The sequence below is a fragment of the Harpia harpyja genome, chromosome 7 (genome assembly GCF_026419915.1).
Source record: "Harpia harpyja isolate bHarHar1 chromosome 7, bHarHar1 primary haplotype, whole genome shotgun sequence".
Classification (NCBI taxonomy): Eukaryota; Metazoa; Chordata; class Aves; order Accipitriformes; family Accipitridae; genus Harpia; species Harpia harpyja.
Genome location: NC_068946.1, coordinates 33,025,362 through 33,097,128, shown reverse-complemented (window position 1 = coordinate 33,097,128; position 71,767 = coordinate 33,025,362). Strand labels below are relative to the sequence as shown.

Below are 71,767 nucleotides of genomic sequence, written 5' to 3'. Positions count from 1 at the left end.
TAATTGGTGCACTAAGTGTTTATTTTAAGTCGGAATAATTTAGCCTCAAATTTCCTCAAGGAATAACATTCTTAACACATTAAAAAAAAAAAAAAAAAGCCCGAACCCGGGGATTTGCGATCGCGCCTGGCGGTGCCCCGGGCCGGGGCCGCACGGCGGCTCCCGGGCGCCACCTAGAGGCGCGCGCCGCCCCGCGCTCCCGCGGCCGGCCGGCGGCGGGCTCGGGGGCGCGGCCGGGGCCCGCCGCGGGGGCGGCGGCGCTGCGCGGGCCGGGCCGGGCCGGGCCGCGGCGAGAAGCCGGCGGCGGGAGGCGGGCGCCCGGGGACTTCTGTGGGAGACGGGAGGGGCGCGCGCGCACCCACCTGAGGGGAGACGGCGGCGCGGCGGGGCGGCCGGCTCGCCTCTGCGGCTCCTCCGGGGCCGTCCCCTGAGGGAAGGAGGGAGGGAAGGAGGGAGGGGGCGGGCGGGCGAGCCCTTACCAAGTAATGCCGGCGCCCCGGCCGGGGGTGGGTCACCGCTCCCCGCCCAGTCCGCGGCTCTGTGGGCCGGCCCCGCACCTGCGGCCGTCCGGGGGGGCCGGGCGCGGCTCCCGGCGGCAGGCACCCGGCGGCGGGCACCGGGCGAGGCACCGCCGCCGCCTTCGCGCCGCTGTTTTAACACAAACCGGCGGCAGTGCCTATTTCCGCGATGTGCTAATTGCTACTTGGATGGCAGGGCGCGAAGTCCTTGTCCGTTTCCTAGTACAAAGTAGGTTGCTAGAAAATTTGAAATTGCCTTTCAGCCTAAAGCTGCCTTACCTGAATGTCATAATTACAGTAATTATGTACATCCAAATTACATGCTAATTAAATTAGAATCAAATCGTTCTAAATCGAAATCAAATGAGGTAGCGGGAATTAATCAATGACAACATAAATAGAGAGCTTCCTTTAGGGGTATTTATTGTAACGATCCAAGCAGGAACCTGATCTGTAAGTCACCTGTTTATTTACTTTCGGAACAGTAATCGTTTACGGTTCAGCGCTAGTGTTAAACGGTCGGTGCCGCAGAGCTGAAGGGCGGCCCGGGAGCCCCCTCGCCCGAGGACGGAGGCTCTCCGCCGCCCACCTCCAGGCGAAGCCCTGGCCGCCCCGAGGGCCGCTCGACGGAGCCGGCGGGAGCGGGAGCCCGCCCCGTCCCGCCGCCGCCGCCCTCAGCGCGGGGCCGAGCCCCTGCCCCGGCCCGCCGGGGCCAGGCGGCAGGAGAGCGGCCCTCGTCAGATCCGCCCGCCCGGGGCCGCCGGCCCTCCCTCGGCCCCAACTTCTCCCGCTCCGGTCCCGGGGAGCTCCGACCCCGGCGGAGGGCTGCGCCGCCGGGCCCCGTTCCCTCCCCGCCAGGCTGAGGGAGCCACCTCACGGCGCCGCCGTCCCCGGCCGCCCAGCCCCGCCGTGCGGCAAAGGGTTAACCCTATTCCGCGTCTTTTAAGTGAAAAGAAAAAAAATAATCAAAAAAAGATGCTCTCACCGTCATCTGTGAACCGACAGCACCTCCTACAGGGCCCCGGCGCGCTCAGCCTCGCAGCCGCGCTGAGGGCCCGGGGCGGCGGCGGCGGCCCGGGGCGGGGTGCCCTGCCGGGCAGGGGGCGGGGCGGGGCCGCGGCCCGCCGAGCCGCCCCGGGCGACGGCGCTACTCCGCAGGGGACGCCGTGAGGGCTCTCACCGGCGTCCCGCAGCTTGGGCCGGGAAAGCCGCCGAAACGTCGCCCAGCGACCCTTCCCCTTCTTCTTTTAACCGGGTTTTGAACCCACCGGCTTTTCCCGGCGCAAGGCTGTCAGGCCCGAGGTGGTGAAGGAGGCCCACCCCTTCCAGGGCCGCCGTGTCGGACGCTGAGGACGGCGCCTCGTACCGGTAAGGTGGCACAAACTGTCCGAAGGGGAGTACCCAGAGCAGGGAGCCGCCTCCTCCGACGCTGCACCGACCTTCCCCAAGGCTGTCAGGGCAGCACCGAAAGCAGGAAAGGTCTCGCAAGGATGGGCGTTTTGTTTCAAAGCTCTTCAACGGGTAGTCTTTGAGACAGATGCATCCAAAATGTCATTATTCTTCTGCTTTAATTTTCATTCACAATGGCCATCCGTCACAATGAACCCATCCCATGTGCCAGTCTTTTCCTGTGCGAAAGGGCAAGATGTACATAGCATACAGCAAACTACGTGCAAACGAGTAAAACGCAGAGCGCACAAAAATGCCTAGAACTGTAGATGTCGAGCTGTCCTTCCTTCTTCGGGTAGAGCTCAGTTCATTGCAGCTGGCAGATTCCTGTGCCGCGCGCACAACGATCAGACCGACCTGTAAGCAAGAGACCCTTCTTTGGAGTAGAGGCACCTTCCAGTACTTACTGGTTATTCCTCATATCCTCGTGACATGAAAACGTTCTACCAGAATATGCCTTTTGCCCTGGCACATTACTCTGGCCTCTCTTACACAGAGGGATAAAAAATTCTTCACGAGAGGTTTTGTCTAGATTGTTTGTATGGGCATTTTGGCAGGCTCCTCCCGTTCTTTCTAAATCAGAGCTTCCACATACACATTAACACAGGGCCTGACTCTACTGAATTGTGCACGCCCTTTAACTCCCAGCTACTTAAGCAAGAACGCCTGGAGCAACCTAATGCAAGCGCATTTAAAGGAAGAAGGTGACATCCCTTAATGGCTCACCCTTTCAAACTCATTCACATGCACTTAAAAGATAAGCCAGGTCACTTCCACTATGTATTATACCCTGTGTGATACTGAAAAACTTCTGAGTGACCGTTTTAAGAAGCAGAAGTGGACCAGTAATAAAAGATAGTCCCATTTGCCCTCTGAGTGAGGAGGGGAAGAAAGTTGCTTGCCAGAATACCGAGTACGGTGACGCCTTTTCACCTGTCCGCTAACCAGTGTGCTTCCATGTGCCACCCTGAAGTGGCAGAGAAGCATTTCCTTTGCAATAAAAACCTGGTGAAGTGTTGCCTTGTGCACTGCTACTGATTCAGAACTCTGGAGAAGAAGGCAATTCTGACTGTTTTTAAAGAATAAGATATTTTATTATGGAAGTTGATCTTCATAACAATGTGTGCAGAAAATGACTGACAATCATTAAAAAACCAAAATGTTTGTTTCATGAAAACAAAAGGATGACTATTTACACTAACTTTCTACCACAAACAATGAAATACCTGAAACAGTTGAGGCAGTAAATATTCTTTTCATGTCTTGAGAGATTATTGAACAATAACTTGACATTGTACTGACACATACCAACAGGGGTTCAAGATGTTTAGATAGCCCTGACCAAGCTGTACACTGCAGGAGGTCAAAAAATGTTGGCTAGACACTTAAGTGAACTATGTCTCTCTGTTGTTTTAACTCATAAAATTGATCTCTTACAGGGAACTTTAGGAAAAATGCTTCAGTATGAAAAAAAAACCCTCTACAATACAATGTTTTGATATCTGAAGCTGTGATTTTATCCGGAACTATCTCAAACGTTTGTTAGCATTTAGCATATCCCAGGACTCTTCCCAAATTACTCTGTTTCCCCTCACAGTTGCATCTAAACAGAAATCATCATTGACAAAACCAAGAATATCACACGCTGCTCTGAAGTATTTTAAAACCCTAAAATCAGGTCTATGAATTACTGCATGTCTACAAGAGGTATTTGCCAACAAGTATATTTATACAGTAAGGAAAATACTGTAACATTTATACCTAATTTACAAATATTCCAACATTATAGAAATGACGCTGTTGGCTTTATGTAAGAAATGCTAGTTACAGAGGTTGGAAAATGAACAGCAATACATAATAGAGCCCTTGTTAAAGGTATTCATCAAAACCCAGAGACATTCTTGTTTGCACCTGTCCCCTATACTATCTGGGTTTTTTCTTCTCTCTGCTTCTGCTCCTACTGCGTCTGCTCCTTTCTCTGTGTTCCACTTTACGGCACTTGTCCCCACAGCGCTCTCTGCATTTTTTCTTCTCTCTGTGCACATCCGTGCTAGGGCTTCTGGTTTCATTTTTCCTGTGCCGCTCTTCACCAGGGCTTTGACTTGGACTTTTTCTTACTTGCCTTTGCCTGGAACTGCTGTGACTTGTGCAAGGGCTTCTCCTGCTCCCCTCATCCATGCTTTGGCTTCTACTATCCCTGTCCTTTCTTTCAGTCTCTCTCTTGTTGGTGCTATGGTATCTGCTTTTGGACTTTCTCTCCCCCTCACAGGAGCTCCATTTGTTGTTCTCCGTAGAACTATCTCGCTTTAAAAGTCTGTACTTCTCCCTATCTTTGTCCTTGTTACCGTGACTACTGGAGAGATCTTCATAAAGTTTTTCCTTCCTGGTCTTTGCCTTTCCTTCTGAATCGCTGCTGCTGCTGCTAGCCTCTGAAAACTTGTCTTTTTTTCTTTTCTTAGAATACATCTTCTTTTGTGCTGCTTTATCTCTGCTGTCAGTCTCGCTATCACTGCTGCTTACTGAAGTCTCACTGGAGGATGAGGAAGAGGATCTCATCTTATGTTTCTTGTGTTTACTTTTGCTTTTCTTCTTTTGCTGCTTTTTCTTCTTTCTGTCTTTCTTTTTCTTTTTCTTCTCCAGACGATCCAACTTCCTTTTATTTTCAAAACAGAATAGTAGCGCAATCAGCCGTGTTAAGATATTCTAAACTACAAAGTCATTGTCTTTTAAAGTTCATTACTTGTGATGACCTACACAGTAAATACACTATTTTCCATAAAAACATGTTGAATTCCTCTCCTCTTTCAGCAAAGTATTATTTTTAAACTTCTAACCTGACGTTAACCATAGTAAGAATCCTCATGTAATCCACAGCTGCTCCCTCAAAACAGGAGGAATATGATTTTTTAATTCTTTAATTTTAAAAAACACTTAAAAGATTTTAAAAAGTAAGATGTGTCAATTTTGGCCTTGTAATTGGGAATAAATACATTCAGTAGTGCTTTTTTTTCCTTGTCAGCCTGCTCTGGAGACTTTGCAAAATCATTGCTGCTTTTGTTTGTGCCTTTTTATAAGAGATTTTGAAAATGAAAAAACGCAATTAGCATTCACTTTCTATTAATGATGGAAACTGAGACTCTAAAGCCTACATCTCTGAGTTCTCCAGGCAAATAATACGGATATTTTCAATAACCTCTTCTGTCACAACTAGAAATTTACATTTTCTAGCTGTTAAGTACAATATTCCATCATGCACACGCATTCACTGCTATTTGACTGCTTTCACCTAGTTTTTATTTACTTTCTGTATTTATTCTTCTCAAAAAATCAGTGACTGAATAGTGAAACTACTTTCAGTGTATTAAAAAAAGAATCCCTTCAGACTAGTAAAATCTAAATTACCCAAATATTTACTGAACTTCAACTTTCAAAATATAAAGTATTGAAGTTTCATTGTGTTGGGCCAGCTGAAGTTCAAACAAAATACCATTTTAAATTACTCAAACTACATACACATTCCTTACTTAAAAGGAACATAAAATATGCCAACTATTTTCAGAGAATTATTTATTATATATGCGAATACCACATGTACCTACCTACTCATGTGCCTGCTTAGCCATTCACCTTTCTCCCCTCCTCCCACTCCCCATATACAGAACGTCCTTTAACCAAAAAGGCCGTTTTAACTGTATGGGCCGTTTAGGCCGTATGGGACCTACCAGGCAGTAGTTAGTATTTTTCATTTTAAACATTTTCAGGTTATTTCAAGATAACGTTGCAAATTAACAGAGACAAAAAATGTAAGTCATCTGACACGTGCAATCAGTAGGATAGAAGCAAAGAACGAAAACCTCATTAACTTTTTATTGGAACTACAAAACCACGGGGAGCTCCCTCTGCTGGAGCAGCAAACTGTAAACCCTGATCCGAGCGCAGCGTGGAGCTAGGCTAACCTTGGCCCTGGGGTGCAATGTCAGGTTCAGTTTAGCCGCACAGGAGAAGGTAACAAACTTTGCCAAATTGTAAACCAGTAAACAAGAACACAGAATTTTTAATCCGGGAAGAACATACTGTAAACAATGGAGTGCAAAATAATATTTTAAAATAGCAACTGACAGCATCTTCAGTGAGCCAATCAATTATTATTATTTCCGTATGGCAGTTAAATTGGTAATGAGCCCCAGTGCAAAGACATGACAGCTAGATTAGAACAGCCAGATTAAAACAAAACAACCGGATTAAAAAAACCATGCTGCATAATGCCATTTGTGGTCAAGCATATGTTAAACTAAGCTGATTTTCTTCTGTAGTGATGGTACTAAATTCTGCAATGGCACAGAAGAGTTACAGGGACAATCATGGAGTCTGAACTACTGGTGATACAGATCCCCTCCACTGGGTACCACACTTACCTTAGAAGTTTCTGTTTTTGTTTGGTTGACAGTGATTTTAAAAATTCAACTTCTGGATCATCATCTCCTTCACTTGCAACAAATTCCTAGGAAAATGTGGTAAGACATTAAGTTCTTATATATAAAAACAATCTCTTCATTCAGATTTCTGTATTAAAAGTTATGCCTCTATGTACCTTATTTTTGCATAGGTACAAATAAATTTGTATTACGAAGTCAGCTTAAGACTCTTTGAAAAGAGCAGCAAACTTGCTACAAAGTGAACCCCCTCCCTGCTTCTGTCTCAAAGCTGAGTAGGTGTTATAATGTGGGGGTTATACAACAGGAGTTATTAGTAACATATGAAAAAAATCACTGCTAGGGAAAGAAACATTTCTGAAATAGTTAATAAAAATGAGCCAATTTTGGAGCCCACATGATTCCCCAGGATAAGTCACGCCATTGTTATTATGCTTGGATGAATAGGTAAGATGCTAGTCCTGCTCGAACCCAGAGTAATTTAAGCAAATTACTTTTCTGTCTCGGTTTAGTCATTAGGAAAATGGGTATTAACACATCTACCTCACTGTTGTGTTATTAGTCTTTAAATGTTCATAAAGTGTTCTAGCAATGCAAAATACTGTAATCATATAATCTACATACAGTAACGCAATCAGCAAAGCATAGCTACTTTGAAGACCCTGAATTCTTCAAATTATGTGCATCTGGTACACTACAATTCTCCACTGTCATGTTTTTAATTTTAGCCACACTCAGGAGGGGAAAGAAGAAATAAAGATTAAAAAGCTCTTCCAAAAAAACCCCACCACACCTAACATAAACCAAACATACTGATATCACTGTGATTCATTTAACAGTGCCCATACGCTACATTTTTCTGGGGTACATAGCTTTTTTAAATGGAAAGGTATATTCATCAGTGGAGACAGAATGAATTGTTGATTTTCTCAAGATTTCAACAGCTGAGGGCTGTTGTCCCCTCTCTACTAGTGGTTCGACTATCCTGCCATATGAACAAAGGTTATTTCATGGTGCTCAAAGAGTGTATATGAATTTTTCACTTTACATTTTTATTAAAGCACCTCAATTAAAAATATAGCCTGTGCAGTCTAAGTAAAGACAATTAAACACATTCACTCCCAGAAATAATAAACGTAACAATAGTCAATCAAGTAAAAAAATCTTCAGATACAGCATTCCTGGCAGTAATTATTTGTGCGTACTTCCTCAAACTTCATCCAAAGGCTAGCATTACATCAGAAGTAAGTGGCAAAACCCCTAACCATCCCCTTTATGAAAAATCCAATTTCTAGTCACGCAGAGGAGAGATTTAATTTATTATATGTGGTTTTAAAATAAGGAATTTATGATTCACCATTCTGACTAAAACAAAGCTGGAAACAGTAAGTTTTTGGACATTTTTCTACTGGTATAGCTATTCAGCTTTCCTATGGATATGCATATTTGAAAACATTAAGTAGCAATTCACAAGCAATCACATTTAGATTTATAGACATTTTCAGCTTACTGGTAAAAAGATCATTACCTGTGATGGATCATTTGCGGTCAAGTTTCTCCCCAGTACATTTTGTTTCAGTGCAAACCCACTGTTTCTCATCTCCGCTATTAGCTCCGAGGGGTGCATTGATGGCCCTGTTCACAAAAATCACAGTTTGAATGTATCATTTATATCTCTCTACCTTTTTTGGACTCCACAGTAGGAATTCAGTTGAAGCTTTGTTAAGTAAAATCACAGCTAAATCAACTCAATAATCTTCTGCTGAGCAAATAATCAGATATGATTTTCTAAAACAGCAGTCTGGAGATTCAGAATAGAAAATAATTGCATTTTCCTTTAAGAACAAGGGGATTCTCTTATGTAACTTTGTCATGTTGAAAACAATATATTTAGGTAAGTCTAGTAATATATTTTTATTATAGTAAAAAAGCATGGGAAACCTAAAGAAAGCACATTAAATAAGACTTTTAGGTGCCTCTGCTCTCCCAAAACAATGGGAAAATGCACTTCTAATATGTCACTAATAAGGCATTTTTCATAATGACACAAATTTTTCAACTTAAACGTAGAAAGTAACCACTATTAGAAACTCAGTATACATATGGAAAATAAATACATACATGAAAAAATTATCTATGTCCTTACTTATTCCAGGGACCCCCCAAATATGCCGGGTCTCTAGGCTGTTACCTCCTCAGAGATTTCTGTTTTATCAGCTTAAAAAATACACTACATATTGCATTACAGTAGGTGTTTGGGGTTAGGTACATGTTAGCTTTCTTCGCAAACATCTAACAAGGAACAAAATACGGGATGTATTTTGAATCATTCAGAGTTGACTGCATAATTTATAAACCCTGTAACTCACTCTTTTGCTTTAATTGAATACCTGTGATCATCAGAACCTCACATACTTGTCTGATTAGGTACTTTTTCTTCACCCTAAACATACAGTCTTTTGTTAGGTCATTTTCAGTAGATTTCCTTACCAGTTCATTCACTAACCTTACTGTCCATGAATTACCACTGCTGTGTAAGGTAAATCTAAATTATAAGGAAGGTAAAACAAGAGCATGGAGCACATGATTACTATTACTTCAGTAAACTAACTGTAAATGGTAAGATTACTAGTCTTGTGAAACATACTGATCCTGCTTTGTGGTTTTAAGAGTTTCCTAGTTGTGGAGATGGACAAAACTCAAGAGATTTTTAACAGAAAAGTACGGAAAGTAAAGGGAGATTTTTACTATGGAAAATATATGGAAAGTAAAATAGCACTTTCTCAAAAAAATATCAACTTCTTATACAGATATAATGGATATCTGGATAATACACTGCTTACAGAAACAAACGGGCCTATGTGTAAAGCAGGAAGGAAGAAGATAAAACTTTGAAAATGGTTTAAGGAGCCCTTGCATTACTGAATTTCTTTTCACAAGTTCCTTATTTTGCCAGGCAAAAGGATTTTCTAATGAGATACCTTTTATTCTTTCCTTGAGTTTACATTTTTATTAAGCAGGGGGTTATTCCCTGCCCCTCCCATGTATTTTACTAAAAGTGCTTTTTCTTTTTATGTGTTATGGTGTAATTGTAAGGTCACTGATAGTTAATGAATGTATACGGGCTCCAGTGTCTACATTTTTGCTTATTTCAAATTTAAAACCTTGCTTTGCTTGCTGAAATGTACTCTGGCTGGAACAGAAACTGACATTAGACAGAAACCCAACAACAGAATTTGTACCAGTTGATGTCTTGATCTGAAAAAGCCATATAAACCATCCATGCAGTTCAGCCAAATACCCTGTATGAGGAAGCTGAATGGAGACAAAGTGTAGAGTCATGAAAGAAGATTTCACCATACCAAAGAAACCAACACATTTGACCAGACTGAAGCCTGGAATACCCCTGTTATTCAAAGGCAGTAAGAGTCACTGCCTAACAAAGTAACCTAACTAACTTACCAGGTGTTCCCCCTTCAGTGTCGCAGCATTGTACACATTTTGGTGTGTATTGGATACCTAATTATTCTCATTAGCATGATTAGACAAATAGAGGAATATAACTTGTCCAGATCTATACAGGAGATCTGCAAAAGAACTAAGACAGAAGCCCTAACTTTGTGGTTCCATAGGAGGACTATGGGCAGAATCGAGACCAGAAAGGCATGAAGGCATATTGGCCTTCAAAAGCACAGTTCAGAAGTATTTTCCAGAAACAAATCTTTCAGGCATTCTTTGTACATAACACTGGAAAGAGGTAAGCAAAATAATTTCCTCTTTTCCATAAAAAGCTTATAATGAACGCACAGTACTATTAATTTTTGTGCATTTGTGCCCAATGGATGTCAGTTGTGCTCTAACACAGAGATCCACACGAGTGAACAAGAGACCTGTCAGAGTGGCTGCTCAAGCTGGGATCCAACACAAAACTACATGCAAACTTTTGCGTTAGCTTCCACGTGCTTTTTAGAGATGAAATCAGCACTAGGTTTAAAAAACAAAAACACAGGTATGCTTAGAAGGAAGGCAAGCCAGGCTAAAAATAAATTTATGAGACTTCTGTTTCCTTGTTTATTAATGACATCAAAGAGACATTCATAGCTCCATCTACAACATTTTAGTCGCAACATGGTATTACCATGACAAGGACAGTTAACAAATCACTGTTATTCCTGTTTTGTGGATGTATACAAGCTACATCAAATGCACCTACAGAACCTTGAGACTAAAGTGGTTTATGAAATAAATGATTCCTGTTTTGGTCTCCCTTTAATTGTGAGGGAAACAGTAATTTAGGCTCAGCCTAGCTTGTGAGGAGATGCAAGAATCTCCATGAAGCTTTATTACATACATTATTTTTACTGCAACTAAAGGTTTTAGAAAACACTAGGAAATGAGATTCAGAAAATAAACCAACCCCATAAATGGAAGTAGAGTCAAAACACAGCCCTATTTCACAACCCTTCTGTGTGCAGACCCCAGCCAGGTACGACATAAGCATGCTGTCCACTATGGTTGATTACAGAGGACTCTCTTGCACCATGTGATCTTTGCAGTTTAAAAAACATTAACATTTTTGAGAGAACGACACAGGTGCACCTCCTCATACTTTTTTTCTGAACAGCTGATGCCACTGAACTTCTCAGAAGTTCTGCTGCCCAACAACAGCAAGACCATGTTACTACCTTTGTTCAGGTAGCAATGCTAGACCACAGTAGGAAGAAAAAAAATCTGATCTGGGAAGTCTAAAGAGACTGGTTTTTATGTGGTTACAAGCCCAGGCTGAGAAGTTCAATTAAGACATTATATTTGACAATGGCCACACAACTTAATAGCAAACCTCTATTACTATCTACTTTCTGCAACACAACAATGAGAATCAAGAAAATTTTTATTCTCCTAATTAAACTCCTTTACTTGGAATCAAAGCAATCAAGTGCTTGGTGACTTTCTTTTCCCATCCATGCCTCAACAGACTGCTTTTGATTTATGCTTTAATGACTTTGATAAGCAGATCTGATTTTCTTTGAAACATCAGTGACAGTTTGAGGTCTCCCAGGATTCCTGGGCAGTTATTTTATGTGACAGCATTGAGGCTTGTAACACACTTCTTTTTGGGCTGCTTCTTCACAGAGTCTTAAAAGATGTAGGTGCCTAAATGTGTGAGCAAACAATCACATTCCCATTTCCACACTATAAAATTAAGTAGGGGATTTCTCCTGGCTAATGCAAATGAGGGAGACAAAAACTCTAGAAGAAATCCCAAACACTGAACCTCACTTAACAGAGATTTGAAAAACTCAACTTCTCAGAAGTGTCCTTGGCTTCCTTATTTAGGAGCTAAAGCTTAAATTTTGGAGCCACCAGTATACTGGCTGGTAGAACACCTCTTCCTTTGTTTGGTATGAATTGATTGTGGAGTCCTGCTTGGTGGAGACACAACTCTGCCCAGGGTGATCAAACTTGGTTTGCCTGGTAAGCCAAAGAGGTAAATCTTTTCATCCTGTCTTTGGCTTATGACTACTCTTATGTCATCACCCTCCAAGATCTTCAGACAAAACAGTACTAATATACCTGATAGCCATATATCTTCATCTGGTTAAGTTCCAATTAAGTCATAAACTGTAAAACAGATTGTAAGATTGAGCTGAGAGGCTCTCAGTTGGCTAAAATCTTGGGAACTGATGTTAGCTAAGTATTCTTGAACAGCACCCATCAACTTGCAAAAAAATCACTCCTGCATCAGTCATAGAAAAATACTTTGTGTACTATGAAAAGTGATGTCCTCATATATGCATTCCTGATGGACTTATGAGACAGTCTGTGAAGAAGCTACCTGTGTGATCTAATGCAGGTGAAAACATCTAGAGATGACACGCCATGAGTTGAGAGAATGTTAGATACAACAATCCTGTAAAAATAGCTGATTGCTACAACTTCTGACAACTAGTCTTTCAACATTCTTCCATCAGCAAACTAAAAATAAGTTCAAAGTTACAATGTTTCATCATCTGTTTCTTATTCTTTCTGAAACAAGTCAAATACAGTACCTTGCTATTTTTGAATATGATTGTCAAGCTTATTTTCTGGAATTTACGTTTTGATAGGGAAAAAAAGAAAAGAAAAAAAAACTTTAAAAGTTTTCCAGATGACACTTGTTTAAAACATTTATCTGCTTTAAAATTAATTCAGAGTCTCAGAAAAGCTTTTTACCATATAGTGAAATTAATTGCATGCTGATATCATACTTATTTTTATGCATTAAGACAACTGACAACTTGGTAAGTTTTCTACAGCTACTTAAAATTATATTAAGAGCTTGCACAAAAGAGGCTCCATAGTTAAAGACCCACCAAAGGGTTTTTAAAATATTTTTTCATGGCCTTTATAATTCTCAAGAAATAGTGTTGTCAAGCAAATAGGCTACAGTTTCTTCCTGCTTCTTACTTCCCACAGAAGTTCTTGCTGCGTTCATTCTCTGTTATCTTCTGTTTAAGATACTATTTAAGGAAAAAATCCAGATAGCTCAGTTGACTCAGAGTTGTGACACAAAATCTGGAAACTCAAACCATTCAATGAAGCGTGAAGAGAAAGATTTTACTTTTCACAAAGTACAACCTGAGTGCAACCTTAGCTTGACAGCTGTTGGTACATCTTTATAATATTTGTATAATTAAATAAACAGAAGAGCTGTAAACAGAATTTTTCTGAAGCCTATATGAGCATCAATTATACTGGATTGCAGAAGGATATCACACTAGGATTTCTACAACATATTGTAAATTTGCTTTTTTGTAACAAAGAACACTCCAATTTCTTATCACACTTAACTGAGATAAATTTTACAGAATCAGTTTTGGTTCTATTAAACAACCAGGGAAGGAAATACAATTCTGGATTTCAGTTACTTAAATGCCTAGCTTACAGCAAGCTCTCCCACCCCGCATTACTACCCCCACTCCCATCCCAGAAACAAGGGAAACCTATAGCTGCAATTAATTTTCAATTCTGTCTGTACTTCTCTTGAAGCTACAAATGCAGAGTGTATTGTAACACTCTGTTGTTGCCAGAATGTTTCCTCCAAGGGGCACAGGCCCAGGACTCTTAGGAGAACAATGCTCACCATAACACACCATCTAGCAGGCCTCCATTAAAATGTCTAAAGCACATTTTTCAAATTATCCAATATTAGAGAACAGTATGCTAAAACCTCTTTTCATAACGACTGTGATTAAATACCACTTTTTCTGCAACAGTTTCAGTGGCAGTAAGGACAGACCATAATGTTACGATTGCCAGCCTCACCAAAAATAGCAGTTTTACTTCTACCTACTGATGATGCATAGTCTTGACGGTATCTGCTCAATTTATTGATAAAAGCTTTCACTGCTGTCACCAGTGCAGATAAGCAAACTGAATTATTCTTTTGCAATCAATTAAGTTTTAAATGGATTTTTATTGTGGAATACACATGGAAAGCAAAGAGATAAGAAGCAGTAATAGTGTAACCACTATTCCCACCTGTGGCAGGGCAAATTACAGTAACCAGTTGTACTTAGGTAGTGGCTGCATTTATGTATTGTTATGAAATGGACTACTCAATATAAAAGTTACTGAAAAAGGCAGTAGATTCTTCACTGTGTCATTTTAATTACAACTTTTTTACTTTTATTTTAACTCATGCTTATTTTGTGTACCATCAAAACAGAATATTTAGAATAGGGCTTTTTGAGAGCTTCCCCTTCCTGAGAATGTGTTCTGGTGTGGGACATCTTTTAGTTTACAGATGTGATCATTTTAATCTAAAAATATCACCATCATCATACTATCAGACTTCTGACTTGGCAATAGAGAGATAATTTACATGAACATAAATGTAAACAAAGCACACTGGCATATCTGCTGTCAATTTGTCAGTATACGTCACACTCGGTATACTCCACTCTACCATGTTTAAAAATTAATTTATGAATCAAGGACAAGATACTTTCAACGCTTAGCCTTTATTACTACATAATTTTTGTTAACAAAGTAGGCCTAAAGCATGTTGCCTTCATTCCTTTTTACATGCATCTTGGACAACATGAGGCCATAACTCTTCCAAATTGAAATTTGATTTTCTATGTAACAGTGATACTAAAGCCACGCTCTGCTGCTGAAAAATAAATGAGTAAATACTCCAGGGAGCATGCAGACAGCTCTTTCTCATTAACTAGGTTTTAGGAAACCACTCTGCTTGTGGGTTTTAGTTTAGCACACAATCACATGAAGAATGAATATACTCTGAATTCAGAATGCTGCCTTCTCTGGGTGGCAGCAAAGGCATAACATATGATTCAAGGCTTTTTAGGTTTTACTTTATAAGAGGAACTAACTATAAAATTAGCATAGACAGTTTTGTCAATATATCCATATACTTTTTTTGTGCTCTCCACAAAGTTTCATATGTAGGGTTGTTTTTTTTTAATGGTTTAAAAGGAAATTGAACAAAAATGGAAAAAAATTACAGACTGAGCCTAACCACACTGTACCGTCTGTAAACTTTTATTGCATTTGTGACACAGGTAAGAGCAGTCACTTATTTATCTAATGGACAAAAAGTTATTATCAAAATTATGTGATCACGATCCTGGTCATGAAGAACGTAGCAAATTTATGCTGCCTCTAATAATTCAGAATTGATCTTTTTTTACTAATAATTTTTTCATTTATTTCAGAGATGACTGCATTCAGACCATATCTACACTTCAAAGCAACTGCTGCTGTTTGCATTGAGAGAAATCAATGAATAAAATAACTCTGGCTTTTAATTAGCTCTTCTTCAGAGGGTCTGCAGTTAACTGAATTTAACACTTCAGCACAGCATTTCAGTATAATTTGCCATGCTTTTGTCATAGGGTATTTCAGAGAATCCTGAGTTTCCTTTTTACTTTTTTTTGAGTAGTAAAAACCATTTAACATTATCAAACTGCTATAGGAATCCGTATTTATTGCCTAAATGCCAAGCACAAGACTTTTAATAGAAATCTGTATTTTATGCATTCACACCAAATACAGAGGCTTCTGAAACATAAATGGAAGATTATTCTAAAATGTGACAGTTCTTAAACTATGTGAAGATTTAGTTAAGGTTCCTACTGTTCACAATCAAAGGCCTCAGCTGCAGATCATAAAGGAAGTTTTCATACACTGTATGCTTCTACAGGTGACCATTCATACAAATATTCACAGTTAACATATTCAAATACTTTTTCTTTGTTATTATAGATTCAAGAGAACACTTAAATCAGTTCCTGCATTCCTGATACAATGCAGATTTTCACCTGTTGGGAAACAAAAAAGTACCATATTTGTCACTGAAAAAATGCAGTGAGATACTGACATAACATAGACATAGATTTCCTTTCTTCCTGTCTCCATGTGACTGATAATTTCAACAATTACTGTGGAAAGGAATTTCACCCAAAAGCTAAAGATCAGTTGAACACACTAAGTGATAGACTGACGGAAACCACAACCACAAGTAGTTTTACAGGCACCCAGGCAATGAAAAGAGAGGGCACAAACTCTAGGAGCTGATAATGAGTCTTTAGAAGGCTGCATTTGCATAGACATACCTTGAGTTTCTTTATCTTTGTAGACGATAAGACACTAGATACATACATATGTTGCTCCATTACATTTTTACCATTATTTGCCTGAATTTTCCACAACATGCTAATCACTTTACAGTACTCTTTCTTCTCAGTAATTTCACTGGATGGATCACATATGGAGCCAGTCAGCTGTAAAAGATTCAAAGTAGTCCATAGCAGAGAAGGATGCCCAGCACTCTCCAGGCTTCGGTTTCATAGGCCAAGAGCATAAGAACCATTTTTAGTCTTAGCATCCAACTTCTTCTAACTACTCCATTCATAAAATTACCTCCCCATTTGAGGCACTAGTCTTATTTCTTAATGTAGCAATACCTTTCTTCATAAGATAGTAATAGATTCCTAGCAGGTTATTTGTTCTAAAAACATATGATAAAAGTTGTAAGCATTTAAGGTTTCATAGCTTTTTAGCAATCCCCTCCCTCACTGAATAAGATAGATTGCTTGGCAGAAGGGGGGGGGGGGGGCAGGGGGGCAGGGGAAGGTATTTAGTTTGTCCTAACTTTACCTGACCAAGAAAGTTGCAGGCACTTTTGAAGTGAAATAACAGTATTACTTCAAAACATTTTGCACAGAAAACCTACCAGTCGCTGCTAGTAAAGTCAAAGGCTTTTCAGGCTTCAGCAATAAAGCACTGAAAAGCACAAAAATCAACAGATGCTGCTGGTTAATGATAAAAAAGGATTGTAAAAACAGGCAAACTTTTAGACACTAGTGACCTGGGGTTTTTTTACTGGTTTATATTACATATTTCATACATGCATATATACACAGTGACACACAAAGTCAGAACCACAACTGATGTTTTCATCTTGTCTGAACTTTGAAAGTTAGGATTTTATCAGTAAAAACCCCTGTAAATCAGTTTAGCCCAAAGAAGCATTTTGATTGCCTAATTTAGCTTTGTAAAGAAGTAAATCTTATAAGTTGGTCTCTGTAAGCCTCACAGCTGGAACATTCTAACACTACTTTGCAGTTTCCAGTGATCAAAGTAAGTTACTCTATATCTAAAACTAAGAATTTCATAATGGAAATAATGCAACACCAGGGGGTGCAGTTATCACGAAATAATTACACTCCTGGGAGATTACAGACAAGGCTGTACCCCAGGGGTGTGATTATCCCATGATAACCACATCCACTGAAATTGCCTTATTGCAAAAATAATCTCTATTCACTGGTGAGATATTATTCAATAGGCGCTTTTTTAATGGTAAGATTATTATTTTTTTTTTGTATGAATTACCAGCTAGATTAGTAAAATGGTCCCAGAAGCAAAATAACTAAGCCACCATGCCTAAATTAAGGTACCAATTGTAATTATTTTTGTTTGCTGGAGCGCTGTAGTGTATGTCACATCTTGAAAGACAGCAGTCTTTCAGTTCTGTGCCACAAACATGCTTTCGCCCTGCAGCAGTTCCGCTAGAGTAAACTGAAGTCCATGACTGGTCTTTGCATACAAGATATTCGACACTGAATCCAAAACAGCAATTCCCAATCAGTTTATGTGCAAAGAGGAAGATTACAATGCAGTCTTCATGTAAGATTCAAAGACAAGTGTCCTTCTGCTGAAATAAGAGAATCACAGTTTATAGTTTTTATGGGAAAGAAAAAACCTATATTGGTGGTTATTTTATGATGTGAAGGAAAATGTACATAGGCGATCAATAACTCTTCTTTTTCCTCACAGAGAAACAGAGCAGGAACTTTAGATAATGCAACTAAATCAGACATAGGAGTTTCATTTTCATTCATTTGAACTCAAACGTTTCTTCTGAGGCTGAAAAAATAGTCTGAGTCCAAATAAGACATTTTGTTTTACTCTTTCTCTGAAGCAGGAAGAAATTAGAACAAAACACAAACTGAACTTGTATCAAGTGCTCTTGAATTCGGTTTCTGCACTACTTAAATTTTTTTTCATTCAAATAAGGAGTCTACATTCTACTGAAACTTACCGGTTTGGGCATTTAAAAAACAAAACACAAAACATTACCCCCTGGGCTTTTATTAAATTGAAGTCACCATTCAGCTAAGACCTTTGAAGGTCCATTTTTTTGGAGGAAGAAAGGGAAGGATGGGGAAAGGCTGCTTTTGCTGGTTTTAACTCAATAATTTGGTTATCTGAAAAAAACAATTTTTTTACCCTCATTTTCTGTCAAAAGGTTTTGCTTTTGACCAAGGAGAAAGATGAAAATGTCCCTCCAAGTAGGTAAGTGCCAATCCTTTATACATGCATAAAGATTTGTCAGCAATACTGTGGTTATCACTGTTTGTACTGGTTTTGGCTGGGATAGAGTTAATTTTCTTCATAGTAGCTGGTATGGGGCTATGTTTTGGGTTTGTGACCAAAACAGTGTTGATAATGCTGGGAAGTTTTTGTTACTGCTGAGCAGTGCTTACACAGAGTCAAGGCCTTTTCTGCTTCTCAGCCCACCCCACCAGTGAGGAGGCTGGGGGTGCACAAGAAGTCAGGAGGGGACCCAGATGGGACAGCTGACCCCAACTGACCAAAGGGATATTCCAGACCATAGGACATCATGCTCACCAATAAAAGCCAGGGGAAGAAGGAGGAAGCAGGGATGTTCAGAGTTATGGCGTTTGCCTTCCCAAGTCACCCTTACGCATGATGAAGCCCTGCTTTCCTGGAGATGGCTGAACACCTGCCTGCCGTTGGGAAGTGGTGAATGAATTCCTGATTTTGCTTTCCTTGTGCATGGAGCTTTTGCTTTACCTGCTAAACCATCTTTTATCTCAACCCATGAGTTTTCTCACTTTTACCCTTCCAATTCTCTCCCCCATCCCACCAGGGTGGAGTGAGCGAGCACTGTGTGGGGCTGAGCTGCCTACCTGGACTAAACCACCCTGTTTCCTTTCCAGGTTAATTAACTCTGTTCAGTAATGTTCCTGAGAGCAGCTACCCTTCCACACTAGAGATTTCTAAAGACTTCAAAGTTATTACATGATGGAATTCAGTCATGAGTCTAATTAGTATGTAATAAACTTCTCCTGTGGTTCCTGAACTTGTATGTATGAGATGTTTCGGTCCTTCTTTACAACAGAGCATCTGAAGTTTCTACTATTATTGTTCTCTGGTTAGAAACACATTTGGGTAAATGCATGAAGACAGCAGTGAACAAAAAGTCATCTATTTTCCTGTGTGTTAAGTGTGCTTCTCTAAAGCAAAAGAACAACAACGTTCATAAGAACAAGGCCTGTTAAAAGTCTCCTACAGGGAACCCAGACCATTTCTTAAAAGCTACTTCTGCAGAAATTAGTAATGCCAATGTCCTTAGAATATCAGATTCAGAACCATGAGGCCAAGGGTTCCCAAGCACCGATTGCTTAGAGATTCATTACCAGCCAGGACGCTTTGCAGTATACAGATTAGCATCTTCCAACGCTGTGCCGATGCATGGTGTGCTCTAACAAGGGAGAGTATTTTCAAAGTTCGAAGAATCCTAACTAAATTTAGGTAGTGTAACTACCATGCACTGCCTAGAAAAAAAAATGATTCAGTTTGCATGAAAAGAATGCAAGATCATCTTTTATTAGGATGAAAAGACTATAAATCAGAGGAAATAAAGTGCTATCAAGTAAATCACTTTAAAGTAATAGAGCTCTTTTCAAACACTTTACAAAAAAACTCCAAAGATTTGCTCTTTAAAAAAAAAGTTTCAATGACTTATAGCCTAAATTTGGTCCTTCTAATGCAATTAATTTCATAAACTAATTGGAGTCCTGCTATATTGACTATTGTACTAAAATTTTATTCTGGTTTCACCTTTATTCCTTATTATATCTGTATTTCTCAGATGTACCCTTTCATTTATGAGACAATATTTATACTTCAATTTCCTGACACGCAAACTAGGAACAAGCTTTCAAAAGCTGACTTTCTACATATGGAATTACCTCTTGACCTTTAAAAGTATTATTTGCTCTAATAATTTAGCTCAACATTTTTCAACTCTTTCTTGAGAGCTGGTTGCAAACATTTCTTACACATTTAGCTATTAAAAGCCCAGTCAAATAAATTAAATACACATTCCAGACTTGCTGTGTACTATAAGCAATCACTCCCTATCCTTGAAAGCCCTATTCATTGTTCTCTTCAGATGCGCATATTTTCTTCTACATTCTAGAAACAAACAGACAGCTTCTGAAAATTGTTCTTTGGAGTTCAGACCTTAGAAGCCAAGTGGTTTTGTAATTTTTTTTTTTTTGCTGCTGACAATCACAATAAATTAAAACTCTGAACTATTTACATGGTTTTTTACCAGTTTTCTAAGCATGAGGAGACACTTATTTGTGACACGTCAGGAGGGTGTAAGGGTGGGTGAGAAGCAATTCAAGTGCTTTTGGTTGTTTTTTTTTTTTAAACCTAATCATCAGTTCATGAAACACAGAAAGGTTTCATAAAAAGATGGTATCATAAAAAGTCTCTGTCCCTTACAAAGCAGTATTTTCTGCAGTTCTAGGCAATCTAAATAAGAACAGTGTGGCAACAGACATTTTTGCAGTACTATAAAATAATCAGAAAATAATTAGGAATTTAGTCTAGAGACATAAAACCAGCTTAGGAGTGCATGCAATTACTGATAAAGAGAAGCCGGAAGAAGCAGCAACTGAGGAGATGTGTTGCACAGAGGAACAGAAGAAGGTTCTTAGAGGTGGATGCCGATTCAGCACTAGGGCTAGGAACAAAGCATTAAGTAATGATAGGAAACAAACAGCAAAAAATAGAAATGGTCAAGACAAGATTATATTGTTGGGGGGTGTTGATCAGAACATGATAGAATTTGTCTTTTTAATGTGGCACTGTCTTGTTAGGAAATGTAAAATATACTGTTTTACCCTCAGTGTAGGTTAATTTTACAGAGCTAACTGCAGATCTACAGCACTGTAACAACTGGGTAGAACTCTCAGCAATGCAAAGATAATGACTTACTCCCAGCCCAGACAACACAGGACTGGTGTCAGGGTTTAGTAAAAAAAAAACAAAAGAAGAAAAAAAATTTTTTTTTAATGTGTGATATAAGGTTTAACACACCACATGGATGAATTATGAGTCTTAAGAGAATCAGTGAATTCAATAACTTGTGTTCCCACTTAACTGTAGTGCTTCATTTACATATGTGGAATTTCCAGAAGTCAAAGGAGCGTAATTTAGCTTGTTATTAGATCAGATAAAGTTTTAGAAAAGTTGATGAAAAGATTGTATTCCTGAGGTTAGAAAAAGCAGACAACCTTTTATCTGATGATCTGATTAATTGTATTAACACTTCTTACAAGCCTTGTATCTGCTATTAAATCAAGAACTTAAAAGTGTTTTAAACTTTACCTACAGTGTTTTTACACAGTTTCCCTGAAAGAAAGATAAAGTAGCAGTACCATTACAGCTGACTATTCAAATCCAAGAACAGTGTCTTACAAATTATATATACAAACCCTGATCTGTCGCCCACCCCTACTCCCTGAAATCCTTCCTCAGCCTATTAAAAAGTCTATGCTCAGCATAGCGCACTGTCTTCCAAGTTCCAGAGTTGAAAATGAGAGGGCATTGGTGGAGTCTGAGAATATCTAAGTAGTTTTACAGCACTTTTCTTCATGCAAAATTAATCATATGTGCTAAATTCCACTCTTTAGGCTTAGAAAGACAGTTTAGAAACATCCACAGCAGTCAAATGTTGCCTATACCTAGATAATTCAGTTAGGTTTGAAACAAGCAGTTAGTCTTATATTGACACTGCAAAGTGTCCGTATTACGCTGTTATGAATAATGAGTCCATTTTCAAGCTTGTGCAAGCACGTACAAATATTTTCCACTTTCCCAGCCAAACACTCCTAAAATTTACCCACATCATTTGAACTGGGCAGTGAGGGGGAAGTAATTTCTGCAGCACAAAAGCATATCTGACATGCAAGAGCTGCACAGTATAATTCTATCACCCACCAAATCCTCCAAGCACAGTTTCTTCTACAGTAAGAATAAGGGAAGAAAATAATTTAATGTTATAACCTACCGAATAGAAAGGCTGAGAATGTCAACTAAAAGCAGAGGAGTGTAAGAGGCACTATTTCCTTTAACTTAAGACTTCCAGGCCTCATCTCAAAGAAATGACATATCTAGGTGATCTAATTCTGAAAAGCAAGATTGTTGGTAGGCTAAATATGTAATAAAACTAAGAGCTGCTACATAAAACAGATAACCTTAGGAAAGACAGAAGAAAACCAGATGTTATCAAGTGTGCAATTGTAATGGTATCCCTGCAAAATTGAATACACAACATGGCACATGATCTTAAAGCGCAGTACAGCAAGGCTGAAGACTCACCCATGTTACCAGGTGTTTCTTTAACGTGCCACAATTTTAAGAATCTTAGAAGTGTTACAAACTTGGGTCAACTTACAGAAAACAAAAGTAATGTAGGCAAAAAAATTATTCAATTTGAATGTTTGTATCCGCTTCTTTAAACCTCATCTAACACCAAATGCTGACTTCAAGTAACAGGAAAGCTAATAAGAGGGAAAAAAAATTGTAGTTCAGAAAGCAACAAGAAGCCAGCTGAAAGGAAACCAGGCATTTGGAAATCTAGGTTTCAATTGCTTGTCCACTTACAGAAGCACAATTAAGTATATAAAAAAACCCAAGCCTCTCCTTTTTTCCAAGTGATTAACAAAGATATACTGATATATTCCAGCTTTTCCAAGCAGTTTGCCTGAATCTGAACTGGGACAGTCTTTGACAATCCATTACATTATTATTTTTTTTTTTGGTGACACAAATGTCATTCTGATGTAAACAACCTCATTGCAGCTTTGCAATTTTTGCCACAGATAGAATCAAACCAACAGTCATTGTGTAATCTTTTTAAAATGTGTTACTAATTAGAAAATTAGGTCCCTGTCATTTGAAATAATTAACTTGAAATTGTGGATCCTACATTTGGAATTGTGCTGGTTTTGGCTGGGGTAGAGTTAATTTTCTTCATAGAAGCTAGTATGGGGCTATGCTTTGGATTTGTGCTGAAAACAGTGTTGATAATTCAGGGATGTTTTTGTTACTGCTGAGCAGCGCTTACACAGAGTCAAGGCCTTTTCTGCTTCTCACCCCACCGCACCAGCGAGGAGGCTGGGGGTGCACAAGAAGTTTGGAGGGTACGCAGCCACCACAGCTGACCCCAACTGACCAAAGGGATATGCCAGACCATATGACATCATGCTCAGCATAGAAAGCTGGGGGAAGAAGAAGGGGTGGGGTGAGGGTGGGCATTTGGAGTTATGGTGTTTGTCTTCCCAAGTAACTGTTAGACATGATGGAGGCCTGCTTTCCTGGAGATGGCTGAACACCTGCCTGCCGATGGGAAGTGGTGAATGAATTCCTTGCTTTGCTTGCATGCACAGCTTTTGCTTTGCCTGTTAAACTGTCTTTATCTCAACCCACGAGTTTTCTCACTTTTACCCTTCTGATTCTCTCCCCCATCCCACTGTGAGGGGAGTGAGCGAGCGGCTGTGTAGTGCTTAGTTGCTGGCTAGGGTTAAACCATGACGGGAATAAAGAAGCGTTTTCCCCACTTCATCAACTCTTTGAAATATGATAAACTTAAACCTTCTAAAATTAACATGATGAGTTCCCCCAAAATTTCTAACCAGCACCTTTAAAAGACATTCACTGCCTACCTGAACCATCACTGGAGACTGAACTTGCGTTAATTCCAGAAAGGCCAAATAAGGGACATTCTCGATCAGTGTTTACATGACCCCACTTGTGGCATTTAATACATCTCACATTCCGCACCTAAAAGGGAAAAAAAAAATTACATAATTTAGTTAACAATACAGCTTAACATTTACAGAAATATCTACATTACTAGGCATAAGAGAAGCTTTTAAACTCACTGAGAAACAGATGATAAAATTAAGAGAGTCCATGTGAATGTTCTGCAGTTAGATAGTATTTGAAATATACCCAAGACATCCATAGAGTGAAATTTATGTAACTTGCCTGGATACCAAATGGCTGATCTCTGATATTCATATCATCCTTAGCATACCTGTTACACAAACACAAAATAAAACAAATACTCAATTCACTATTTTTTAAAGCCATCACATACAAAGCTACCTTTTATCGTTAAGTGCATATCCGTTTCAGAGATATACTTCTTGTAAATGTTAGTTTTAACGTGTTTTCAAATATGGATGTAAAATTCAAACAAAAACTAACTCGATCAAGGAAATAGTTCCAGGTTTACAGGTTCTACTAATTAACTGCCAGGACATGACAGGATTACACAAGTGACCTGCTCAAATATAAGAGTATAAAAAAAAATAAAATAAAATAAAAAAGGATACGAACGGTATGAAAGGTAAATAAGAAGAAAAAAAAATTTTTATTCAGATAGAATCCAGACATCTTACTTTTCTCGAGGGGCGACTTTTTGCCATTCAAATTTGTATTCAGTCTCTCCTTCTTGCTATAAAACAGAAAACATGGTAAGTTTGAAAATTTTTTTTTAATACATTTTAAGTAAATAGGAAGAAAACATAAAGAAATAATGCAATGAAATACCTCTTTAGCTTCCTCTTTGAATTTTCAGAAATCATGGAAAGAAAAGACATGATACATTAATTACGCATGTAAAATGCAGCTAGTGTCTAAGCTGAAGACAAAATATTTTATGGTTTATACTAACACAATACTGCAAATACTCAAAAAGTAACTTTATTTAAATAGAGTGCACTTATAAATAATTGGCCTCTACTATATGGTTACAAATCCTGTAAAACCAGAATCATCTTTTAAAACTATATTGATTTGATATACAAGTACAAAAAACTTTAAACTCTTTTCACAAAAGGAGCAACAATACTTAATTTTAAAATCTTCAAAAAAAAGGATTTTTAAGCAAAAAATCACTACTTTAAAATTGCATTTCCTCTATTAAGGGATTACTTTAAGAGCTTTTAAAGGTAAATAACTGCAAAATTTGCTCTACAAGAATGAGCCCATCCAAGCATTTCCAAGGGTTTTCATGCAAATGGGAAAGATGCATTTGAAGGGGAACGTGTTTTCCTTTAAAGGGAATACATTTTCTTAGTTCTGCACTTATATTCAGATTTTGCTAAAATTAAGTGACTGATATGAGTATCCACCAGGTACTTAGTAACTTCTGTTTATGAATCTACTAAATAGTCACAGTCAGACCCACCAGAGTCAGGTCAGCCAGCACTTTTGACCACAGAATCTCAGTATTTATTATTTATTTAACTTCCACTAATTAACTTCTTGCTTTGGTATCTCCTACGCTTGATGTGCATCAAGCTGAATTATGGGCAGAACTTTTAAGCAAAGGTGACTCTGCTATTTCTAAAAAGGAGAGTAGGCCAAAATACAGGTTTGTGTTGTCTGAGTCATTGCCTTGGTAAGGTCTAGTCCTCCCCATCCAATGGCTTTATAATTGGCTAAAGAAACACCTTTGGTCAAGGACAGAATTTCTGCTGTTGCCAGGAAAGATATTATATCTGTTTTTAACCCTTCACATTGAACTGTTGCTTAAAAAAAACCCCAACCATTCTCAGTCTGAACGAAATTAAAGTATTGTGAGATCAAAATTATTACATACTATGTATGCCTGCATATTCCTACAGGAAGAACTAAAAATCATACCTTCTAGCATTACCTCACTATAAGCACACTATTTTAAAATAAAAGACATTATGCTTTTTTCTTCAGAAGGTTTTTAGCTTTGCAGTACTGTCTGCTCACGATCAGGAAACTGCAGTACCTTTCTTTGCTCCAGGTGGGGCCTCATACATGAAATTAAGACCATTCTTCACACGCTCATCACCCATAAGCAACCTAAATACAAAGGACAGAGTTTGGGGTGACAAAACAACCACATTGGTATTACTTAATAAAAAAAAAAAAAAAAAAAAAAAAAAAAAGAGAAATGTGCAGCAGGAAATTGTTATAACAAGTGGCAATTTTTCATTTGTTAATTTGAGTAACAAAAGTTGAACATCAAAAAACCTGAGTAGTCAATACTTTTGCGTGCTCTGTTGTGTACCAAAAATCACACATTTCAATCACAACTGAAACATAACTCTGTGTCTACAGAACTGTGAAAGCCAGATTTCTGTGTGACCCATATTGTTATACAAGGTTACCTGCTGTTCTGTGCAATGCAACATATTTTGAAATGAATTAGAAGACACATACAAGCCACTTTAAAGAAGTTCTTGTGACCTCTGCTTAATCAAACACTAATTTATGAGTCGACATCCTCTCCTACTACTATGGTCAATGAGAGACAGTATTTCAAATAATTCACAATGATATGTCATTCACTGCCATGAAAACAAGAGACGGTAGGAAGAAGTGTGTGATCTTATGCCAATTCTCACCTATTATCATAGGATTCCTGTTCTTTCAGATACTGTTGCATTAATTCTTCTTGTTTCTTCTTATCATATGATATTTTCTGTTCTGCCATCCATACCTAGTTAAAACAAGTAAGTTTCTGCTTTAAACAAGTACAAAAACTACCGCAAAATGTATTCACGTATAAATACTTAACTGGCTTACTCTAATGAAAATACTTAACAAGAGAAAATTCCCATCCTAATCACATAAAATATATTATTTTCGTCCAGCATTTCAACAAACGAACTTCGCACAAGCAGTAATTTTGATAAGCTACAACTCCAACAGCATTTAAGAACTGAAAAGATATGAGAAAGTTTAGTAATTCAAAGGGAAAAGTAGGCTCAGAAAACACCCTGGGTGTCCCACTGCCTTCCCCATAGTGACACCTCCTCACCTAAGTCTCACCAGACCCCAAACCCCAGGTTCTCTCGGGAGCTCCTGGAACGGTACAGTTCTGGGGAAGAGACCTGGAACCAGGTCAAGGCAGGTATGAAATATTGGGAAAACACGAGCACATCGTGACAGGTGGGAGTTTTCTTGGACGGTGTACGGTGCCTATTTATCCAGAGAACCAGGTGTTGAAAAGCTGGAGCCAGGAAAAGGCGATAGTTATACGCACCAGTGAGCAAGTAAACCTGAAGCTTCAGGTATTTCTCAACTTTTTTTCCTGCCTCTTCCCTCCCCCAACCCGGTCCCCCCACAGGAAGGCCGACATGCCCTACCCGTGGCGTTGCGGTGCCGGGACCCCGTCATCCCCACCCCCCACTCCCCGGGACGCCTCCCGGCCTCCCCCGGTGCGCAGCGGACGCGGGCGGCCGGCCGGCCGGCTGAGGGGCCGCGGCGCCTCACCTCAGACCAGCCGCCCAGCAAGGGCCACAACAGCTCCCGCCGCCGGTCCGGCCCCCCTCACCTTTTTGATGTTGGACTTGGAGGCGGGGTGAAAATCCTTCTTGCACATGAAGTTGGCGAACGACTTCCCCATGGCGGCGGCGGAGAGGCAGCCAGCGGCGCCCCGCACTCACACGGGCCCTCAGCCGGCCGCCTCCGCCGGGCCTTCCGGGTCGGCGGGCGGGCCTTCCTGCGGGGCGCGGCAACGCCGCCGCTCGGCTCGGCTCGGCTCGGCCCCGCCCCGCCGCCGCCACAGCCGCCACCGGGCCCGCGGAGCGTCCGCAGCCCGCCGGCGCCGCCAGCATGTTCCCCCGGCCGCCGCCACGGTCCTGCGACACCTTCGTGGCGCTGCCGCCCGCCGCGGCGGGGGGTCGCGTCGTCTTCGGGAAGAACTCGGACCGGCCGGCGGACGAGGTGCAGGAGGTCGTCCACTTCCCGGCCTCCGCGCACCCGCCGGGCGCCGAGCTGGAGGTGAGGCCGCGGGGCACGACGAGTCCGGCGGGAGACGGCCAAAAAAACCAAACCCAACCTTTCATCCCCCTTTCTGTGTATTTTTAGCCCGTGGCCGATTAATCAAGGGGAGACCCTCGCCGAAGCGATGGCGTGAAAGGTAATTTGTTGTGTGCTCTGACTTCTTGCAGTGCACCTACATCAAGATTGATCAAGTGGAAAAGACCCACGCCGTGGTCCTGAGCCGTCCCTCCTGGCTCTGGGGGGCAGAGATGGGGGCCAACGAACACGGTGTGTGCATTGGGAACGAAGCGGTGTGGGGCAGAGAGGAGATCTGCGACGATGAAGCTCTCCTCGGCATGGACCTCGTAAGGTTTGCACAGGCTGTTTTGGTAAACGGTACTGAATTCGGAATTTGGTTTTGAAACATTTGTTTTGAGTTATGTGCGGAAAGAGGTGCTTTCAGTTTCAGAAGACACGTCGGTCTCTTCTGCTGTTCTAGCCGTGGTTAAAAATAAGTATTCCTTGGCACAGGCATTAGGTCTCTGCCAGGAGCTGGGAGCCCGTGAAAGGTATCAGGCGCTAGAACAGAATCTGTCAAGGAAATCATCAAACGTTTTTCTCTCCACAAAGTTTATACTAAACTGAACCAAGACTCTTAACAAGAGCACAGCTGGACTTCAGGAACTAGTGGTCGGGCGTTCTTCTAGGGTCTGTACTAATTTCCTATTTCCCCCATCTTTCGCGCACATATTTTTAAGTTTCAGTCTTAGCCACGCATCTCCACATAAATAATGACAGCTTCCTGTGCCTGCCTTGCTGGGTGCTAGTGTAGCTCTCGCTAACCTACAGCAGTCAGCCAATTCTTCTTGGTACTGTTTCCCCCAGTCCAATACCCACACGGGACCTGCAGGCGGTTCCTAGGAGCCCCCTCCCTGCCTTTCTGTATTTCCATTGGGTTGTTTTTGCCCATGCCAAGGACGTAGAGGACCCACTTCAAACAAGCCCTTTAAGTGACTTGCTCCTTTCTCTTACCAGATCATAAAGCATCAGGTACATAGAGAAATAGCATTCCAAGTCAATTTGAATACTTGGGCTGAATAGTTGTATGTAAAGTTTATAGTTCCAATGATATCATCTTCCTTTTGTTTTAGGCTTGGACTGGAGAGAGCGGACACAGCTGAAAAGGCTCTTGCTGTCATAGTTGATTTGCTAGAAAAATACGGACAGGGAGGAAACTGTATGGAGAGCCACATGGTATTTACATACCATAACAGTTTTCTGATAGCCGACAGAAAGGAAGCATGGGTGCTGGAGACATCAGGAAAATACTGGGCAGCAGAAAAAGTAGAAGGTATGGATGATGCTCTTTGTTTTAAACATTTCAAACGCAGTGACAATTAGCAGTTTTCCACTTTTCATTTACCATTTCATTAAGGCATCAGAGTAGCCTCCAGATATGTACACGTGCCTGTGAACAACAGGAATTGCTTCCTCGGGCATCAGTGTGGAGTGGCTAGCAGTTTCAGAGGAGCTGAGTCACAGGGGGACCTTTTCAGAGTCAGAGATGACCACTTCTGCAATTGGAAAAGAGAGGACAGCAAGAAGGTCAGCATGAGAATGACAGCAGTACGTAGGGTCTTAAGGATGGTGGCAGTTGATGACAATTTCATTTGGTGACAGGGTAACACTGACGGGATTGGTGCATTGGGGCCTGAAGTGGCTGATCCTTCCAGTGGACTTAGAGGGACAAGCTATGTCTTTGGAGGTCTAAGAGGAAGAATGTAAAGATGGGAATAATCAGGATATGCCAATATGATGTTGGCAATAGAAGTAAATGAGTCAGAACTGAGTGGCAGTAGAATTTCAATCACAAGGATACATATAGCCAGGGAGAGAGGGCCAAAAATAAACCACAGAACTCTCAGATCTTGTAGGAGACTCTTCAGTGCATAATTTGCTTTAGTAAGCTAATTGTAAACAAAAGACCAAGAGAAAGCATTCGATGTATTAAAATGATCCTTCCTCACCTTACACACAGGAGGCATACGGAATATTTCCAACCAGCTCTCTATCACAACCAAGATTGACAGAGAACACCCAGAATTGAAGGAATATGCCAAAAGCAAGGGCTGGTGGGACGGGGAAAAGGAATTCGATTTTGCTGCCACATATTCTTATGTAAATACTGCCAGAATGACGACATCCAGAGGCCGATATTGTGAAGGCTATAAACTTCTGAACAAACACAAAGGTATAATTTTTTTTTTTTTAAGATATGCAAAGCATTTAGTGAGCTACGTTAATTTAAATCATAAATTATCAGACATCTGATGCAGGCAATCATTCACGTGGTTTCGTGAACCAGAACTTACTAGAATAACTTTTTGCCTAAAGGAGAAATGCTGAACTTGAAGTCTTCTATTCATTTTTGCCAATTTGTTGATAAGGAAAAATTAAAACAAGGGTCACACACAGTAACAACACTGAGAGGTCACATTATGACCATACTGCTAAATACTCTGTAAGACCTGCTCTGAAACATTTTGATAGGCTATATATTATTACTGTACCTCTAAGAAAAAAAAGAGGCTAAAACAGACTCCCAGTGGTTTGCAGCCACAAACAGAACCTTATGAACAACTTCAGTCTGGTACCATTCATATAGGCCTGAGACAACAGCACAGCATTCAGATATCTTGCATTTATTTTTTGAGATTGGTTTTTAAATCTTTGTTGTTTCACTACAACTGCTGCTCTAACATTGTGTAGTCTAATAAAACACACTGAGAGCAGAACAAAATAATTTTCTGTACTCTAAGCAGGTACTCCTAATCACTAACTTGTTGACTTATTTTTCAGACCTCTACAGAAATAAGCTATTACTTCTCTTCTAACTGCATCCACCTGGCAGGTTTTTGCTGCATCTGTATTCACTTGCTCATTTGAAGTAATTAATCTCAACCAAAATTACATTGCACCCCTGTGTTTTTTTATTTATTTGGCTGAGCTCTGCCAGACCAGGTTTAGCATTTAATGTGTCAGAATGAATTACCTTTTGCTATCCTGCTCTAGTGTTCATTGTAAACCCTGCATTCATTTTGGGAATTGCAGGTTCTGAATACTGAAAGCATTTTCATAATACCTGTATTTACTTGTGTTATAATAATGCTGAGATTCTATCAGTGTTTTTATTCTAAATGCTCATTTTCAGGCATTTACCTGAGCCATTTTAAAAATCACACTAGGTGTTCAGGTTATCAGCCTCATATGGTTTCAGTTTGTTTAGATTTATTTTAAATAGGTGCCCTAACTAAAAGCTGTTTGGTTTACAGCATCAGTAAAATCACTGGTTTCTTAATCTACCCTTCCCAGCTTTTTCACTCAGTGACATAACAGTTTTTTTCCAGGCTGCCTACCATGTGAAGACCATTTTTAAATATACATTATTTATATTCCAGAAATTAGGGAATGTATTTCAGGAATACAAAATAATAAAAAAGTCTAGTGGAAAATACGCAATACCTTCTTTCTAGCTAGACAAGTTGCCAACTTGCAGTTGACAAACCGACCGTTGCTTCTTTTAATTTCTTTGATACACGTAGCTTGCTGATTTCTTGAATTCTCTGACTTTCCCAGGCAACTGTGGGAATACTTAAGAGTGTTTCCTTGCTGAAATGTAGTGCTGTGTGCCTGTCTACAGGCAATTTGAATCGTGTATAAAAAAAAAAATATTGGAGACGTCTGACTTAGCAGCAGAGTAATTATTTTAAGAGAAAACAGCAAGGCAGTTTACAAAAAGGATCTTTATGCAGCTAGAACTTCATTGAGGGAAACACTAAAAGATTAAATGGTAGATGATACCTTCAAGTAAAAAAAAAAAGTGAATGAACTCATGTTTTTCTGCCATAAGCATACGCTCAACTGGTATACTAAATCTGAAAACTACTGCAAGTGCTGCCTGTTAGAATATTGGATTGCTTGGTGATACCATGCAGGTATTTAAACTTCAGTGTACGGCTATACATGAACAGTGATATAATTTGAACACTAGATGCAGAGACATATGTGGAAAGGGTTTTGTTTCACCTAACTGAGAAGAAAGAATTATTTTCATAGAGAAATTTGGCACTATACCTCACACAGGTAGTCGATTAAGACTTCTTTACAAATGGATGTACTGTTGTAGTTTCTGTTGATTCTGAGTATAGAAGATGTTGTTACTCCAGTGCGTCCTTTCAATTGTCAAGTTGAAGCCTAAGCGCTTTGGAAGGTCAGATGATTAAAAAAACCAAAAGTGACAGTCTTGCTGTTTCATTTTCAAAGTTACACACAAAATCCACGTACAGTTATTATTATTTTTGTATTTCCAAAGCAACATAGTGGTATTAACTGTGTACAAATACCAATTACTATTATAGTGATTTATCTTAATTTCCACACAGTACTCAGAAAGTTCAGCCTTTAATCCAAGCTACTAATTTTCATCTGAAAAGTTACTGTGCGAGTGACCTTGTGCTAGCCATATGTATTCTACCTTTCTGGGAAACATCGTGTGTTGTTATCCTCCCCCTCTTCTAAGTCATAAATGTTATAGCTCATTATCACCTACTCTTTGAAATAAATACTTTGGGGAAAACAATAATATTTTTAAGTGTGTTACATATTAAGTTATGCTGTTAGGATGATTTTTTTTTCTGCCAACACGGACAAACTAAAATTGGCATTGCCTATTAAAGGAAAAAGCCAGTTGTAGAGAACATGCCATTTAGTTGGTATTATAAGTAGCACTGTGTGTAAATAATTGTATTGTATCTTAAATAGGATCTATCACTTCTGAAATAATGATGCAAATTCTTCGTGACAAAGAGAGTGGCATTAATATGGAAGGTGGATTTATGACAACTGGAAGCATGGTGTCTGTATTGCCTCAGCAGCCTAATCTGCCGTGTATTCACTTCTTTACTGGAACTCCAGATCCTGCGAGGTGATGTAGCAGCAAGTAATAAGGATAAAGAGTTGCAAGTATCTAAATGAAAAAGTGTTGCAATTTGTCTAATTATATTCCTTTTTGCTTTTCTTTTTTCCCCTGAAAAAGCACAATCAAAAAGTAGGAGGAACATAATGTATATTATGTATATTTTAATGCTATCTACCAACATACTTAGTGAAACACTGCTATGACACTGACTTAAACATCAGTTAGGAGATTTTTTTTGTTTTTTAAGACTTCTTTCTTAAATGAAGGAATTAGAAGAATGGGAAAAAAATACAGCAATCTGCTGACTCAACAACTTTAACAAAACTGTATCAGTAAAGGATCTCTGTTCTATTTTCTCTTTCTAGGTCTGTATTCAAGCCTTTCATTTTTGTGCCCAATATTACTCAGTTATTAAAAACTAGCTCCCCTACATTTGGTCATGATGATCCAGTTAAGAAGCAACCACGTTTTCAGAATAAGCCAGATCGAAGACATGAGCTCTATAAAAAACATGAAAGTGCTGCTGTAGTTATGGAAACTATTGAGGTACGTTGATTAAATTAGATTTCAATGCAAGCAGGTGGTTTATATAAGCTCCTTGCTCACATTTTGTTAATGCGATACCATTTAATGCCCTTTGATGGATTGCAAAGAACACTGTAGTGCACCAGAAGCTCATTGCATTGGCATCTGGCAGGCATATGTTTCAAACACTAAAAAATGCAACTAGCACTCTGCTGTACTCCCAGGCCTAGCCCCAGACAAGTATCTGTACTGCTCATCTTGCAAAGCAGCAGGCCACACATACTCCTGCACCAGTCAGATAATGGGGAAATGCTTGAGCAGCCACAGGCAAATATACAACTCCTGATAAGAGTACTTAAAACTCTTCAGGACCCTGGTCTCAGATAGTAAGGAGGGCATGCCTTTTATCATTGCTTGGTACAGACAGGAAAGGAAACAAGGTCACAAAGATAGCTGGACACAAAGGCGAAGAAGGGAGGTAATTGCTTACTTTTAACAGTAGTGTCTCTCCTGTTCACAGATACATGTTCTAAAAAATAAGACATATGCCCACTAAAGTTTTGGTAGCATAAATACCTAAAGCAGCTTTAATTTTGTTTATTTTCAATCCATCAGACAAGGATGCAGGGAGATGAAGTGAGTGCTAGATATTGGGAAAGATACCTAAGAAAACCTGTCACGGTGCTAACTTCTACCAACACAAATTGTACCCTAGAAACTATTAAGAGGTTAAAGTATGGACAGTAGAACAGAACTTTGTTAGGGTGAACACTCCATACTCTGTATACTTTTTAGTGAAATACAGACTTTTTTTTTGCAGGGCCAAGGTAAAGAAATGCTGAAAGAGATACAGGAGTTGGAGAAACAGAAGATAAGTGAAATGGAATCAATCCTGCAAAATGCATGTTTTGACATTAACCAAGTGGTTAACCTTTTTTCACAGTGTGTAGAAGAAGAACTTAAAATATATATCTAAAACTACCATTTGAATGTGGTAAAATTCAGTTTTATGATTAACTTTTCTAATGAAGTGGCTATATAGATTACATCTTATTTTCAATATACTGGTTAGTATGGACGCAGATTCATATTTAGGCCAAACAGCTTTCGGTTGTATGAAGCAATGCTAAAAAGGCTCTTAAAAGCTAGGCAGTGGCTTCATCTGTATGTGGCATAAAGCTGTTAGCAGAGATAGATTTCGTCAACAAACAGATGCAATTAGAATGTAATAGCTTGACTAAAAACAACCCCATCTCTGGATGAAGAACACTAACTCAGATTTGGAGAACTCAGTTCTAGTGTACACACATGTAGCTTTTATAGTCAAGATAATCGTAGCAGAATTTCACATTCCCAGAATTGAAATGGCCATGCTGAAGGACTTACTTTCTGAAATGTAGAACCTATTACTTGCACTTGAATAAAAAGGAAAGTGATATGCAAGTCAAGTAAGATTGATATTCAGCTGTTTGAGAAAACCATTCTAAGATACATTTCATATATGAACCCTCTACTCCTTCAATGTAAAATGAGGCTAAGAGTTCAAGGTATATTAAAACCAAATCAGTTATAATTTTACCATGATTTGTTGTGAAGTCTGATTACGTGGAATTCAACAATGCAAGCATCCTGCAAGTTACCACACAATTTTCACTTCCCTGTCTATTCTCCCCACCCTGATACCAAAAAATAAACTAACTTATTTACATGCAATGTGATTACTGTCAAATTAATTCTGCAATACACTTTATAACATCATGTGGGAGTTTTTTAATGTTTCTTGAATTGTTACTTTTTTAAAATCAGGCAACTAGAAAGGAAGAGGTTGGGGTACACAAGTATATACATATACTCAGCTGGACACTTGAAAGGACATTTAAATTTTTTTCACTTCATATAAAGCCTTTTAACCACAACTTGTCTTGCCAAAATTACTAGACTATAGAGTTAATTTAATCAAGCTTTTTGCCCTGCCAGGAGCTCTTCCTCCCTGATCCTCTTCAAAAGTAGTGATCAATATGTGACACTACTTTTATTATCTGTGGCAAGGGACAAACTGAACAAACAGAAGATTCTGGCTTTACTACGTGATCAAGCAGGATAAAAAGTATGACTGGAAGGAAAAAAAAAACCAAACAAAACCAGCACTTCTGTAAACCTTCAGAAGAGAACATCTAACATGAAATGGAGCATTAGAGCTGCAGTAGCAGTATGTGACATGACACAGCATCCCAACAGAAAGACACAGCAGACAACAGAAAGACCATTCTTTGATGATTTTTCTATAGTCAGTTTCTAGAGTCATCTCAAATGCTAAAGATGGGGCTACACACATGCAGTTTTCTCATTTTGTAAACTATTCTATCAATCACCCCACTGGTAAAAAAAGTAAGTATAAACAAACAAAAGCAGAATGAGTAAGAAAATTGAGAGCTTTGCAGAATTTGTTCTTCCTGATCCTACAATGAAAGTAGAAGTTAATTTGGCATACAGATCCACAGCAAGAAACTAATGGGTCAGAAAAGGTTCTTGAGCTTTCTAGTTCTAGTGATCCTATGTGTACCAAGTGGCAGTAGCAAGTAAGATTGAGTAGCAGGTAAGACTGAAAGTAAGCTCAAGTTGACTGTGAACCTTTTGTGCGTGTGTTGCCACAAAATTTCTTAGAAGTTCAATAGTACAGTGGATGTTTGTGAACTGGGAGGTATTTTTAATAAAATTTTTCTGTATTTACCTGTTTTCCTCATGGATGTCTATATCTGACAATTGTGTGTATCTTTGTCCTATTTTTGATCATCAGCCGTTCCACACTAGCTCTTTGATAACTTCAAAGCATCAATAAATGCCAGGTAAAACTGTGCTGGAAACCAAGGTATGAGTCAAGTTTACAGGTAGCATAGCAAAACAAGAGAAACAATTTTATGCTACAATGCAAATATAGCGAAGTTACACAGGAATGAAAGTAGTGAAGGTGGTAGAGCAGGCCTTTAAGTGAACTTCTTGTCCGCTTAATCATGGTGTGGCAATTAACCCTGTTAAGCATCTCGGTCCGGTTGTAATACAGGCAGATATAGTCCAATCATTCCTCTAGCTTCTGTGCTGTTTTTTATTTACTGGTCTACAGGATACAAAGTAAAACAATGTGATGTGTGGAGATAGATCAAGTGATGTCCAAACACACAGGATATTTTGGTACCTTTTTTTCCTGGGATTTTATCCTCCTAGTATACATGCAGCGTAAAACCAGAAAATGAAGATGAGATCGGGAGGAATAAGTAACCCTCCCTCCCACAACCCTACATTAAAAAAAAAATTAAAAAATCAGAATATCCTCTAGAGGGCAATCTTTGCATGTATTTCATCTAGGAATACCTCTTACAGCTTATTTTAAAAGGTCTAGAGCTTTATGAAGGATCATTATTAAAAAAAAAAAAACTGTACTAAAATTGCTACCTAGAAAACTAAAAGTTTTATATCCACCCCTGTCCATTATCACAATTATTTTGAGATTAGTGCTAGAAAAAAGATCCAGTGTTCTACTGGAGACTCCTCTCAACTTACTTGTTCAGGGGATGTTTTCACAGAAGTATAACTTCCGAGTTAACTGAGACTTATCCCAGAATAATCCACCTTCAAAATAGAAGAACTTATTGCATCACTGACCACATCTTTAAAGCAAAGCTATTTCTAACCACCAAAAATTCTCACATCAGTAGATCAACTATTGACAGACATCAAATTGTCAACTATTTTAAAACTTGCTGGTGCTCCCTGGTGGAAGCAAGTATTTATCAGATAAAAGAGTTACTCAGCTTTCTAAAGCTATTAAAAATCTATTCTTAGCTTCCAGAAGTACCCAGTGATTTAGATTATCATATCCCGTATTTAATTCCTGGTTTCTTTAGTCTATTTATTAACCATCATAAACTTTCATCGGACTAATGGGTATGATATCAGCAGTCACAATGTTGTAACAGTTAATCTAACAGAATTTGGTGTCAGTTGTTAAAGGCGTTCTCTTCATTAGATTTGTAACAGGGAGCCTTCTCTAAGCATAAATTTTGAGCAATTTCTTACTTAAACCAGATATGTTGTATTCAAATCTAGGGAATAGCAGAGCCATTATAAAAAAGGGAGGCAAGGGCAGGGCTTGATGATGAAAATGAGAAAGACAAGAGTGCAAGAACAATGACCTCGCATAGGACCATAAAACTGACCTAAGATCAACTTCTTGAATGTTTGAAGAATTTTTTTTTTTTTAATTGTATTTGGTAAGTAGATGATAATGTGAAACGTTCCTAAAGATCTGTTTAGGCTGTTAGACGAAAACTGGTATCTTTATGTGAACACCCATTAACAAGTCCTCTGCCTACTTAAAAAGCATCAAGGGTGGATTTAAGAAATATCCAATTTGAAACCCAAGAGCCACTTTAACAAATCTCTCAGAAAAACACATTTGTCATAAATCTTGACATGCACACATAACCTTCCGACACCTCACATCACATCAAAGCTCAGAACTCTGAAATCAAGTACCAGATTTATTGACAAGTTACAGTATTTAGAAGCCAGACATACTCATGGCTTCTGCTCTTAAGTCACATATATCTAATTATTCCAAAACATTTGATGTAGCCGTCTTCAGCAGTTGTAATGGAAATATGCTATTATTTTCCTTTGTGGCCACAGCCTGATACAAATGTCCATTATTTTGTTGCTGGAAAACATTAAAATATGTCAGTTTGTATAGCATACATATGCAGTAGGATGCAGTTACATTTCTGTGAACACTGCAGAAGTGCAATAAGACTGACAGTAAAAGGAAGTATTTTTCCAATATAAGTCTTGCATGGAGTTATAGCTACCATAAAACAACTGTTTCTTGAACAATAATTTATGCTGCTAAAATCACTTTTCATTCTTAATACAATGTAGATGCATAAGTAGCTATAATAAAAATCTGTGTACTAAAAAAAAAAGAAAAAAGGGAAAGACTTTTTAAAAAAAGGACGAGGGGAGTTATTCATATGCTTGAGCAAATAATTGTTTTTTTTTAATACCTAGGTTCCTTTCCCCCACTATATAAAATTTTTATATAGACATATAAATGCTGTTCTTGCAGTTTTAAAGGGGCAGCATAATGGCTATCAGATACTACAGTTTGTCTTTAACCTTTTCAAAATACTGCAGAAGACATACAGATTCTCAGATTCTGCCTTCAGTGCACAGGAATCTGAATGACACTAGAGTAACTATTTAAACATTGTAGGAGGATACCTGAGGCTTATTAGAAACCTGTGTTAGGCAACCAATACTAAAATTTTAGTATCTTTAGCTACCCTAAACCCTAACTTGGATGTTCAGTTAGGATTCTTTATATAATAGATTTAGAAGTCATTGTATTTCATTTAAAAGGTTTTATGATTTGATAAAATTTTTCATCTTGACTTGCACAGGTACCCAAGGCTTCCATAACATCTTCATCTGAATCTGGTACTTCTGAATTAAATTGGAAAGGCTAATTTCAGAAGGTAAAAATCTACTCTTGCCAAAGCTGTTACTACCACCATAAGGCAAAACTTCAAAACCAATTGTTTATATGAAATTCCACTATATCATTTCCTAATTTGGAGGAACAGTGGGTATTTTTATGTTTTTAATATTTGGTAAATTTGTACAAAACCATTATTTGTTTCACTCAATATTTCCTCAGCTTTAATCCTCTGACATTGGAATCATCTTCACAACAATTCCACTTTTACAAATGGAGGATTTTTTCTTTAAGGGAGAAACAAACCACTTGATCTGAGGAGTAAACAGCTAGAAAAAGTTCCTGGTGTTAGACAAGAGTAGAGTAGTAAAAACTGGGGTATGATAGAAGAAATCCTACTTCTATGAGGTCAGGGGAAAGCCTGGTCATAAACAGGAATCAATATTTCATCACACTAAAATATGGAAGACATACAGCAACATGAAAAATACCTCTCAGTCATGGTTTTTTTTCATTGTGGCACCAGTCACTAAAGCTGCTGTTATAATGCCTCTATAATACAACAGTGACACATATCATTTTACTATTTGTTCTGCTCAAAATGGAAAAAATGCTCTAAATCCAGAGCATCTCCTCTTGTTCTAGTTGCATTCTGTTTGGAACGCTCATTAAATATCACTTGCTACCATTTTCTTCAGAATAGACACAAGTAGAACCACATCTCTTAAAAAGAGAGAACGACACTATTCTCTGAGAGCCCTGAGAAAGAAATACTTCCAATTTCAGTGGTGAAGGCAGAGGAGGAGGTCACACTCACCCCTAACTGCCTGTCCTCTGCCTACATGCTAAAGTCAACGGCTCTCAACTGCAACTGATCTCTTAGGAATAAAGCGGTAATACAAATATTCATCCCGAAATTCAAATTCATTCGTAATATGCTGGACGACGCCTCCTTTCATCAGTCTGTCTCCATACATCACAGCTTCACCACGGTCAGAGGCAAGGCCAACTTGCATGAGCCAGTTCACCAGGTCACAGCCAAAGAAGATGCCAGTGGAGATCTTTGCACCACACCTGTATGTCAAAGGAATGATTCACCCACATGTTCTGTAAATCTGGTATCACCACTGCACGATGGGGAAAGGCAAGGAAAAATAGCAGGAAACAAGGAAAGACATCATGATAGTTAAGAGCATGTTAGAAAAGAATTTGCAAGTTTTTTATATTAGGGACATGCCAATGTTCACTACCTTTTCCTACAGATACTTCAATGAGAAGCAAAATGAAAGCACAAAGTTATTTTAGGCTTGTGCAAATAAACTTCAGTGAACATAAGTAGCACTTTGCCTAAAAACACACACAATGTAATTCTATTTCTTGGATACTTACTTCCCATGTACTCATTAGCATGACCATTTCTGCAACAAAATATCTGATTTGAGTGCAGCATGACAGCAGCAACAGGGACTCAATCTGCACTTTCATTCCATTTTATAGTTCCTCTACAGCTTTAAACAGACACTAACTGCTTACATACATTGGAAACAAAAACCATTTAACTTGCATATCTGGTTAAATATTTACCACACAGGCAGTACTATGAATAAACAAAACTTTTACAACAAGACTAAACTAATTTTCTTTTACATATTTACGAGGCAATGCCACTAATATCTACCTAGTTGCAGTAAAAATACCATTCAGAAATTTACCTGCAGCAATGAATGTTTCTGGTTATCTAAAATCTGCTCTATGGAACCCAAGCACAGGGTTTCTGAAGATGATTAACAGCTACACAAGACAGCAAAAACCAAACTTCTTTCTCTAGTTTTTTTAACTTAAAAGCAGCAGTAACACAGAGCAAGTGTTAACATCTATTAGCAGAGAAGCAAAAATTAAAATAAGTAAAAAATACATGATTACAAGGTCTCAGTTACAGTATGTTTAAAATAAAGAAGATAGGTTCAAGTTAGATGAATATTTAAAATGAGAAGATAAATGCTTTAACTCACAAGGAGAAATAAGACATGAAACCAGTTCTGCATAAACATAATATTAAAACAATGAAGCAACAAATGTCAGATTTTGATGTATTCTCAGGTGGATGTATGATTAATAAAACCCACAAAATCCAACCAAATGAACAGCCCAAAGCCCAAGAAACCACAATAGCAGCAGAGGCACAAGAAACACAGCTGTAAAGCCTGTCCTATTTCAAAATATTTTCTGATACATCTTTTCTGTCTGGCATGAAAGAAGCAAGTCCTTGAACTGACATAGTTCATTTCTGCTAAATGGATAACTTTATCACTTTATTTCTGATGGAACATTACTGACTTCTGAGGAGACTGAATGAAATCATGAAGCTGTCAAAAACAGTTCTGGAATGTGGTTTCGGACTACCTGACCACTAAAAGACCACCCCACCCCACCAAACTAGTCCTACTTAAAAGCTCACGTGACAAGAAAAGTAGAAGTGTCCTATTAGAACAATTTTTCATGTCTCCATTTCATACAGTAAACATTTAAATAAAGGCAGAATCTTTTTCTTGTTCCTGCTGCTTCTGTCCGCATTTCTCTTCTCATCCACCTACAGATACCTGAATACATAATCCTTGATTTGGGTATGATAATTTGCCTCTGAAAGCTTTGCTGATCTCATAATTTGAGGTTTAGGCTTCATGAGAGGAATGAGCAAAAGAAATTGTATGAACTCAAAAGGTGTAAGGGCCCCCAAAACACTATAATCTCACATATTGAGTGGCCTCTGAATACACATTGACATTAGTTGCAACAGTTTCGCCTCCTGTAAAAGCTATTAGTAAACATTCCATCACATAAGTACTGACACCTTCTTAATCTCAAAACAAAACAAATGAAGGGTCTCAGGTTTGACAAAACTCAGACATATGCACTCTATTACAGGCATTATCATCTCCATTTCTCGAGAAAGATTTTCTCTCCTGAACAGCTGAATAGAAAAACTGGGGCAACGCCTTAACGATATGAAACTTTTTTATAATTTATATAAAACCTAGATGGGATAATGTAATAACTTGCACTTCAATGTTTCAGTGTGAGACTAGAAACATTTCTCTGTTACTGCTAAATTCTTAATCCTCACCTTGAGGTTTGAATAAATATGCCACAACAGGAATCGCCCACAGACAGATTAAACCGCATTTCATTATTTCCAAAAGGTGAGTTATGACCTTTGTAACAGGTTATATGTACAGGGAGGAACCTTACCTTCTGCCTCTGACAATACTTTTGACACAGTGATCTCTATGATAACGAACAAACTGTTGACAGGTCATCCTGATTTCCTCAGGTACAGAGGGATCTGTATGCCCTGCTGCTTCTCTTCCTCCCCAGAAAAATTCAAGTCTTTAAAAAAAAAAAAAAAAAAAAAAAAAAGAGAGAGAAAGAAAGAAAATAAATTAAAACCAGCAAGTCAACCAGAGGCATTTTTAAGGAAGCTGCAAATAATAGAACAGAACTTATAGGAAGTTTATCACAACTCTTTTACTGGTTTTGTGCCCAATACTTTATCTACAATCTCCTAATATACTTGTATGGCCTTTGAACACTAAGAGGTTTTATTCCAGGCACAGGCAGAAGGAAAGACAGAGAGTAGTTGGGAGCCAGCTTTAGCTGCTGGATTCACACTGCAGCCAGCTAACTCTAAGTTAAAGATGGCTTTGTACAACTTACGCGTCCACAGTGAAAGTGTCCATCCACACAACTAACTTGCATGAGGTTATGAATACAGGACTTTAACACAGTGATGATATAATCTGGTTCAGCGTTCACATCTAAGTTTTGTTTATCAGCTGAAATTATTTCTGAAGATCCCTCACCTCACTGATCCAATCACATACTTCACCATCATTTGCCAAAGATTTTGTCAATAGGGAGCCTGTGGGATTTTTGTCTTTGGGCGTGTCATTAGGACAGCAGTAAAAACTCATGCACAGTGAACTGCAGTTAGCTCTCCACAACTGGGAGATAAAAGAAATTTGGAAGACCAAATAAATAGAAAATGGAATACAATGGCACTGAACAGCCAATACCTTTTAAAAATTATTATCATTAATAATTAAGTTTATAGGTGTAAGTGTACAGATTCTATTTACCTTCGCTTGAATGGTAGAATGATTAAATGCTTATCTAAGCCAAAAATACCAAAGCAAATGAAACCCTGGAGGAAAAAATATAGAAAAAGCAACATTAAGCAAAAACTTTTGTTTCTAAAGAACAGAAGTAAAGTGTTAAAAACTTACTGTCACAACACATGTGAAAAGTATCCCTCATCTCTAGATACCATTCAAAATACATTTTGTTTCTGCTTTGATTTTTAATTTGGGCCTTAGAAAGACAGATTAATACATAACAGTCCATGAAACAAACTCTTCAAGAAACAGTTCAGTAAACCTAATGCTGTGACATGCCACCTGACACTTAAGGATAATCAGCTAAGCTTACATAGCCAGTTGTTTAAATCTGTCTTTGAAGAACTGACTTACTGTAATTTGAATGCTAGAATGCTCTCTAGTTAATTCATTTCTCTGTGCCACTTTTGTATCAAAACTACTATCATTACTTGATACTGTAGTGCATCTTGTAGGTGCACCCGTCCATGGATCTGTAAAACATTAGTACGTGTATTAACACTGCCTTGCTTTCACCTTCATAGATAACAAAGCTACCTTGTGCCAGTTTGCACTGAAATAGGCCATGTGGAGCTGGAACAATTAAACATCTAACTGTCAGCTACCAGCCAATGGTGCTGTAACTGAAACTGAAGAGATAATAACTTAAAGCCTTATAGCAAAAGTATCCACGTAGCCACTTTGCACCTATTTAGTTATACTGGTGTAACTCCACAGAAGCGACACCGATAAAGCTTTCTGGTACAAATAAGGCTAAAATCCTACTCTGTTTCCATAGGCATTTGGCATTCAGTTGTCATTTGTACCTTTGAAAGTGTTCCTGCACATAAAAGACATGCATTATGATAAGAAAGCTATCAAAGCAAAAGAAAAAGCTTGAGAAAAAAAGGCAAAACAACATAAGGAGCTGGTGACTTCAGCATTGTTTGAGGAGTTCAGCTTACAGTGCTTGTAACAGCATCTGCTGCAACACCCACTAACAATGTAATTTTCAGAACAAACATTGATAAGTACCTGACCAAAATTAAAAACAGCACAGAAGAACTGCAATTCCACATATAGCCTTCCAGGGTCTTGGTTGAACAGCCACCACAAACAACTGGAAAGATTCTGTTAAGAAAAAAAACAACAAAACCCACAAGCCTAATTTGATTGTTAAAGATCAAAAACACTTTCTTACTCTTCACATGCTAATAGATTCTTGCACAATTTTCACTGTCTTTATTTAACAAATGCTTCAGATAAAGACAAATCAGAGGGAATAAACACCTTAAACCATCATTTTAGTTAGGCTTAATAGCTGGGGGGAGGGAGGGGGAAGGGCTTGTTTGTTTCTAAACAAAACAATGCAAAACATACCAGTGTAGAGGTCCTGTCCCTTTACATGTTTACATAAGGAACTTGCCTTAAGCATACTTGGGTATTCAACCTAACACAGACAATATTAGCCCTTACAAATTTGCAGTATTTGTCTTCAGGCCTGTTTAGCTGAGACCAGTGCTTTCTGCATATTTTCTGCATAGTTAAAATTGTGTTAAGCTGAAGCACATACCACTCCAGCTATTTTAGATGCCTGACAAGGAAAAAACCTCCAAAGTTAACCCCTTTGGGTGTAAAGGCTAATTCTTTAATGTAACTGGTCTCACTTCATAGTATCTATGTAATCATTCAGATACAATTAAAATAGAGGCTAACGTTTGGGATACCTCTTAAATACAGAAGATGTAAAAAAATATATTAGCATGGAATATATGATACAGGAAATTTGAGAGAGGGAAAACTTCCATTCTGTAATCTAACAGAACCTGAAAAGCAACAGTAGTACCCATTACACTACATAGTTGTGCCACACTGTCCTTCTTTGCAGTATCACATATTTGTGCCATAGTATTTTCCATTTCAAATAAAAATACTTGCACCCTAATTGTCATCCACACGAAGTTCAGCTTTGAGAATTACATTCAAACAGAAAGAGTTGTTTCTCATCTTTGTTAAAAATTCAAATTATATCCCTAATACAGGAGCAGCCACGTTCACAACTAGGATCTAGTCAGTAATGAAGCTTGGCAACACCAACTTAGCTACATTGCCTCCAAACCCCCACTAAAAGCAACAAAATTGCATTTTCCCATTTCAAGTAAAGTCTTACATTACTCGTCATTACTAAAGCACCTCAGAAATCCAAGTTCCAAATAAAAGCACGATCAGATGGAACAATTTTTGTACAGTCTCCTTCAGAATTTACTTTATATTTTTAATTGATTATTGTCTAGGGAAGAAGACTAGCTCTTGAGAAAAATGGGAAGAGGGGCGGTAGTGATGAATTAATTACCAAATGATATAATACCATTTTTTCCCTCTTTAGGGTTCTCCAGTGTGGCTTGCTCACTAACATCATCAGTCTTAACTTCCCTTTAATTTATGATGTGGCACAGAAAAATTAATTTTATGTTATCCCTCTTCCAGTAAGGGACCAAATTAAAGCCTCTAATTTATTTAATGAATTGTTACATGAGTAATTGGAAGATTTTTACTGAACTGTCTACATAGCTTTCCTAAGAATCATTCCACCTCAATAAGTTAAACAACACGGGGAGAAAAAATATTTACAGCAAACAGGCCAACAATAAGAAGTAAGCACAGCAGCACATGTCTGGCCAGCTGTTTGTCTCCAGTCTGTAGAAGCTGTTCTTCCTGAGCCAATACGCAGGTTCGAGCACTGCAATGACTCACACACTGATCAGCTGAAAAACAAACCAGAATTTTTCATTAGGCTTCTAACTTACGAACTCCATGAGCAAACTTGCTGAGTTAAATTACCTTGTAAGTATCTGTACTGAAGTCACACACACAAAATTTAATATTAGCTTTGACAATAACCTGTTCAGACATCAATTCTCATATGAAACAGTAGTTTACATGTGCTCCTAAAATGAAGGAACTTTTTGCAACAGAACTCTTATTTCAAAGGTTTAATGCAAACTTAGAAATAATGAAAAAACAGCCATTTCTCAGAATAGTTTTTAAACTTAGAATTAGTTTCTGGAATAAGTATTTCAAATATACCATCAGCTCTAATGTTCTTACTCTGTATCTCAGCGTTGTTGAGCTCTATTTATTTCAGTTTTGTGACTGTATTTTGAACATGGTATATCAGAACACTGTCATAATTCTATCAATCAAAAGAGCCAAACACACAGAGAATGGATGCTTGTCTTCCAGCTACAGAGTTCTAAGGAATTCTGAGTACCTTCCTCTAGATGGCAGTGAAAATCTTCCTGGCAAGGACATACCTAAGAATTTGCACCAGATACCTGTCATAGCAGTTCAGTGGGATAGTAGAAGGATTAGTTTTTATTGCAGCCAAAGTTACACAAGTGTATCCATTACAATTTGCTTTTACTGATTTATAGTTTTGAAGTGTTCACTCAGTAGGTCGAAAAAATTTCCACTCAATTGTAAAGTATTTTCTACCTTATCTTTTAGGATAAGAAAATTAAACTGGCCTTCCTCTATCATTGGAAGACATTTTTATGATGCTTGTCTGAATTACTTAATAGATAAAATATTTGGCAATAAGTGGAAAGCTGCATTTTGTGAGAGGAGACATAACTAAGTATGTTTCAGTGTGAAATATTTAGATTTGTTGAAAGTTATGTTGCATCCAAACAAAGCATAAGGCTATGAACTTCCTTGCTAAGGATGCAAAAAAGCAAGAAAATAGGAAAAAGAGAAAGGCTGCGCTGCAGCTAGCTTTGATTATTGAAAGTGATGCATGATGAGAATGGGCTGAGCATGCAGTTTTCCATCAGGTGCTGAACAGTCACTTTGATCCATTTTTTCCTTTTTCAGTGACTCCTAAGGCCCCCTTAGTCAATTTTTTCCGTCTCTCTCCCCTAGACATGAATAGTACAGCAGCATGGACACTTGATCTAATCTGCAGTAAGTGCTTGCTCCTCTAGATCTCATTCAGGTTTCTCATGCAAAACCTGTGCATGATTACAACAAAGCCTTCAAAGGCCTTTTTAGAAGACACAAGATGTGAATATGAGAATGTAAAAAAGCGTGTTTAAGTTGCAAACTTGAAGCAAAGTAGGGTTATGTACTTCTCAGCATCCAAAGAAGGCAATGATGGAGAGGTAAAGTCTGAATGCTCAGAAGGATGTGTTAAAGTAGCTTAGTGGTAAAAAAACCCAAACCAAAACAACTGTCCATTTGAGCACTGAAAGTTTACTAATAACTATCAGGCAGAAGAGAACAAACAGCTAACATATTGCCTAATGCTTGAATTTAATATAAGTTATCCAGGTAGAGTTGAGAGAACAACAGCCCAAACAGTTTCTTTGTGAGAACAACACAAATAAATGTTGTGGAAGAGTTTGTAGTATTAAAACAAGGAGACACTACTGCTTTACCTGTCTCAATTGCAGGAACCTTGCTTTCAACAGCATTTGTCACTGCTTTGCTCTCTCTAGCACAGGACAATTCACCATTTGTTGTTTGACAAGAACAGCAGCCTATTAAGAGTATACAGTAACAGGATAGTTAGCTTCCTTCACTACCATAATTTATTTTCCAAGTATAACAATATATTCTATACAGCTTTAACTACTGTGCTCAAAAATAACCCAAAAGGAGAAAGCAGACTTAATTTTTCCAATTTGCTGAGAGGGTGAATGGGTTACACTACTAATATATAGAAATATTTAAGACAGCATTACCACCATGGAAGGAACACAAGTACTTTTAGCTAGAGGGAAAACATATGGTAAGTGATCAAAAAGGCTACATACAAACAAGGAGGATTAGAAACACATTGGGTAGCAAGGCTCTGGCATATAATTCATTCTTAGAGAGACAGTTTAGTGGGTAAACAATCTAAGACGCCTAGTGGACTGCATTTATCACATCCTTATCAAGATACCACTACTTACATAAAAAACATACATATGCTTTTTTTCCTGTCCACTTCCCCCACCCTTACAGTGACAACCATCAAACTTTCCTTAGAAACATAAACCTAAATCCTAAGGCAGTTATATCTAGATTTTCTTCTGTCCTAGCATAACACTTGAAGGTGTAAACAACTGTCCTTCCCAGGTCAGAATTACATTTGGAACATTATTTTATTGTATCCCGAGCCATTTATTCTTTTACAAATCTACTTTCTCTACCTCTTTCTGCAGATGGCTGTGCAGAAGATCCTGGAGAAGGCTGTGCAGAAGATCCTGGAGAAGGCTGAGGCACAGTGGCTGAAACTTGATTCCCCTCACTCCCTTCCACTTCAACCTCCTCCACTTGGCTACGTGGTGAGTATGGGTTCAATACCTCATAGTTCGACTCTTGCCTATTTCTGTTCATGCACATAAGTGAGATACCTGCCATCAGTATACTGATGAACAGGATCACTGCTGTGGTAATTATCTGTTAAAAGAGCAAGGAAAATACACTTAAATACAAAGTAAAGGAAAATAGTTGCATATATCTGCCTTTCTAACTTCTGTAGTTTCCTAAATAACTAACAAATGCATCTGAATAAGACAGTTTTCTATATTTACTGCTCTTGCATCTTGTAGCACTGAAAGAGCAATCAGTACATGAGACTTAACTAATTTTCCTTGCCTGAGTAACTCAGGGGTTTTTTTGTTTGTTTGTTTGTTTTAAGCGGGGACCCCTATTTCCCACACAATCCAAAACCATCCCCTCATCATCATCTTTCCCCTCAGGATCATTAGTGCTCCGGTTTAAGTTCTGTTCAGGTACCTTTTAATTCCAAAGAGGAATGTGTTCTTGTCACCCTCTGGCACAGCTCTAATTTCCATGCTTTCGCCAATGGGGAGCATGCTATTAATTAACCTTTCCTTCTAATCATCTGCCACTCATACCCAGAGTCCACTCTGAGGCTATTCAATACTTGTGAAAGCACCACATGAATAATCCTGAGAGACTCATAGCCTCTTTATCCATAAGAAAGATGGAGGAAAACATGACAAATACCGATGCCAGTGTATTTTACATCCTCTGATAAGAGGAACTATTTATTGGTAAAAATGGTAGTTCATGCTCAGGGACTTTCAACCCATGATTGTGCAGAGAAGTCTCCCGCAGTACAAGCAGTTACTGCTACACAGTTAATGTAGATTCTATCTATTACAGACCGAAAACCATTAATTAGCTATTGGATAGTAATAGTTTTAGATAATTATCAAGCGAGACGACAAATTAGTCACCAGGAAAAGGGCTCTGCAATTCATTACCACTCCTAATCCTTTTCTTTGGGAAGCCTACTCCCTCTTTTTCTTAGTCATAGTTGCCTAAACGTGAAGGTCCTTGTTCAAGCAAGTTTTCCTAATGGTTCATTACAGAAATACATTTTTGTATCAACCTATAAGCATTCTATAATGATACTGTTCTTACGGTAACCTGTGCTTTGACTGAAAGCTACTTAAATAAGAAGCAAACAGAAAACACAATCTCTCAGTAATGTATTGGAAGTGGCAGAAGTCTGAAGTGATGAGGAGAGAACACGTTCATACCTGATATTTTCCATAGAAAAAGGCAGAGTCAATACTAGTGTTGTTACGTTCACCAACAATTAGTAAGATTCCCACCAGAAGTGTTGGGACTCTGAAAGAGCAAAATAGGAAGAAAGTAACATATTTAGCACGCTCCCACTAATTCTACAGGGAAACATCTGAATTAACTTACCCCCATCCAGCTATGATAATAAACCCAATGGGAATCTTTACTGTTTCTCTCTTCCTCAACAGAAACAAAGACAAAGACAGAAAACCTACAAAAAACCAAAAACAAGACCAAAAGAAATGCCTTGTTTATTATTAAAAAGGGAACTGGTAAATACAGACTCTAGAAACCCTATGATGCAACCTGCTCAATAACCAAGACATTCTTCTCAGACTTTCAAATAGTCCAAAATTGTTTTTCTAGATGTATTCTGAGAAAGTAAAATAGAAACACCTATTATCTTAAAAAAATCATATTAATAATGAAACATTGAAGGAATTCCAGGACATTTTATATTAAACATCCACTTCTAAATGCTTAGAAAGGTTCACAAGCATATAAAAGATGTCAAGAGAATATTTAAGACACAAGTAACTACTTTCTTAAGTTATCAACAGCAGTTGTTCTAGACTGACACTCTTAATTAACCAACAAATAACGTTGTATTCTGTTACATCATTTCTTGAAAAACTGACTAGCGTTTTATAAGAAGTCAATGATAAATTTAACAAAAAAGTTTTACGTATTCTTACACATGTAATTATACATGGGACTATCTTGTGGAACTGCCTATTCTATTCACAACTGAGAAGCTCAGCAACATTACCCATGCTGAAGCAAAGCTAGTATTTACGTTAGGCTATACTAATCATGAGCTACCTATTTCAGCTAAACATAAATACAACTTACCCCACCACAACACCATGGGAATTAAACCCTTAGACTTCTGGACTCAAGAACAGTATAAAAAGTCTCCTGAATACCCAAAGTCTCTTTTTTAATCACACAGTAAGGTTCTCCAAGCTTCTTGATGCATCTTTCAATTCTGCCTATTTCAAGTAATGCCTTCATTAATCATCTACACCTGCAGAACCCACACATTGTTTTTAGAAACTACAACTGCCAGGGGAAAAAAATGTTAAAGCTACTTTGGTATTTCCCTTCATTCTCTATTTCCTACTTTTTTGAGGCACAAAGTTTTAAAATCTACTTAATGCTGAATAATCAATTTTTAAACTCTGCAGTAATTAAAAATCACCAATAAGATTTTGACTAGCTGAAGGGCAACCCACCACATTCACTCTATTTGGAATTGCTTCTGTCTCAAGAGCAGGTTCTTGTCTTTTGCTACAAGCTAGCAAGGCTGCTGTATTTAGACCTGCCCTAGGTATAAGCTTCCAATAGCAGAAGCAGTGCCTGACGCTGAGCCCTGTGTTGCTAGTGCTGCAGCCTGGCACAACTTACAGGTATGCATATTTGTAGAACTACATACAAGTGAAGGAACAATTACTCTGAAGAATATAATAAAATTATTTCAGTACATTAATCTTTTATTACAGTACCTAGGTTCTGCCTAGAAAAATCATACCTGTCCACAGGTAGGTACCATAAAGTGAGCTGTAGAGGAATATAAATACTAGGATCTGCATGGTGATGTCTTTCTCTTTAACAATGAAATTCCATACCACCATTCCAATGCAAGCAATAAACTGGAAAGAAAGGTAAGATGACATCATTTAAACTGGGAAAGCAGGATGACAAGAAAAACTGAACACAGTGTAATATAGCTACAATAAGCTTCAAAACTCCATCCCCAGATGCACTGAAGTGTGATTTTATGAATTAGATAGTTCCCATAGCAGTAAAGCAGTGCAGCAGTAAATTTGGTATTACAGTTATATCACTGACTATAGTACCCTATTTTCAGGAGGGGGGTTTTTTGACAGCAATTATATAGCTCAGATAAACTGAGAGTAAGGCAAGTCAGAAAAAAATATATAATCTTTATATATATATATCTTATAATAAGAAAAATGTAATGCTTTTGTTAAGTATAAACCATTTATCTGAAAGAATTTGGGCATGAAGCTGAGGTCAACAGATGTTTGTTCAGCCAAGAATTATACAATCCTTTACAGTTTTAGTACTGAAGGAATCTGAAAAGATAGGCTGAAATATTATGGAAATAGTAACACAATAGTTCAAAATTTTTTTAAGATGAAAGCTAACTTTGCTGTTACAGACAAGAAGCACCTGCAACTCTCATACATGACTTTTTTCAAACGTGACTCCATGATCAGACCTCAGAGAGTTTACTATATATATATATATATGGGTTTTTTTAAACTACAGAACACTTCAGAAAGCACTACCACACAGATATATTACAAGCACAGACTGCTCTCACTGAATTTAACAGCAGTTGTGCAGTTGACTTTAAGGGAAGAAGGAACATGTACTTCGTAGTTTTCTCTCAGTTTAAATAACAATTAAAATTAATCCAGAGCTATTTGGCTTTGCCCTTCCCTAACCACCAGCCATGCATTCCCACACCCCTTCTTTGCATCAGCACTGGCACCCATCTGATCCCTCAGCAAGCCACTTCAGGGAGCTAAACCAGCATGGGGATTAGTTTTCTATTTAGCTCCTTGAATCATGTCACCATAGAATCGAACACATGCTGCTGCTGATCCTGGCATTGCTCACTTTCAGACTGGCATAAATTGATACAGAAGTACACTCAACAGTATTAGGCAGTAACTAAAAATATATTTCAGAAGCCACTCTCTATTCTGATTGCTTATAGTTCTGTTTGAGAACCATACTACCAGCATCAACTATCATTTTCTTCAAGGGCGTATTTTAAGGCACAGAAATTGTTTAGACGAGTCATACATTAGATTCCCCTGCCCTCCATAGATGGCTACAAAGATATCACTATAGAAACCAAACTTTAAAAAAACCAAAACTCACAAAACAGAATTCTTCTTACTACTGACCTGAGCAACAAGTAGATTTGTTGTAATCATATGAGGAAGCTGTTTGTATTTCTTACTCAGAAGAACAACAATAAGAGACCAGATCTGTAACATACAAGAAAAAAAATTTAATTTAAGAGTAAAACAAAACCCAGATGAACATGATGAGTATTCTGGCAGACTATGGTGAAACTAAATACACAGCAAATCTTCTTGAAAAGTTTCTTAGCAACATGACTACTGTAGTCAGCTCCACACCATCTGCTGCCAGTCCTTATGCCTCAGCAACTATGGCCAGAAAAAGGAATCCATCTTTGTGTTCTCATGATGGTGAAATATTTCCAGGAAGCATCAAGAGCTTGCCTCTAGTGTACAGAAGCCTGGTTGTTCCTCAGGACATAAGTGACCACAGAGTAGCCTGGCAATTTAGAATTTAAAATTCCTCCCCCTACCCTGAATCTCCTAAAATGGTCTGTGACAGCAAGAGGCAGCATTCACTTGTGGCTTCCCTTGAGGCACAGTTTCAAGACAAGAGGACTTCAGTGAGACAACAACTTAAGAAAATTCCAACTCCCTCCAACATGGATATTTTTATTGTAAAAAAGCAAACAAAATAAATACACTATCTGTAGTGCCTATAAAGCCGGAACACAATTTATATTGGACTTCTGGATTATCAACCCACTTTTCAAGAACAGAATTTCTAGGAAAGGAATTTGATAAAGCTAAATTAAAACTTCCAAGTTAAACATTTGAATTAATAATCATTAATACTTCATTAAATAAATATTCACTGGCACTTCTGGAACTGAAGTTTGTACGCAGCCTCCATTACTGTGATATCCAAGCACCTCACATGGCTTGATGTAATTATTCCCTGTGGTGTAAGCTAGTACTGTCATTCCCCCACACCCTCTTATTTAAAAAAAACAAAACAAACAAAAAAACCCCCAAACTAAAAGGACAAACTCTTAAGCCCTGCACTAGTGCTCTAATTCACTTACCCACCTTTCTCTACAGTGCAGCTTTCCAGCTGACCCACTGCTAAATCAAGAAGATTTTTAACTCCTTCCTCATCCTTCTGCAACAGGATACGACAAGGAAACACAAGTCTCATCTTACCATGACTCAATTTGCTGCTTATGTACTAAAACTACCCTGACATGACAGTGTGCTTTTGTATTTCAATTCATCAACACCTACCAGAGAAATGAGGCTGACAATACTTATGTCAAAGCTAACGTTTTGCAGTGCAGATGCCAGTGGGTTGGGGTCCATAGATGGAATGGTCAACAGCCACGCAGAAACATACATAATAGGTGCAGACACAAAAGTGCTTATCACCATGCCTGAGGTAATCTGCAAAGAGAGAAACAGGAACAAGAACAGAGTTAATCAGATCTCAAGCTAAATAATCTGTTTTCAGAAAGACAACCACTGGCAAAATTGTACCTTTGAATTAAACATACATAGACCTTTAACAAATCACCAAGTTGTTTCTATAACAAATTATTTAGAATTTGAGCCAGAAAGTATCCATTTTATACATACAGTGAAACTGAAAATTTTAACAAGCTTCTAAAACAGTAGGAATAGAGAGTTCCCTGCTGCAAATTCTTGAAGAGCTTTTTCATGGGTGTCAAATATACTAATGACTACAGTCTAGGGGTGGATTTACAATGTCACAATTTACTTTTGGATGCAAATATTCACACCGTAAATAATTAAGAAAACATGTAGTTATGCAAATACTAATATGCACCAATTCATGAGAAGCCACATATATTTACATTTAAGTGATTCCTATTTTGGCTTCCCATTGTCTTTCTGCTTTCTAGAATTTGCACAGTGATGGAAGTGTGAATTGTTACTCATACTACAGATCTCTGTTTTAAAGAAATTTCCTGAGTTTTTTGGGCACAAGATTTTATCTTGTAAGGTTTACTTTTAGTGTCCTCTTTTTTTTTCCCTTTTCTTTAAAAAAACCAAACTAAACAAACCAAAAATAGGTAACATTAAAAACAATGGAATTCAACAGGAATGTTTTAATGTCACTTCAAGCAGAAGAAAGGAAACAGTTATAAAATTTGTATTTTAAGTTGAAAAGATAATTGATATCCTCTACTATAAAAAAAAAGTAAAATGCATTTCTATCGCAAGATTTAACTGAAAGGCAACACAACAGAATCAGTTAAAGCATACGTTCTTCCATAAATTTTCAGCATTAATCTAACACTGTTCTTACTGAATTCAGTAATATCACTTAAGTTTTTTCCTACAGATAAGGTCTTTGAAAAAACAAACAAACAAACAACAAACCCACAACAAAGATACAAGTTCTTTAAATATAAAGTTATCCAAGTTCTTCACTAGAGTCACAAATAAGAAAAGTATGAGGACTTATTTACGAACATGTACAATAAAGACACTTGAGACATCAGGAAATAATACTTTGCTTAATTAATAATCTGAAATATAATTTACCTTTGAGATCTAGGGAGTATAAGTAAATCTAAGGAGTCTACACTACAGAAAAACCTACTCATTTATTTAAGTATTTCATCAACAAAGTTAAGCTCAAAGTTAGTATACGTTTGGGAAAAGCTAAATACATACAATTCCTACTTCCATATTAAATTGACTTGCAAATATTGCGACACCAGGTGCTGCTGGAAAAACTCCATAAAGAAATGCATAGTTTGATAAACTGGTGTGGTTGACTATGCTGTCACTCTTGTCCAAGAGTTCCACCATTTCTCTACAGAGAAATGGCATCATAAGTCTGAAAAGAGAAGGTAAAAAGTAATTATAAAAATATTACTCAAGCTATAGCAATAGACTCTTCTTTACTCAGAAAATGAACCAAAAGGAAAATTGAGGTTTGTTTGAATCCTGTTTATGAAAAGCAAAATACTGACATCACTTTGAATGATTGCCTTTACTGTTAACATGACATTTACCAGCTGATTAAAAATTTTGTCACCAATTAAACCAAAAAAGCCCACAGACAGAAAAAATGGTAAACATGACAACAAACTCTGGGATACAAGCACATTCTCTGATTATACAGACACGTTCTTTGTATAAACCTCAGATTCAGAGAGGTAAAACATAAAAAAAAAAAATCCCTCATTTTTCAACTGTTAAAGTAATAGTAGCTATAAGCAGTCAGCAGCTTTGAAATTTAGACCACCTTTCTGCAAGCTGTCTGAAATACAACAAGGGCTCAAGCTTAAGTATCCCATTCTGAAAGTTTTGGCCAGCAAAAAAACCCCTGCATCAATGCTATTTTGTTTGCCTTTAGCAATAACGCAGATCTCACATAGACTCACTATGTAAGCCTTACGCAGGCTAATTACATAAACTCACCAGCAGAGCAAAGTGGTAACATTAAAAACTGGTTTTTTCCTCATGTTCTTACAAAATTTGTCATTGAGCTGGTTTACAAACTAGGTCTTTACGTTTGCTAGTTAGTTGTACTGATATTCAAATGCACCTTCAAATTTTACAGTATAAACTTAACCACCAAACAATCGTGCTATTATGCTAATTGCAGCTCTGTAGCAAATAAAAATATTTTGTTCACCGGTAACTGAGATATATTCAAGGGAAGATAATGATGGCATAATTTCTAAATACAAATTGTCACTTATTCATGCTTAAAAGTCAGTTTAAGGGTGTAAAGCGACCATTTTTAAGCTCTTCCAATATAGCAGTTTCAAAGATTTATAGACAAAGCAAGGAAAACCAACTAATTTAGAGATGTATTGTGTAATCCAAAGAAAAGACAAATACTAATCAAATAATACTTAAACTCACACTTGTCTAACTATTTAACTAGTAAATTTTAATTTAAGCTAGTAATTCCCCAAACACCCAATTTGTGACAGATGACCTGCAGGCAGTCCGTGAAGCCACAGCACCCCTAATTATTTTTCTCTGCAGAGCCTGCCAACAGGTCTGTGGTCTGCTAAATTTCCTTTAAAAGTTAAGAGCTGTATACTACCAAAGAGTTTGGGAAGCACTCACCCAGAATACTGGAAGTGAAACATACTATCACTATAGTGATTTTGGGAAAAAAGCCACCTGACCAGTATATTCAGAGCTTAAAACATCTAGAGAACAAAATTATAGAAGTACATAAATCAAACTTACAGTTTAGCTGTGATGAGAAGGATCAGTGCAACAAACATACCCTTTGTCAGTTTTTTTGTCTGTCCCACCATAGTTAGTCCAAGGTAAAAAAGTGCGGAGCCAGAAAATGAACTGCCCAGTCCGTCAAGGAAGTTTTCAAGGTATTCAGGAATTTTCTGGCCAAGAATGAAGTTTGAGGCAATTCCTATGAAGACCATGAATACAATTGGGTTCTGCAAAACTCGAAGGAATGCTAGGCCCACTATTTTGATTTTGCTGTGTGACACAGTGCGGTTATCCCTCCACTTCTGGATTTCACAGAAGATAAACCCCAGAGGGTTTAGCATCATAAGAGATATTGGAGCCACTAGGTAAATGTACTGGAGATACTCTGGGTAAGTGGTTTGATATAAAGCTTCAACTAGAAGACAGGAAATGAAAAGTGATGAGTGATAACATTTCAGTACAAAAATACATTAATATTGAAATTAAATTTTGCTGTCTGAAAACTAGAGAAAAATTATTTAATTATCCTTCAAAAGTAACTGCATTTACAATCAATATAAGATGATGTAGTAAGAGAAGTATGCCAAATCACCATTAGGCCACAGTCATCTAATGAACACATTAAAGACCAAAGACTAACTATCCAACACTATTTAATGATTCTACAAATATTCAACATTTACAGAAAAAAAGAAAGAAAACAATATAACAAATCCCATGCACCCTTTGAGTCATCCCAAATGCTGAAAAAAAATTGTTTTTTATCTGAATTGCTTTTCCTCCCCAGAAACATGAGAGCTGTGGAGAATTAAATGCACCTTTGCAGGACACAAGTTTCTTCTCATCTTAAGAGAGTTTCACATCTCTGGCATTTAACCAGTTTTCAGTGGGTAAGTCAGGTGTGGTCTTTCTACATTGATTCAATACAACACAGCAAAGCAACAACCAAATGAAAAATACACTATCGTATAATTATTAGTTCATTCTCTGGGACTAGTCAAGACAAGAGTTACCGCTGTAGTTCTGGTCCCTCAAGGAACTTTAAATCACAAGCATTTTTTTTCATTGCTACTACATACTTTCAAGTCAAGGTAGAATTGCTTCTTATTTCAAGTTTGTGCTAACAGCACTTCAAAAATCATGAAAAGACTCTGGAAAGATATACAAGATTCCACTCTAGGGTGAATTAAAAAAACACAATGTTTTTAAAGCAGGATGTTATCTTTTACCTGCCTTATAATGTTATTATTTCAAGTAATTTTCAGAAATACGCAAAGTAATGCTTTCCATTTTAGTTTTTCCTACCCTAGTTAGAGAGAAACACATTTTTCCCCAGGCAGAAGTATCTTAATATGCAGGTGCATTCTACTTGTACTACAAAGAATATTAAGAAAAGGAAGCACTATTGCATAAATACACATACTAGACCTTTCTATGGGATAACTTAGCACTCAAAGTACTAAATAAAGTTTAAGATCACTACACAGCCAACTGTTGCAAGTATTTCCATTTCCCCGTATACTAAACCTGTTCTGTTTCTGAAAAAGTTTTCCCTTGTGACTACGTTTTTCAAAATCCAAAAGATTTTTACCTTCATATTATTCAAGCATCTGGAATGACAGGATCTACTAAGTGCTAAATCAGCACTTACTGTAAACAGTCTCCTCCTTACACTGAATAAACTGACATTCTCAATTAGTTGATTTCCAATATATAAGAAAAGGCACTAAAGGTGCTTTTCCTCTTACAGGCCATGATTAAAGAACATATACAAGAGCTACCTGTCCTAAAATCCTGAATAAACTGCTGAACAGAACTACCAACTTGTGCTTAGTTACCGCATTTAACAAGCCAGTTTTAAGCACTAAATGTATTCTGATAAATAAAACCACTTTAAACAGCTGGATACTTTTTAAGTAAGTAAATTTTCTTCTAAAACCTCAAACCTTAGAGTGATGTTTTTATGCTGCTTTATACAGAATACCCATTTCAATCAAATGCAGCTCAACACAAGTCATATGTAAATAATGCCCAAGTGAAAAATGTAATAAATCGTTATTTTTTGGCAAAGTGAAACTGTATACTTAATACAATATATTAAGGTCTACAAGTACTTTAACTGATTTATGAAGTCATAATGCATTTTCCTGGGTAGCAAAAAGTGGAACCAATGTAGATTACTGAGTCAGTGGGTGGAAAAAAAAAAAATAAGAAAACACTCTTAAGGATTCATTAAGACAGTGAAAATAATCCACAACTGTCTCTGATGAAAATTTTTCTTTTTATTTAAATCAAGGTGCCTGCTTGCTGATCATAACAAAAAATTGAAATCAAAGATACTTTAATACTTTTTAAAAAAAATTAATTCTCCACATCCCAGCTGCTCAAAATTACATATAAATCACACACTAGTTCATGCTTAATACAATTAGCACCACTAAAGTCATGGTAACTGAGTCATCATCCCCACAACACTTCTGCTATACCTGTGCTTTAACAATACAGCACAGGAGTAGATGAAGCTGTTCTGTCAGAGTTGTATCATCTCACCCAGTAATAAAAACCAAACAGACAAAGCTTTCATCATAGTAATTCTATCTGTGTCGGGGGGGTGCTAGTAAACCGCTGTAACAGTTGTTTTTCACCCCAACATCAGTTTGTAGCGTAGAACTGTCGCAACAGTGATTAGAGAAAAACAGAGTGGTGATCTTTGCAAATTTAACCTGCATTTTAATTTTCCTATGTGCAAATCTTTGTTAAACAGCAAAAAATAGCATAGCAGTTATTAAAGAAATTACATGGGATGAAAGCTCAGGATATTATTTATTTATTTAAGAGTTCAAACTGCCTTTTTAAATAATGTTATTATAATACACAGATTTGTCAATACTGATTTTTTTCCCTTACAAATTTCAACTGAAGCAGCCTTTAAAAATGTATTTCCTTTAAAAGATCAGGCTTTGCTCAAAACACTACCTATCATCATACATAAAAGGAATAAGCAAGACATTCTTTGTTGCCCAGTCCTGCAAACACTTCAGAGAAGCCACTAACAGTAAAAAGTTTGCACACATGACAGTGTGAACCAAACACTGGTGAAAGATTGGGGATGGGAGAAGGGAAAGGACAGGATAGGAAATAAACAGCTTTAAGAAATAAACAACCCTTAAGCATCTACAGTGTTGCATTAAGTATTCCAGTAAAGTTCTTAATGAACTAAATGTTGTGAATTTGGCCAGATTGTACGTAGAAAAAATATGAATCACATCTCATAAATCATGAAATACTTGAAGAAAATACATGTAATCTGACAAGAAAGTAATTCAAAGTAGAAAGAATGTTTTAACTAGAAGGATACAATGGAAATATGTTCAGACAACCTCAAAATAGAAAAAAGAGAAACCCTAATTGGCATTTTAATCCAGTACCAAGAAACAAAGACGTAATCCTCACAGCCCTATTTGTGATATACTTCTGATTTATCTCAAGAGGAATAAATCTCAGGACATGCAACTGAGGGAAACAGGGTATTTTCATCCAAGGAAGAAAAACTTTGCAGTTGCATTTGTCTATATTTTATGCATATCCAGCAAATTTGAAGAGACTAAGAAAGATTCAAGATTGTCCTGAGCATGCTGCCCTGGAATAGGGAGAAAGAAACTGCCAGCTCCTCAAGTAATCTAAAATACAGAGCTACTTGTTGTTATGTATAATCTGGAATTGCATGTTTAAGCTTCTCTTTTGTAACTGTATTTTCAATTCTGTAATCAAGTATCTTGCTTTTTCCTTTGCTAGAACAAACTTGCTTTCTTTTTTTGTTCTTAACCTTGTCTAGATGATAAGAGTGATCTCATGAGAATTTGAGAGGCACAGAGTACTTTCTCTTCAGGGAGCAGCAAACAAATAAAACATAGTCCAGGCATCCTCTCCAAATGCCTTCCGCTCAAGGTGTATTTTGAAGATCCCAATACCTGCAGTGTGCTTTCCCACATCAGCCACACAGGTCAGCCTGGGAAGAGGTAGCACTGGAAGCTACACTGGCACAAAACAGCCTCCCAAGGCAGGTAAAAAGCACTGCAGTTCAGACAGTAGCAGGTGGGAGAAGCCTGCTACAACTCCGGATTGTCCTAAGTATCACAGTATGCATGGCTAAAAGCATGTTAACATACCATTAAGAAAACCTATAAAAAGGAAAAACTAAAAAAAAATCTTGCTTATCAAAAGGGAAGAAAATAATAGTCTTGCAGATTGGGATAAAATAATTTAATAACTGATGTTGCTTGGAATTCAGAATATAGGCTTACAAGAACAAGACTACACATCTATACAAGTTATATTCTTGAATGCCTCTCCGTGTTTTGTTTGTTTGTTTTTTAGCTCCACTGGACTGGTGGTTAGTTATGCACCCCAAGAATGGCACCACAGCCACATAAAATGCCAATTTGATACACACAAATGCAAGTTACCACAAATCACACAGCAATCATGCTTTTAAAAGACTGACTTCTTCCAAGACTATATCCTAAAGCATGTCTACTGGCCCCAGTAGAATAAAGATTAAGGGATAAAACACGATTGGCTACATAAATTATGTTAAGCAGCACAAAAATTAGAGGTTTCTTCTGAACAGATTTAAAGTCTGTCACACACACTCCACAACCAGTAGGCACCAACATTATGGCTGGATGTTTTCTTTCAGCTAAACTAAGAGGTAATGCCAAATCAGTAAAAAACCCACTACAGCTATTTCAGAGGCCAGAGGTACGGGCTCATACTTTGCAAAGTAAGGAATTTTGGTCTTGAGGGAAACTCTGGCAATTTCCCATACGGAAAATTGCCTGCAGTAAATGTAAGGTAATTTATACCAATTTTGAAATTATATTTTAAATCCTTTTTTTTTTTTTTAAATCTGATTTACTTTAACATGACAAGATCATATAGACAATGGTAGTTGAATTGTTTTAAATCCTGTCTCATTCACACCAGCTGGCAGTTTTCTTCCCTTCCTAAAATGCACATGGTCTGAGGTCAAGAAATGTGACTTGAGAAATGGCTTCGATAACTCATAACTTCAGTTCAGAAGTCAATTTCAAACTATGGAAAAATAAAAGCAAACATGTCTAGAACACTGAAAAATAATTTTAAAGAAGAGAGCATACTTACCTATTGGATATCCCAATGCAAAGTCATTGCTTTGTGTAGCAAAAATAGGGAACAAACCTGCTTTGCTAAATCGATTCTCTGGACTGGCTACCAACAATGTTAAAACGCAGACTAAGAAAAACACAGCAGCTTTGGCAACTAAAATACTGTACAGGAAGGACCAATTCACATTAGAAAAGTTAAGTACCACCATGTTTTTGAACAGTAGGGCTGGGAGTGCAAAACGGGACACAAAATTTCCCAGTCCTTTGGCCTGAGTTGATGTAATAATGTTGGCTCTTCCAGCTACGTAGCCACAAAGAATTATTCCAAAGCATTCTAACAGGGCTGGGAAAAGCCTGCTTATTGACATAGAAGGAGTACCGCCAGTGGTATTGAATCCAACTTGTCCGGGCAAAGGAATAGACATATTGGCTGAAGATGAGAGGTTCTTTGCATTGAAGTCTGAATAGCTATCCATTTTCTTTGACCACCTCTTCCAAAAAAAGAGCATGAAATGATCTCATCTGTAAAAGAAATAAAAGTATTTATTTATTAACTTCCAAAACCGTGTTTGTGAATATTTATGGTATTAGTCTTGCTAGCAGAACAGTTTACACTTACAAGTGCATTACAAATAAATAGAGACAAATAATAAGTAACTAAAGAGAAACAACTCTGAGAGAAGAAAAATCATTCCATACACACATAATCTTCACACAACTCCACGCAATTCAAAAAGACAATTGACAGAGGCTAAAAATCCCCAAAGAAATTTGAGGGTAACACTAAAATATTAAAACTAAATGTAGATTGGGCATTCAAAAAGCAAAAAATCCATTGGAAGGAAAGGAGATATAACAAGGATGGTTTTGTTATTATTCTAGGATCTAACCATCATTTAGAATAAATTACAACCTTTCAGCACTTCCCAGTCCTTTCAGAAAACAGCAGCTGCTAAATTCTCAGTGTATATTCCTCGCTTTCCCAGACTACCATTACAAGCCTAGTTAACTCTCCAACAGAAAAGCACAAGACTCTTTACATACTCGTTAGCAGCTTGTAACTTTCCTTACCTTCTCAGCTCCCTGTCAATTCCCAACTACAATTCTCACATACTCTGCTTTCAACAATCAAATTTTAGTTTTCTTTTCTAACACCTTTTGTTTGCCACAGGATATCTTATCTCAGGTCCTCCCTAAACCATGTCCTACTTGGTTCTTTTTCCTTCACAATAAAAATACACTTCGAACTCCAAATATCAAAATCCCATCCTTGACCTCTCTTTAACTACTGCTGTTCACCTCTGGTTCCACACGCTCAGCTTTATGCATAGTTGGGAGTCATCCTTCACCTCCATCTTTAGATCCTATTTAATCCAGGTTCTGCCACTGAAACAATTCTTACCAAAATCCTGAGAGGCCAAAATCTTCTTAAACTCTCAGAATTGGTGTTCCATCTTCATCCTTTGTGACCATCATACACCTTTATCATAATCATCCTCCTCTTGAAATTTTGCCTTTCCCATATCTTTTGTAATTACAGTGCCTCCTAATTGTCCTCTCATCTCTACTTGTTCCTATAACATTTACATGGGACGATTCCTCTAAATTTCTGTGGGTGCCAATAGGGCTCCTTCCTTGTTCCTCTTTTGTCTCCCTACATCCTCCGCCTGTGTATTTTCATAAGCACTTACTTGATTACAAGCAGATGACTCATAGATCTCTCTAATCCAGACCTATTTTCTTCTGTTAAAACTATCATTTCAGTCTATCTCCAAGATCTCTTTTGTGAATATCCTGCTGTCAATTCAAGTCCAATGAGCCTGAAACTGTCCTCCTGCTACTCTCCCCAAAAGATGCTCCCTCAGTTACTCTGTGCCGTGTATCTATTTTGCTAGAGGCGAGTGACAAAGGTTACAAAATCCTCTAATTTGGAGGAAATGCAAACCTGCTAAACTTGTATTCATCTATAACTCTGTTGCAAGGAAAATCTTTGCAGTCTACCAGTATCAGTTCTTTTTTTGTACATCCTTCCACAGACTCATTCTCTGCACATCAAAACCCACTTGCTTTCATGCTCTTTTACAGTATAAGCTTATGCCCTCTTAATCTTTTACAGAATAACAAGAGCCCTTACAAGAACATGAGCGCCAGGCAAGGAAGATAAATTTGACCAAAAATTGTAGCTTCTCCACTCTGGCACAAAAACATTTGGCAAGGCCCTCTCTATCTTCAGGAAAGATTTAGAGATCAAATCATCATAACCCTCTTCGAGTTTGTACCTTGCTTTGTGCAACTTTGACCTCTCCCAACATTTCAGTATCATGTGCTAATGATACACTTTCCAGTTGCAAGGAATCCACATATGACACAGTGGCCAATAATCTAGTTAATCACACTATTGCTTACCCATATTCCTACATACAATTCTTTAGGCCCATAACAGTGAAATTTAAGTATGCATTAAATTAAGTACTTATGTACAACAGATACGTCTTGTGACTCCTGATCTTCACTTGTTACCAGCGATCCCCCTTGAAAGGGCTGACTATAACACAGCAGGTTCTATATGCAAGTAGACATGTAAAGTCTGCAAATCAGATGAAGAGAAAGGACAAATACACAGGTATTCATCAGTCAATAGCAAGGTCTTGCCAGAAACAGACATGGCTTTGGTGATACAGCTCTGAAACATGTGTAGTGCATCAGCTAACTCTATGTATAAAATTTTGACATGACTAAATCCTAAAGTACTCTGGAAAGGAAGTCAAGATAACTCACCCCACTCTAGCGATAGAAAATAAGGCAAAGGTGAACTGATTTGCTCTAAGCCATTTAACATATCAGTGGCAAACCTGAGATTCCCAATTCCCAAACCAGTGCTTTGGACAGCATAATCGCTAGATCTGTGCAAATTAACAACTGGTTTAAGAGTCTTCCCAGCCTCTTTGTATCCTACCTGCAGGGAATAGAGAACTCATAACAGCCAGGTAAATAAGCAAATATATCAAGTCAGAGCAAAGGTGAGATTTTGTATGCTCTATTTCAGACCCTGGCATCCAGCATACACGTATTCATTCACATGTAGCACAAACTCTTTGACTGATGACTTTTATTTACGCCTGAGCCTTTTAGTAAGCACTCCTACAGTGCTGTTGTAATTCATCTGGGCTAAGCAGCTGCATCATCCAAATCTGTCCAGTAGCCTTGGCCACCTCTTCTCCCAAGGAAAATGAGTCTCACTCCAAATAGGGCTTATTTTAAAGGTTGTATTTTTCTGATGTTATAGATGATACATTCACCCAGATGTATTTGGACCAGGAGCTCAAAGCATTATCTACTACAGAAAGATGGAAAAACTTGCAATAAATGAAGCAGACAACAAACCATTTCTTCTACTAGCAAAACTTAAGGAAGCTGTTGGGATTTGCAAAATGTCTAAAAGAGGATCAGAGACAGATTTCCAACACTGAATTCTTGAAAGAAGCCAGCCACAGCCTACATTAGCTGCAAGGTGAAAAGCACGTTTTTAGCACAGCCCCACCTCAAATTCTTCAAGCATGCAGCACTGCATAGAGGTAAAGCTCCTGGCAATGCAACATGTTCAACCTACTCCCTGCTCTGTTGAGGTATTTTCTTCAGCAGTAAGATAAACGTGATGCTTTTTTAACCAAATGCAACATTTGGTCTGTAGCAGAAGTGTATTCTGGCTGTATCTATCCCTAAATTCTACTATTCCTTCTCATCCCCTGTGCCTTCCTATTCAAGGCTGTATCTTTTACCACTGTGTCAATACCAGTGACAACATTTATTTTCTGATATTCTTACTCACAAAAGCCACAGTCTACATACAGTTATATAGTGGGAAGTTATATAGTCTTTCACCACTATAACATCTCCTTCCTCTCTTTCTCTCCTGAAAAGTGGTTTGAGCTGTCCAGGCTTTTTGCTTGCACAGACTAAGCCTTCACAGGCGAGTCTATCAATATAGCTACACAAGCCCATACTTTTAAACCAAAATTGTGCCTAAATTAATTAAACACCTCTCTTCCCTCTGTATTAAAATTACTATTTCTCCTCATAAAATCACTACAAGTGCCCTTGTCCCCATGTTATAATTCAGGACTTAAGTAAATATGCAGAAGACTGACTCTCTAGTTGTATCAGTCAGTAGCTAAATCCCATATCTTCCTCACTAGATCAAAACTGACATGGATATACACCCACACATCCTAAAACCATCTTTACAAAAGTGCCACAAATATTCCTGCAGCCTTCCTTCAGGCTATCTTCACCCTGAAATTCACTACAAGGGACCCTGTAAAGTCAGTCAGGCCCAATTTTTGGTGAACAACATGAGTTTCAAAGACAGAAGCTGCACCACAGTAAAAGCTGCTACTGGCACTCCTCCAAGGGCTTTAAGTGTGAATCATCTCTTCAACTCCAGAGATGCGCACATCCCAAAACATTCACATTTAACACAGATTTTTTTATTGCGGAGCAGTGGGCATTTTCCAGAAATGCAAGCTCTTGCACAGCGTGCTGCTTAACGCAGCGAATACATCTCTCATCCTCTTTTGCTCTATAGGATACATGCATTTACATAACTGTTGTGAGATTATGTAATGACTAATCGCAGATTTAACATACAGCCTTATCACACCTGGGCCTTAACTCAAACTAGCATCTCACATGAGCGAAAATGTCTTCAATTCGTAGTTCTTAATGAAATCAAAGATATTGATCTGATGCAAAACCAGAACCTTATATATTCTACCAGAAACTCATCTGTTCTTATACTAGATGTAACAAATTAACTAGTCAAATGACACTAAAATCAGGAAATATAACACAGTTCCAAAGGAAAGCACTTAGCTTTCACTCCATAGGACATATGATTTGTGGTCATCCCTTCAGGGATTGAGGATTGAGATTTCAATCTTTGAAAACTCAGCCACAGCTGCATTGTTGGGAACGGCAGGCCAGTAAAGACAAAGCTTTTAGGAATAACACTGCCTCATCTGCTGTCAACTGTGTCAAGCGTAGCTGCTTGCAGCCACATGGTCAGCTTGCATTTGTAAGGAAGGACAGTACAGCCAGCACGAGAGGAAGCCTGGTATGAAGACCAACAATAGACAGAGAGCAAGGAACAAGTGCAATTTACAATTCCCTTGAAACAAACTGGAGCACTGATATTTGCCCGCTTCTCTCATAGGCTGTCAATATTTGTAAAGTGTTAAAATTCACCAGACCAGAAACTCAATTCTCCAGCAGCTGTGAGTTAAGCAACATTAGGTTCCTCTCTGAGTACTGAAACAGAGTAGTAGTCTCCTTTTCCAGCAGGAAAACCCCTTTCATCTTCTTTTTTAATTAAAGTTAAAGATGATATGAGAGAATAGAAGAGATACCTCAAGGCACATCTTCTCTCTGGTCTCTCACTCTCAAGCTTTCAGCTGGTAATCACTCTCAGGATAATTCTGGTGACACTGGCAAGGCTGTGCACGTTGTTCATAAATTATATCCCACAACATGACCTCATTTCCTACTTTAATGCAATGTAGAAACATCCCAAGGATGACACATTATTTTATTCAGGAGGCTGAAAGTGGATCAGGGCAGGAAGAGTTACCATTCGCAGCAGCTCTAGCACCTCATCCTCAGTTCAGGTAAGAACGTACCATATGCATTTTCGTGTAAAAGTTTGTACAGTAAGTCAAAGAGGAAGCAACTTCAGAGAGTTACAATGATAAAATTAAGTGGGAAGAAGTGATTACTGTGGTTCCTATTCTTGCAAGTTAACCACAATTTTTACTTTTCTCTTTACTGGGCTAAGAAAGCAGATAGAGGACAATATTGTAACAGCAATTAACCCAAGAGGTGGGCCACCTCTACCTTGAAATCCAGACAGTGTTGCAAGAAATACCAGACCTTAAGTGTCTCTGAGCAGTTGTCTCTCAAGATCACACTTCCTTTTTCAGTTTTTTTTTCTACGCTGTCATTACAAGAAAGCACCTGGACAGCAGACAAGCGGGGGAAGCCGCGTGCACAGCAAGCCCAGTGAAGCCGAGGCCTGCCCTGAGCACGCGACTGGCAGAGCTTACAACGGCAACGCTTACAGCTACATCAAAATTTGTCAGTGCGGGTGTTCAGACAAGACCAAATGAAGCAACAGTTGCCAACAGCACAAAATATCGAGCCAGAAAAACAAATGGAAAACATACTTCCCCTTAATTTTCAGTTAGGCTCATCTTAGGGCTTGTAAACGGATAGATAACTTCTGAAGCAAACAGCAAAACATTCTTCAAAAGACAGATTATATTTTATTGCCAGCACCCCTTAAAAAGCGTCTCACTTACCCCACTTGCCAAATAGGGATGAAACATCCTTTGACTTACAGTGAGAAAGCCACAACAAAACAAAAACCTCTCACCTGCCCCTTTCTTGCCCATCACTGCTCTCTCCCTTCCATGGTCACCCCAGCTACGAGCGAGCACACAGTATTTTCACTCGGAAACACCCGAGAGAGAAAAAAAATAACAGCACTGCCCTGTGTGACAGCTACCTCGTTAGAAAATAAAGCCAGAAGTCAGGGGAAGGAGCGGGCAGCTTACCTACTTAGCTTTTGGTAGGCGCCTCCGCACAAGGGCACGTATAGAGGATTTGTACTCTGCCAAGGTGAGAACCTCTCCAAGGCCGAGGCCGCCAGTACCGAGGCCCGAGAGGGGAGGGGAGGGCCGGCCCAGCCCGGCCCGCCCCACCAGCCCGGCACTCGCAGCCGGCTCGGCACCCGGCGGGGCCGGCCCCGGGGGGGGGGGCGCCGCTGCCGCGCACCGCCCCTCGCCCAGTGCGCCGGAGGCCAGGCCCGGGCCGGCGCCCAGCCGCGCCGTGCAGGGCCCGCGGGCGGGCTGCGGGCGGCGGGGGGCGCGGGGCTGCGCGGCGGACGCCGGCAGGTGGGAGGGATCAGCCGCAAGATGGCGGCGGCGGCGGCGAGCGGCTGAGCCCCTCAGCCGGCGGGAGAAGCCCTCCGCGGCGGCGGGCGGGAAGGAGGGAGGGCGGCCTGGGCGCGGCATGCCCCCGCCGCGTCCTTTACCCCGAGGGCTTCTCCCGCTCTCGGGAGCCGCCTTCCCGGGCGGGAGCGGAACAAGCTCCTGCCGCCTCCGGCTTCTCCCCGGGGCAGACCGAGCTCCTTGCCGCCACCTGCTCTCAGCCGGGCCCAGGCCCCGGCCCGGCGGCGAGGCGCTGCCTCCCCGCGGGGGTGAGGAGGCTCGGGGCAGAGCCTCCGCTCACACGTGGGGCAACCACGGCCCCCGGCTTCAGCAGAGGCCAGCGCGGGTCTCCCCGGCGCTTATCTGCCCTAGCTAGGGCTGCTGCCCTCCGCTCGGCGTGGGCCGATAGTGGGGCTGGCTCCCAGCCTCCCCCCCCGCGGCGAGGGAGGCCCCGATCCCTCAAGTTCCTGCACTAATTCCAACTTTTTTTAGCAGTTTAGAGCGCTCAGAAACAAAACCTGAAACAGAATGCCATGTTTTCCACATGGCATCGGTTCCCCAAGGCTGGTCAGACAGTCAGTGATTTCCCCAGTAAAAACTGAACGCTGGTAATAGGCAAAGGTTTTCTTGCTGAAAAAGAGGATGGAGTTTCTCGTGGCTTCCCATTTTTAATGCAATTGAGGAGACAGCAGTTCGGGCCACCCATTTTCTAGGAACTAAGCCCGATACTGCTGCCACATAGAGAGCAAGTGTGAAATTCTGTCTATTGTATACTTTCTTCCATAGTTTATTTGACCCAGATCAGCTTGTCTCACTTGTTAAGTGTGGCAGACACATGGCAATAGGTGTCCTAACTGGAGTAAGTGAGCCTTCCTGGCAGACGTGATGCCATCCAGAGTCTGCGTGCTCAGTGGTTTCCCCATCCAAACTGCGAACTTCAAGCAAAAAAAGAACCGTTCCTCTTCCCCTTTCATGTAACCTCCAAAGGAGACCAAAATGGAGAGGAAGGGAGATCTATCTCAACCAAAAAAGTTGTATGCGATTGACAGTTTATGAAGTGCTGTCTCAGATATGATCTAATAAACACATAGTCGGTTCAGTTTACAAGGTCTACTATGAAAATGCTTACAGGAACCTTACCAGAAATGAATTGGATACTATATAGTGAGAGCAGTGATACCAGTAGTAACAACAAAAGTAGCACTTAAGGGAATTAAATGAAAGGCCAGGAAAGGGTTAAGAAAAATCCCATAAAGAACAGAGGGATAGAAACCTGTGGGGATAAAAAAAATCACCGTTGAAAACTTTTAGAAGGTACTGTATTGCTGATATTGTATGTCTGCATTCATTCTAATTTAAAGGTACTGATGCTTAATGAGTTAATTTTTGTGTTGCTGCATTAAAAATGTATACACTTAATACAGACCCCAACTGACATTTAGCAGCAATGCTGATGCAGAAGTCAGTGCCTGCCTCCCCTCTGCCTCTCATCCCCATCCTGTCCCTACACTGGGCCAACACAGCCCAGCCGAAAGACCACTGAGGGGGTTGTACCAAAGCCGTGCCAGCAAATGTACATTTACTGCTGCTGGAAGGTGGTACAGCTTGTTGGGTAACACTCACCTACTGTAACATTAGGGTGAGACTTTTTGATGCAAACACTAATAAAGAAGACTCTTCTGTTAATTTATTCAGTGTTAAAGTTTCTCTGTTTGGCACCTGACAAAGGCCACCTTGAAACTGATTTGGATTAGGTTTCAGAAGTACAGTATAATGGGATCTTTCAGATTTTTGGCTTTCTGCCTTGCACTCTTCCCTATAGAAATGACATGCCTTGGAGTGACATGCTCTGGGGAGTAGCAAGGGAGGCAAACCAGGCCGTACTAAGAAATTTTGGTAAGAATTTATGCCTTCCCTTCTCTTGAACTCCTTTCTTCCTCTTAAAAAGATGACTAGTGATTCAGCATTTAATAAAGTATTTAAAATATGATCATCCTTCAGTGCATTATTTTACAAGAGCATAAATTTGGCTGGATAAGCCACTCATTGATTGCTATTGATATCCACCAACCAACAGCATGATTTTCCAGGGGATGAGCAGTTACAGGACAGAGGGCTGTATTCCCATCTCAGCTCTAGCATGTACACACTCCTAAATCAGGAAAGCGCACTTGACTTGAGTCTTGTGTTTTCTTTTGGGGAACACCAAGGAATGGAAATACTCAAAAGTATGAAATTGTAGTACCAAAGGCACATGGTGAGATAAAAATTAGAAAAAATACAATAAAATTCTATTTAGAATTTAGATTAATTATTTAAAGAAAGTTGTGTGAATTATAGCTGCTGTCTAAGAAAGAATAAGGGCAAATTATATGCACGGAAATAAATAATTCGGACTTAATACAGCACATTTCCTCTTGAAGATTTTAATTATTTTTAACCTATTATAAGCAGCCTAGCAACTATCTGTTATTCACACGCAGCCATTTGTGAGATGAACAGAGAAGAAAATAGAGTTTGACCCCATACCTTGTTAAGAAACATAAAAACTTTATTAACCAGACTGTACCACCAGAACAGCACCATGAGTAACTAAAACACTGGATTACAGGACCGGTTCTCCACTTGGTTGGGAACTGTTAGGAAACACAGTTTGTTAGTATCTTTTGACCTGGATAATTAGTAATGATAACTTAATGTTGGAGTCAAGAACTCTTTCTAATGCAGTACTGAATACACAGGATACTCCTGCATCTTCCCAAAGACTGTACCAAGTCCTGCTTCCCAGAACAGCAAAGGACAGTTACCTTCTCACTGTTCGACACCTCCTCCCTGCTCCCCCAATACTTAATCAAAGCTGTGTAGACTTTTTCTTTGAGCCGCATGTTCTTCTCTGGCCTTGAATGTACCTTTGTTTTGGGTGGAGCCTCTTTGTTTTCCAGCACCCTGGGCTTATAACAGAGTTTATTTTCCTTTTCCTTTTAAGATCTTCGTAAACTAAGGGTGAC

The 71,767-nt window shown here is 38.7% G+C and overlaps 3 protein-coding genes across 8 annotated transcripts; 1 reads left to right on the top strand and 2 right to left on the bottom strand.

Annotated features, from left to right (window-relative positions):
- Positions 1 to 3,037: 3,037 nt before the first annotated feature.
- CIR1 (corepressor interacting with RBPJ, CIR1) lies at positions 3,038 to 27,543 on the bottom strand. 3 transcript variants are annotated; one of them, XM_052791810.1, is made up of 11 exons: positions 27,393 to 27,495; positions 26,877 to 27,068; positions 26,461 to 26,555; positions 25,842 to 25,915; positions 24,626 to 24,639; positions 24,475 to 24,530; positions 24,059 to 24,107; positions 23,734 to 23,851; positions 7,929 to 8,035; positions 6,383 to 6,468; positions 3,038 to 4,620 (listed from the first exon to the last, which is right to left on the bottom strand). In XM_052791810.1, exons 3-11 carry the CDS (start codon positions 26,547 to 26,549, stop codon positions 3,891 to 3,893), a joined length of 1,323 nt encoding a protein of 440 aa, XP_052647770.1. In that variant the 5' UTR covers positions 26,550 to 26,555; positions 26,877 to 27,068; positions 27,393 to 27,495; the 3' UTR covers positions 3,038 to 3,890. The 3 variants fall into 3 exon arrangements, with proteins under 3 accessions (XP_052647770.1, XP_052647769.1, XP_052647771.1); XM_052791809.1 differs by lacking the exon at positions 26,877 to 27,068 and having other exon boundaries at positions 27,393 to 27,543; XM_052791811.1 differs by lacking the exons at positions 24,626 to 24,639; positions 26,877 to 27,068; positions 27,393 to 27,495 and having other exon boundaries at positions 26,461 to 26,557.
- A 60-nt stretch (positions 27,544 to 27,603) lies between these two features.
- SCRN3 (secernin 3) lies at positions 27,604 to 36,056 on the top strand. Its single transcript, XM_052793577.1, has 7 exons — positions 27,604 to 27,841; positions 28,012 to 28,193; positions 28,975 to 29,174; positions 29,862 to 30,074; positions 32,645 to 32,807; positions 33,167 to 33,347; positions 34,147 to 36,056. The coding sequence occupies exons 1-7, from the start codon at positions 27,674 to 27,676 to the stop codon at positions 34,300 to 34,302; spliced, it is 1,263 nt and encodes a 420-aa protein (XP_052649537.1). The 5' UTR covers positions 27,604 to 27,673; the 3' UTR covers positions 34,303 to 36,056.
- Positions 36,057 to 37,844: 1,788 nt separating this feature from the next.
- GPR155 (G protein-coupled receptor 155) lies at positions 37,845 to 68,559 on the bottom strand. 4 transcript variants are annotated; one of them, XM_052793572.1, is made up of 16 exons: positions 68,385 to 68,555; positions 61,793 to 62,298; positions 56,645 to 57,044; positions 55,106 to 55,271; positions 53,693 to 53,848; positions 52,511 to 52,594; positions 51,100 to 51,220; positions 49,695 to 49,779; positions 49,523 to 49,613; positions 48,161 to 48,410; positions 47,402 to 47,503; positions 45,597 to 45,730; positions 44,001 to 44,096; positions 42,951 to 43,015; positions 42,064 to 42,201; positions 37,845 to 39,888 (listed from the first exon to the last, which is right to left on the bottom strand). In XM_052793572.1, the coding sequence occupies exons 2-16, from the start codon at positions 62,283 to 62,285 to the stop codon at positions 39,666 to 39,668; spliced, it is 2,604 nt and encodes an 867-aa protein (XP_052649532.1). In that variant the 5' UTR covers positions 62,286 to 62,298; positions 68,385 to 68,555; the 3' UTR covers positions 37,845 to 39,665. The 4 variants fall into 4 exon arrangements, with proteins under 4 accessions (XP_052649532.1, XP_052649533.1, XP_052649535.1 ...); XM_052793573.1 differs by having other exon boundaries at positions 68,389 to 68,555; XM_052793575.1 differs by having other exon boundaries at positions 39,677 to 39,941; positions 68,385 to 68,558.
- Between the last annotated feature and the right edge of the window lie 3,208 nt (positions 68,560 to 71,767).

Bases quoted from the DNA above. Each gene is read 5' to 3' on its own strand.
- GPR155 (XM_052793572.1), bottom strand. From the start codon at position 62,285: ATGCTCTTTTTTTGGAAGAGGTGGTCAAAGAAAATGGATAGCTATTCA. The intron at 51,221-52,510 runs GTCAGTAGTAAG...CTTTCTTTCCAG, and splicing joins CAAATCTACTTGTTGCTCAG to TTTATTGCTTGCATTGGAAT. The intron at 43,016-44,000 runs GTACTTATCAAT...TTTTTCCTCCAG, and splicing joins CTGTTTTTAATTTTGGTCAG to GGTTTCATTTGCTTTGGTAT.
- SCRN3 (XM_052793577.1), top strand. From the start codon at position 27,674: ATGTTCCCCCGGCCGCCGCCACGGTCCTGCGACACCTTCGTGGCGCTG. The intron at 27,842-28,011 runs GTGAGGCCGCGG...GACTTCTTGCAG, and splicing joins CGCCGGGCGCCGAGCTGGAG to TGCACCTACATCAAGATTGA. The intron at 28,194-28,974 runs GTTTGCACAGGC...CTTTTGTTTTAG, and splicing joins CTCGGCATGGACCTCGTAAG to GCTTGGACTGGAGAGAGCGG.
- CIR1 (XM_052791809.1), bottom strand. From the start codon at position 27,464: ATGGGGAAGTCGTTCGCCAACTTCATGTGCAAGAAGGATTTTCACCCC. The intron at 24,108-24,474 runs GTAAGATGTCTG...TTTGTGTAACAG, and splicing joins AAAGTCGCCCCTCGAGAAAA to GTATGCTAAGGATGATATGA. The intron at 6,469-7,928 runs GTAATGATCTTT...ACATTTTCCTAG, and splicing joins CCGCAAATGATCCATCACAG to GAATTTGTTGCAAGTGAAGG.